Here is a 60,948-nt window from a genome sequence, read left to right as displayed (position 1 = left end):
TGGGGGCAGAAGGTGGTCTATAGCAAGCGGCAACGGTGAGAGACTTGTTTCCGGAAAGGTGAATTTTTAAAAGTAGAAGCTCAAATTGTTTGTGCACAGACCTGGACCTGGACAGAACTAGTAGACAGAACTCTGCAGGCTATCTCTGCAGTAGATTGCAACTCCGCCCCCTTTGGCAGTTCTATCTTGTCGGAAACTTTTATAGTTAGGATGGAAATTTCAGGGTTTTTGGTGGCCTTTCTAAGCCAGGATTCAGACACGGCTAGGACATCTGGGTTTGCAGAGTGTGCTAAAGCAGTGAATAAAACAAACTGAGGGAGGAGGCTTCTAATGTGAACATGCATGAAACCAAGGCTTTTACGGTTACAGAGGTCAACAAATGAAGTTACAGATCGGAGGGCCTGTTGTCCGGCCCTCTGGCAGTCTCTATGGGGGTGCCACACGGTTCAATTCTCGGGCCGACTCTTTTCTCTGTATACATCAATGATGTCGCTCTTGCTGCTGGTGATTCTCTGATCCACCTCTACGCAGACGACACCATTCTGTATACATCTGGCCCTTCTTTGGACACTGTTAACGAACCTCCAGACAAGCTTCAATGCCATACAACTCTCCTTCCGTGGCCTCCAACTGCTCTTAAATACAAGTAAAACTAAATGCATGTTCTTCAACCGATCGCTGCCTACACCTGCCCGCCTGTCCAGCATCACTACTCTGGACGGTTCTGACTTAGAATATGTGGACAACTACAAATACCTAGGTGTCTGGTTAGACTGTAAACTCTCCTTTCAGACTCTCATTAAGCATCTTCAATCCAAAATTAAATCTAGAATCGGCTTCCTATTTCGCAACAAAGCATCCTTCACTCATAATGCCAAACCTACCCTCATAAAACTGACTATCCTGCCGATCCTTGACTTCAGCAATGTCGTTTACAAAATAGCCTCCAACACTGAGCAAATTGGATGCAGTCTATCACAGTGCCATCCGTTTTGTCACCAAAGCCCCATTACTATCCACCATTGCGACCTTTATGCTGTTGTTGGCTGGCCCTTGATTTATATTCGTCGCCAAACCCACTGGCTCCAGGTCATCTATAAGTCTTTGCTAGGTAATGCCCCGCCTTATCTCAGCTCACTGGTCACCATAGCAGCATCCACCTGTAGCACGCGCTCCAGCAGGTATATTTCACTGGTCACCCCCAAAGCCAATTCCTCGTTTTGGCCGCCTTTCCTTCCAGTTCTCTGCTGCCAATGACTGGAACGACTTGCAAAAATCACTGAAGCTGGAGACTTATCTCCCTCACTAACTTTAAGCACCAGCTGTCAGAGCAGCTCACAGATCACTGCACCTGTACATAGCCCATCTGTAGATAGCCCATCCCACTACCTCATCCCCATCCCCTCTTCTGCACATCTCACTCCAGTGTTGGCCATTGCTAAATTGTAATTATTTCGCCACTATGGCCTATTTATTGCCTTACCTCATTTGCACACACTGTACATAGACTTTTTCTATTGTGTTATGTTTGTTTATTCCATGTGTAACTGTTGTTTGTGTCGCTCTGCTTTATCTTGGCCAGGTCGCAGTTGTAAATGAGAACTTGTCAACTAGCCTACCTGGTTAAATAAAGGTGACATAATACAAAAAAAATGGTGAGGAAAGCACTTTTAAAGAGCAACCAGGCATCCTCTACTGACGGGATGAGGTCAATATCCTTCCAGGATACCCGGGCCAGGTCGATTAGAAGGGTCCGCTCGCAGTGTTTTAGGGAGTGTTTGACAGTGATGAGGGGTGGTCGTTTACACACTTAATACACACTTGTACATGTGTGACATAGGACACACATATAAGCTCCCACCACACTGGCATGGCCCACGGAGGTCGGGCCTCCCCAGATAGCATATGAACACGTCATAAGCCATGAAGAAATGTTTAGAATTAAATTATATTTGCTTTAAAATTGCAACATTTTCTCTCAGCCTTATGGCAAAATGTGTAGGAAATTTATCCAGAGATTTTTGAAAGTCGGACTATCATTGTCCGGCAGGGAAACTACACTGCTCAAAAAAATAAAGGGAACACTTAAACAACACAATGTAACTCCAAGTCAATCACACTTCTGTGAAATCAAACTGTCCACTTAGGAAGCAACACTGATTGACAATACATTTCACATGCTGTTGTGCAAATGGAATAGACAACAGGTGGAAAGTATAGGCAATTAGCAAGACACCCCCAATAAAGGAGTGGTTCTGCAGGTGGGGACCACAGACCACTTCTCAGTTCCTATGCTTCCTGGCTGATGTTTTGGTCACTTTTGAATGCTGGCGGTGCTTTCACTCTAGTGGTAGCATGAGACGGAGTCTACAACCCACACAAGTGGCTCAGGTAGTGCAGCTCATCCAGGATGGCACATCAATGCGAGCTGTGGCAAGAAGGTTTGCTGTGTCTGTCAGCGTAGTGTCCAGAGCATGGAGGCTCTACCAGGAGACAGGCCAGTACATCAGGAGACGTGGAGGAGGCCGTAGGAGGGCAACAACCCAGCAGCAGGATCGCTACCTCCGCCTTTGTGCAAGGAGGAGCACTGCCAGAGCCCTGCAAAATGACCTCCAGCAGGCCACAAATGTGCATTTGTCTGTTTCTGACCGTTTGAGCACACTCCATGAGGGTGGTATGAGGGCCCGACGTCCACAGGTGGGGGTTGTGCTTACAGCCCAACACCGTGCAGGACGTTTGGCATTTGCCAGAGAACACCAAGATTGGCAAATTCGCCACTGGCGCCCTGTGCTCTTCACAGATGAAAGCAGGTTCACACTGAGCACATGTGACAGACGTGACAGAGTCTGGAGACGCCGTGGAGAACGTTCTGCTGCCTGCAACATCCTCCAGCATGACCGGTTTGGCGGTGGGTCAGTCATGGTGTAGGGTGGCATTTCTTTGGGGGGCCGCACAGCCCTCCATGTGCTCGCCAGAGGTAGCCTGACTGCCATTAGGTACCGAGATGAGATCCTCAGACCCCTTGTGAGACCATATGCTGGTGCGGTTGGCCCTGGGTTCCTCCTAATGCAAGACAATGCTAGACCTCATGTGGCTGGAGTGTGTCAGCAGTTCCTGCAAGAGGAAGGCATTGATGCTATGGACTGGCCCGCCAGTTCCCCAGACCTGAATCCAATTGAGCACATCTGGGACATCATGTCTCGCTCCATCCACCAATGCCACGTTGCACCACAGACTGTCCAGGAGTTGGCGGATGCTTTAGTCCAGGTCTGGGAGGAGATCCCTCAGGAGACCATGCTCCTCATCAGGAGCATGCCCAGGCATTGTAGGGAGGTCATATAGGCACGTGGAGGCCACACACACTACTGAGCCTCATTTTGACTCGTTTTAAGGACATTACATCAAAGTTGGATTAGCCTGTAGTGTGATTTTCCACAAAGTATTTAATAAGATTATTTCTTTCATTCAGATCTAGGATGTGTTGTTTAAGTGTTCCCTTTATTTTTTTGAGCAGTATATTTATATATTGTTGAGAATGTTTACATTTAGGGTGATTTTTTTATAAGGGAAAATATTTGTTTTTGGTATTTTCTAAATACTTTAAATGTTATTCATTTCTATGCCTGGAAATGCCCTTGTCCGGATCCAAAAAAGTGTTTAAAATTCTACAAACTGGCAATCATTTTTCAGTTAATAGCCATTATCTTATGTAGTTTCTTGCAATAGCCCTCTGACTTTAAAGAATATTTCTCTCAAAACTATGATTCCTAAAAGATGTGTATGGAGATTTGGTCTGTCAGATTTGTCAAAAATCCTAAATTAGGAATAAGCAGGGGCAGCTATTTACCATTAGGACTCCTTATTAATTTCTTCATTACATGTAGTGCAACAAGACCACTTGTAGTCTGAAGTTCTCTACTTTCGATAGATTTTAACAATATTAGAATCACTGCGGTCACAACCATAAACTGTCAGCTCCATCTGCCTGATAAATTTAAATATATATTTGATCCAAAATTCATATTCTGGTATATTTTAATTAGGTTTTAGAGTCTTAAAGCAACTGAGGAAAAGCAAATTTGCTAAAAAGAATTTTCCATATTTTAAAAAATGTTTAAATTTCTTTAGAGGCAAACATGTCTGTTTTGAGTATTTGGTATTTTATTAGGATCCCCATTAGCTGTTGCAAAAGCAGCAGCTACTCTTCCTGTGGTCCACACAAAACAGGAAACATAATACAGAATGACATGATACAGAACATCAATAGACAAGAACAGCTCAAGGACAGAACTAGATACATATATCAATGCATACACACAATCTAGGTCAAATAGCTGTTGTCAACTCTACTGATGGACTCAATATTGTTTTGTCAATATTCTGAATAAGTGTTGTAATCACTGTTCTGCAACATATGCTTAAAACATTGAAGTATTTTCTGTGCTAGACTTTTAGGAATATTGTTTGCTTTATACATGTTTTATGTTCTAAATCTAGAAAAACAACAAAATGCTAAATAAATTATCCATGGAGCATTTAATAAGGCTATTAATCCAAAATAAGTTTGGAGATTTGTATTACATATCTGAATAATATGTTAGAATTAACCAATCAAGGCCTTTAAACACTTCTTGGACAATCATTGTAAAAATGAAAAGGCTTTTATGGTGTCTCGTGGAGTTGACATAAATCCAGTTAGTAAAATAATTATTTGTTATATATTTGAAATGTTAATTTTAAGATAAATATTTGTGGGGAAAAAGTTGGACCGTGCGGGGGCCGCGAATCTGCGCTATGCCACTGACCCACCAAATTATCAATTTATTATTCATTAAAAGGGTTTAAGTCAAGTCAGTTTGACTTTCTGCAGATTCGCAACTAATATAGACGAAGGACCTGTTTCTCAGACACAAGATTAAGCCTAGTCCTGGACTAAAAGACAAATGTAATGGATAATCTCCATTGAAAGGGATCTTTAGTCCAGGACTATGCTTCATTTGTGTGGGTAAAACCGTCCCGAAAGAGAGTAATTATTTTAAAGGGAAAATTCACTCAAACTATATTTTGGAATTGTTTTTCATTAGTCCACTTAATACAGTCCCAAAATGTTTCTGTATGTTAATAGTCACGTTTTCAAGATTTAGGATTTTCAAATTTTCGAAGTATCACTTACCACATCATGATGATGCAATTGACATTTTGCTTCTGGAAAAATCCTATACCTTGAAAATGCGACTGCTGACATGCAAAACATTTTGGGACTAATGAAAAAAAAAAGTTTGAAGTATTCCTTTAACAGCTGGAAGTTGTCTATAGTGCTGAACACGCTCCAAGTCACCAATGTGGCTCTGGTCCGGAATGGAGCCGTGTTTTCAGGGAGGCCATCTATGCCTGTTCTGGACTGGATCATCTACAGAGGTCAGTGACATGATCACATCTGTGTCCTAAATGACACCCTTTTCCCTATATTGTGCACTAGTTTTGACCAGAGCCCGAATAGGGTGCCATTTGGTCAATCACATTACATTTCCTGTAGCCTCTGCTTTCACAATATTATCCCCTTTCTCTTGAAGTGTACACTTGTTTACTACTTCACACAAATCGAAAAGCATTGGATTGGTAGGGGCATGGGCTACCAGTCATTTCCTTTGAAATCAGTGAGTGAAGGGAAGTGAGCAAGTGCACACTTTAGGGAGGAAGGAGAGAATACGGTCATAGCCCAGGCTTCCTCATGAAGTGTGGTAACCTGAGGCTGTGGTCCAAACATTTAAGTTTGCAACGTAAGCCTCTCAGCCCTCGTTTTTAGTCAGCTTTGCGAATGTACAATTTATGTTCACTCCGGGGCCTGAAACTCCCCATTATTCAAATTGCGACAATTGTACAGTCGCTAAGAAAAGTCTGCGAAAACTTAAAAACAACATCAATGGAGAAGTCAACCAACAAGTGTAAGTAAAAATTAATGCAAATAAGTTAGAAATTATGCTACTAATGCATATGATGGCACAAACACGTAAATATGTTTTTGTTTGGTTATCTTTTGGAAATTGTAGAATTAAAACTTGTTCCTTCAGAAGTTCCAGCTAGGCAGGCTAATGTTAGTTAGCTAATTCATTTGCTAGCTATCATACAGACATGCAGTCATAATTGACTGTAGCGCATATAAAGCAGCCACAAGCTACCGGTGGCTGAAAACACAATCATTGCGGGATGAACGAGTGACAAATTTCCGGCCAAGGGTGGTGCATTTAAGTGTATACTCGTCAGACGTCATGATACGTCATCAGAAGTGTCCACTTAATTTAAGGGCTGAGGGGATAGGGTGTGTCTTTTAAGTGTTTGGACCGCAACCTGAGACTGCATTTCATGAGGCTGGAATTCAACCAAACATGCACTGAAGAGACAGTATACCCCACTTTTGCTGTGCTAAAAGAAAGCATATTTGAGATACTATTAGAATTATTTCTGCAATATTTGCCACCAGGTGTAACTAAAAAGCACACATTTTCCTTTTCATTAATCAAAGATTGTTGCAGTGCAGGAACAGCTGGTTTTGATTGGGTCTCTAGCACTCAAGTGCTGGGATGGATGTAAAGCATTGACAAGTCAGTCTGTATCACAAGTGCACTACTTTTGACCATAGCCCAGTCGACCCTGGTCAAAAGTTGTGCACTACATAGTGAATAGGGTGCCAGCTGGACAGACCCTATATGATTTATTTTGCCACTCAGGGATTTTAATGTCTACAGGGGAAAGTTGGCGTCAACAGGAAGTTCGCCTTTCTGGTCTCACTCTTAAGGTCTCACTCTTAAGGCCTTCAGTCTGGGCAAGAAATCTCTGGATCAGCGGGTCACAGAGGCCCACTACCTTATACAGATGCTACAGAAGGAGGGCGGTAATTAGTTTGTTTGGCAGAACTTCCCCGAAAAGTCATCCTGATTGTGCCACATAGACATTTTCTATTGGGTTATTGGAATCTTGTCAGTGGAATATTATATCTACTGTTGTGTGATGAAGGAAGCTGACCAACTGTGTAAAGTTTTCACTGTGATCTGCGGTGGTTGTTTATCATGAAGAGATCCATTCGACCCACAACACGTGATCGTGAAGGCCGTGTCCAACATCATCTGCTCAGTGGTGTTCGGAGACTGCTATGAGCACAAGGACACCGTTTCCACAGCCTCCTGGACATCCGCAATTAAAATCTCTTCCTGACTGGATCTGCTCTCGGCCAGGTACGAGTACGGAGTACCCATAGAATTAAATAAAACATTTGAATGGTTGCAATTTGACTTGTTTGGAATTGATCTTTGACCAAAATGTCTGCCCTTCTAGAGTTATGAAGGTTTATGACATGGGCCACTCTAGTAATGTAACACTATGGGAGTACCTCATGCCTACTCTAAAAATGTGTAGAGGCAATAGGTGAAAAATTACCATATTATTAGTAACAGGAACTTTTAACAGGTAATGAGATTCAAAATAAGATTATAGCATCCGGTATACCGTATTTAACTGTTTTTTCAGATAGTTTCTTTCAAAATATTTGGCTTGATACATTTCTTCAGATCTTTAATCTGTTCCCATTTATGAAACATTACCCGGGGCCTCACCAGAGGATCCAGAGGAATGTGTCAGAGCTGAAAGGCTTCATATCGGAGGTGGCCAGGCAGTACTGGAAGACCCTGGACAGGGACAACCTCTGAGACTTCATAGACTCCTACCTGATTGGAGAGAGTAAGTGACCCATAGAAGATGAAGAGTAGCTAAGTGACGAATAGGTCTCTCCAAACACCATCTTTTATATAATGCTTGTTTTTTCCTATAAGTGGTAAATCTGTGAATAGAAGGCTCTCTGGAGGTCATCCTTAAAGCTACAGTCTGGAATGAAAATTAAAAAAAGAGGAAAAGGTATTTTTGTACATTTTGAATCCTGGCTGATTTAGCTGTTATCAAACATGGAAACCATAGTGACTATACATTTTTGTTCAAGTCTCAAATGTCTGTCGTCATAAATTCGATGTCATATCAGTCACTATTCCTTGATCTCTGTGGAGCAGCCGGACTCGAGTCCGGACTCAGCGTACTTTGAGGAGAACATGGTGTTGTCGCTGGCTGATCGCTTCCTGGCTGGGACTGACACCACCTTCACCACCATCAGATGTGGACTCCTCAACATGATGGAGCACCCATACATTCAAGGTATATGTGTGTGTGTGTGTGTGAGAGAATAAAAGTGCTGATATTAATGTAGGGAATAGGCAGCCATTTCAGACTCAGTCCTGCTGTCCTTCTATTGCCTATCTGTGTTTATTATAAAATCCCAGAGCGATGTCATTTAGATTTTTCATGTGTTGGGGTTCGGCTGCACCCCCTCAATGGACAACAGGGCATCCCTCTCCTACGTCTATGCCACGGTCCATGAGGTCTAGAGGGGGGGTAACGGCGTTCCACTAGGGGTGGTCCATGCCGCCAGCTCAGTGGCTTCCACCTGCCTAAGGTGAAGTTTTGATTTATTTGTAAAAAGAAATGTGGAGCCCCATAAGCTGATGCCTTACATTACAAATATTGATTGATGTTTACTGTCCTACAAGATTATTATTTTCACTGCTCATAAATACGCGCACCACATAGAAACACAGCCGGACACAAACCACAATTAATTATTGTAGGGTTGGCTTTTACTTACTTGCAACAGTTGGGGCTGAATGATACCAGGCTATTTGATACCTGTGTCCTACTACCTTACTGTGAAAAGTACCAACTTCGTCAACATGACTGCGATCCTGACGGAAAAAGACCACCGGAAGTACCCGGATACCTTTTAATCCTGCTAACTTTCTGGATGATAAGGGCCAGTTCTGCAAACAAGATTCCTTCCTGGCCTTTTCTCTGGGTGAGTCTCTCTTCTCATTGGCCCAAATTATCTTTGTTGTTTGGAGAAAACAATATGGCCATATAGAGAATATTGTTGTACAGTTGAAGTCGGAAGTGTACATACGCTTAGGTTTTTCAACCACTCCACAAATTTCTTGTTAACAACCTATAGTTTTTGCAAGTCGTTTAGGACATCTACTTTGTGCATGACACAAGTCATTTTTCCAACAATTGTTTACTGACAGATTATTTCACTTATCATTCACAATTCCAGTGGGTCAGAAGTTTACATACTCTAAGTTGACTGTGCCTTTTCAAACGGCTTGGAAAATTCCAGAAAATGATATCATGGCTTTAGAAGCTTCTGATAGGCTAATTAACATCATTTGAGTCAATTGGAGGTGTACCTGTGGATGTATTTCAAGGCCTACCTTCAAACGCAGTGCCTCTTTGCTTGACATCATGGGAAAATTAAAAGAAATCATCCAAGACCTCAGGGGGAAAAAATGGTAGTCCTCCACAAGTCTGGTTCATCCTTGGATGCAATTTCCAAACACCTGAAGGTATCACGTTCATCTGTACAAACAATAGTATGCAAGTATGAACACCATGGGACCACGCAGCCGTCATACCGCTCAAGGAGGAGACTCATTCTGTCTCCTAGATTTGAACGTACTTTGGTGTGAAAAGTGCAAATCAACCCCAGAACAACAGCAAAGGACCTTGTGAAGATGCCGGGGGAAACCGGTACAAAAGTATCTATATCCACAGTAAAACGAGTCCTATATCGACATAACATGAAAGGCCGCTCAGCAAGGAAGAAGCCACTGCTCCAAAACCGCCATAAAAAAGACACACTACAGTTTGCAACTGCACATGGGAACAAAGATCCTACTTTTTGGAGAAATGTCCGCTGGTCTGATTAAAAAAAATAGAACTGTTTGGCCATAATGACCATCGTTATGTTTGGTGGAAAAAGGGGGAGGCTTGCAAGCCGAAGAACACCATCTCAACCATGAAGCACAGGGGATGGCAGCATCATGTTGTGGGGGTGCTTTGCTGCAAGAAGGACTGGTGAAATTCACAAAATAGATGCCATCATTAGGAAGAAAAATTAAGTGGATATATTGAAGCAACATCTCAAGACATCAGTCAGGAAGTTAAAGCTTGGTCGCAAATGGGTCTTCCAAATGGACAATGACCCCAAGCATCCTTCCAAAGTTGTGGCAAAATGGCTTAAGGACAACAAAGTCAAGGTATTGGAGTGGCCATCACAAAGCCCTGATCTCAATCGTATAGAAAATTTGTGGGCAGAACTGAAAAGGCGTGTGCGAGCAAGGAGGCCTACAAACCTGACTCAGTTACACCAGCTCTGTAAGGAGGAATGGGCCAAAATTCACCCAACTTATTGTGGGAAGCTTGTGGAAGGCTACCTGAAAAGTTTGACCCAAGTTAAACAATTTAAAGGCAATGCTACCAAATACTAATTAAGTGTATGTAAACTTCTGACCCACTGGGAATGTGATGAAATAAATAAAAGCTGAAATAAATCATTCACTCTACTATTATTGACATTTCACTTCTTAAAATAAAGTCGTGATCCTAACTGACCTAAGACAGGGAATCTTTACTAGGATTAAATGTCAGGAATTGTGAAAAACTGAGTTTAAATGTTTTTGGCTAAGGTGTATGTTAACTTGCGACTTCAACTGTATGTACAATGCATTCGGAAAGTATTCAGACCCCTTGACTTTTTCCACATTTTGTTACATTACAGCCTTATTCTCAAGAATGATCAATGGAAACCAGGATGCATCTGAGCTCAATTTCTAGTCTTATAGCAAAGGGTTTAAATACTTATTTAAATAAGGTATTTCTGTTTCTTACTTTTAATAAATTAGCAAAAATGTCTAGACCTGTTTTTGCTTTGTCATTATAGGGTATTGTGTAGATTTCTGAGGATTTATTTATTTAATCCATTTTAGAGTAAGGCTGTAACGTAACAATGTGGAAAAGGGGTCTGAATACGTTCTGAATGCACTACACATAGTGACTTCGGGAATTATTCAGACCGCTTGACTTTTCACATTTTGTTACGTTACAGCCTTATTCTAAAATGGATTACATAGTTTTCTTCCACCTCAATCTACGCACAATACCCCATAATGACAATGCGAAAACACGTATTTAGAAATGTTTGCAAATTTCTTAAAAATCCTACAAATACATAATTTACATAAGTATTCAGACCCTTTGCGATGAGACTAGAAATTGAGCTCAGGTGCATCCTGTTTCCATTGATCATCATTGAGATCTTTCTACAACTTGATTGGAGTCCACCTGTGGTAAATTCAATTGATTGGACATGATTTGGAAAGGCACACACCTATCTATATAAGGTCCCACAGTTGACAGTGCATGTCAGAGCAAAAATCCAGCCATGAGGTTGATGGATTTGTCTGTAGAGCTCCGAGACAGAATTGTGTCGAGGCACAGATCTGGGGAAGGGTACACAAAAATGTCTACAGCATTGAAGGTCCCCAAGAACACCGTGGCCGCCGCCATTCTTAAATGGAAGAAGTTTGGATCCACCAAGACACTTCCTAGAGCTGGCCACCCAGCTAAATTGAGCAATCGAGGGAGAAGGGCCTTGGTCAGGGAGGTGACCAAGAACCTGATGGTCACTCTGACAGAGCTCCAGAGTTCCTCTCTGGAGATGGGAGAACCTTCCAGAAGGACAACCATCTTTGCAGAACTCCACTGATCAGGCCTTTATGGTAGAGGGGCCAGACGGAAGCCACTGCTCAGTAAAAAGGCACAACAGCCCGCTTGGCTGATTTTCTTGTCTGAGGAAACCAAGATTAAACTGTAATCACTACCAAAGGTGCTTCAACAAAGTACTGAGTAAGGGTCTGAATACTTATGTAAATGTAATATTTCACTTTTCTTTGCAGAATTTTCTAACAACCTGTTTTTGCTTTGTCACTTTGTATTGTGTGTAGATTGATGAGGGGGAAAAAAACACATTTATCAATATTAGAACAAGACTGTAACGTAACAAAGTGGGAAAAAGTCAAGTGGTCTGAATACTTTCCGAATGCACTGTATGTGTTTGCATCAAGGTATGTGCTTGTGTGATAACTGTTTTGTGTCTCTGTGATCTTTGAGTGTTTTTTTGTGGTTAGTTCCTCCTCGGAACACACATCCTAGTTCCACCTGAGGAAGACTTCTGTGAAGTCGGAACGTTGTTTGTAATCATATTGCAGGAATGAAAAGCACTAGGGAGCAGCAATATTCTGTGTTGGCATCTCATTTCTTTACCTAATTCCCCATCTCTACAGCATTTTGCCTTGCTACCTCCAGGGTTGGGGATATTTCAAAAAGTAAACTGAAGTTACATTTCTAGAATTTCAGTTTACTTCCTAAATTGACCGAATTGAAAAGGAATTGACCCCAACCCTAATTTGACTGGCTCCCTCTCCTCTGCAGGCCTGTGGGTGTGTCTGGGGGAGTAGCTGGCCAGTTGGATCTGTTTTGTGTTCTTCACATCCCTGTTGCAGCACCTGTGTTTATCCTGGCCCCCCAACACTTCTCCCCAGGACACGGAGGGCATTCTTCAACCTGATCCACAAACCCAAACCCTTCACCATGCTCTGTCACAGCCGAGGCACCAAACACTGAGACCAGGGCCCGTATGTATCAAGCATCTGTATCAAAACCCAACCTGAGTTTAGTAAGCACATAGGCCAAGATTGTATAACAATGAGTGAATAATATGATGAAACTAATGGTCATCTTTAGTCTTAACACCAAATGCTAGCTAATGAAAATGCTAGGGCAGTAGGGTGAATAATGGAATTAAACTTTGCTCATCTCAACATGCTGTGTGAACGACTTTAATTATCAAGGGATTTTTATAACTAATGGGATGTTTGAAGTGAAGAGGAAATTCAGCAACTCTTGAAGGACAGTGTCTATGAAGGACAGTGTCTATGAGCTGAAATGTGTTGTTTTGAACAATAAAGACACATTTCTATCAACTTCCACTCTCTTCCAAGAGTTGCAGAATGGTATCTTCAGTTCAGTTTGCTCCTTAATTAATGCCCCTTGGTTGGAGAGCGAGGTAGTGACGGTGTTCCTTGCCCTTTGACAAATGATGTTGACAGAGTTAGATACCCATCTTGGGTAACTGCTACAGCTTGCTCTGTGGTGGGGTAATCATGTTAAAACAGAGTAGACTAGAGGGAGAGGAGCTAAAGGTATGGAGACAGCCATATAGCACCGTTTGTACTTTTTAAATTACATTTTTTATTTGACTGAATATTAAACATACAATCTACCTGCAGTACAGCCGCTCAACAAAAATCCATTGTCATCTAACAGACTCCCATCCAGAGGGACCCACAGAAGCAACCAGGGTCAACGTCCTGCCCAAGGGCATGCCGACAGATCTCCCACATGGTCAGAAACAGGGACCCGACCCAGGAACCTATCAGCCACCGGCCCAAGTTCTCAACCGCCAGGCCACCAGCCCTCCAAGATCCCCCCCCCCAAAGTTCCCAAGAGCTGCCCCTCAATCATCCGAGACCCACCACCCCTGAAAAAAATAAAAAATCATAATAAAATGATTCCATTCCCCGTCCCCCAATGTAGCAACAATGAACTAAAGTGAAAAACAAAGGAAAATATGCAAGAAATCAAGGACAACTGAATACTTTTGAGTGCATGTATGGCACTAGTTACGTGTGAATGAGTGTGTGTGTATGCATGTGTACGGGCATTAAATGTAACAACGTTGCCCCTCAGTGTCATTCAATGTTTTTGGTTTATTTTGACTTTAATGTACTGTATGTTAAAGGTTGTGTGGGAAAGTAAGATGACTAGAGTGTTGGAGAGGTAGTGGGTGTGTTATTGTACAGTGCTGTTGAATGGATGTGACCTTGTGCACGCTAAGCTTTTACCAAGAACTTAACATGACAGAATAGACCTTGCCTGTTCAGTTTGAGGCGAAAAAAAGCACGTTCCATGTCTTTCAGAATGTTTTATTCAAATGTTTAGAAAACTGTATGATATGGTAAAGTATGTAGCTTATCACTCTATCAAAATAAAGTAATTACCTAAGATAAATATAATCCAATTGACGCTGTACAACAATGATTGATTTATGTATTGTTCTAGGTTTACTTGTCTAAAATCTGTCAAACATGAATAAAATTGGGTACAAAGTGTCTATGTTCAAACATGTACACTTTAAAGTGAAATCTTGTTTGCCATGCTGTATCATATATGTGTGTATATATATATGTGTGTGTATATATATATATATATATATATATGTGTGTGTGTGTATATATATGTATATATATGTATATCTATATATGTATATGTATGTATATCTATATGTATATATATATCTGTGTGTGTATACTATATATATGTGTATGTGTGTGTGTATATATATGTATATATATATATCTGTGTGTGTGTGTGTATATGTATGTGTGTGTGTATGTATATATATATGTATATAAAATCATTGAATGAATTGTATTTCCACAGTCTAAAAATGTAAAAAATCATCAATCTGTAATTCACAGGCGTGTACTTTCATGGTAAGAATGTGTTGATTGTGTGTATCCCGTCTTGTAGGATGTGCCATTGTCTTGTATGTAGACTTCCCTAATGCTTTTCCCTGATATCGTTATGGGCCGTGTACATTTGAGGTTCTTCCGTTGGCTTGACTTTGATTGGAATCTTGAAATCGGTCTCTTTGCGGACGGCCTGGTCCCTGCTTGGCATAGGTCAAGAAGGCTAGCGACAACCAACACGACCGGCATCCGTCCCACCTCCACAATGGCCTAGTGCTGGGAGCACCAGTGTCTGTACCCCGATCCCCTGAAGCCTCACCACATCGGGGAGGGAGGCCAAGAGGTACCTGGTGGAGGGGTAGGGCTTAAGTACCTCCGGGTGCAGGAGGAGAGAGCAGGCCTGACTCATACGGGAAAGGGGTACTCCCTCTGGGTGCTGGTTCATCAGGTCATGCAGGCTGCTCCTCAGTCTAGTCAGGTAACTATTCTGGGCAGTAGTAGAGGCTGCTGGTCTAGCAGAAGTCCTTACTTTTTAAGAAAAAGAAAAGATAATCATTTTGAGGTTGCAGTCAGGTGCTATCCTCTCATTGTTGAAATATAACCAAATTAGGGCTAGTTAAAAATGTACTGGGGGGGGGGGGTCTGATCCAATCACGACTCCCCTTGTACTGTAAATCACTTGCAGAATCTCTCCCCTCAGAATTAACGCAATAATGTTTACAACCACAAACGAGTAATGAACCTGTGTTTATAAACGTGGATATTGACTTCTCCACTTCAGCATGCTTTTGTTGCACAGTCGATGCCACATAGGGCTAACATGCTGACTAGACCGGGCGCGCGTGTGTTCGTGTGGGCCATAGCACGCATGTTGATTTTGTCCACCCACAACAGACACGATCAGGACATGCAGGTTGAAATATCAAAATGAACTCTGAACTAACTATTAATTTGGGGACAGGTTTAAAAGCAAACATGACAATTTAGCTTGCTTTTGCTAGCTTGCTGTTGCTAGCTAAAGTCCTGGGATATAAACATTGGGCTGTTATTTTATCTGAATTGCACAAGGTCCTCCGACAATTAATCCACAGATAAAAGGGTAAACCGAGTTTGTTTCTAGTAATCTCTCTTCCTTCAGGCTTCTTCTTTAGAATTTATATGGTGGTTGGTAACCAACTTTAAGGTGCATTACCACCACCAACTGGACTGGAGTGTGCACCTCAGTTCATCTTTCAATCACCCACGTGGGTATATGCTCCAATGAGGAGATGGGAGAGGCGGGACTTGCAGCGCATCAAGCATCACAAATAGAACCAAGTTCTATTTTAGCACCTGGTTACGCAGACACGCGCTAGCAGTGTGGATGCAATGATTGAATAACATATATGTGTACATTTATTTTGCAAAGCTCGCACATGTAACGTGAGCGGTGTGGTCAGCATGTAACGGCAAGAATGTTGAGGTTTCGCCCAGCACCATGGACGAGCTCGCTCTCCCTGTCTGTCTCATTACACTACAAGAGCCGGCTGTAGACACTTACCAGGTTTCCATACAAATAATTCATGAGGATTAATTACCTGACGCATGAAATTTTTTTAACTGGGCTGATGAAACAGCAAATGCCAGTACAATTTTAGAAATGCCGACAGACAATTTGTTTGGTCGACATGGTGGAATATTTTTGTGTGTAGAATGAATTATGTGAGAAATGGCAGTGGAAAGGCCTTTATGCACAAATATTGATAAAATGACCATGTCGAAGTAAACTTGGGAGTCATGCGATGATATGTTAAGTGGTCCTCCCACTAGGACTCGTGAAAGCATGCAGTTGATTAGCAGATGAAAGAAATTATGAACTTCACAGGGTGGTGAGTATCCAAGGTGGTGTGTCCAATCAATAGTGAGGGTCTTATTCTGGTGACATGATGATCGATGCTTGGCTGCCGTTAATAATGTGCACATTTGCTATATAACGCAACAGTTTTTGTGACAAAACCATCAGTAATGTTGATAATGCCATGGAACCCATTTAACTTGTATTTTTCATTCGGTACATAGGAATTTAACTGCAGAAGTTATTTTTATGTGCACTAGGTCATCACGCACAGCCTTTTATCCACAATAAGTCAGTTGGAAACACATCTCCGGTAGGAAAATGCGTATATTGATTTATGCAGATTTTAGAATATTCACATAAAAATCGGTAAATTGGAAAATAAATTCTAGGTAGGACAATTGCAAAAGCGGTGCTTAGGTAAAATCACCAGGGAAGGCAAACCAGAGGGGAAAAAAGCCATATTACAACCTATGTGTTGTGATAATTGAGTTGTTTGCTCAATAACCTGTTAGTTCATATGCCTTGCCACCACAGTGCATTTGGAAAGTATTCAGACCCCTTGACTTTTTCCAGATTTTGTTACGTTACAGCCTTATTCTAAAATGGATAAAAAAATACAAATCCTCATCAATCTACACAAATACCTCATAATGACAAAGCAAAAACAGGTTTTTAGAAATTGTAGCTAATTTATTACAAATAAAAAACAGATATGACATTTACATAAGTATTCAGACCCTTTACTTAATACTTTGTTGAAGCACCTTTGGTAGCGATTACAGTATTGAGTCTTCTTGGGTATGATGCTACAAGCTTGGCACACCTGTATTTAGGGAGTTTTTCCCATTCTTCTCTGCAGATCCTCTCAAGCTCTGTCAGGTTGGATGGGGAGCGTCATTGCACAGTTATTTTCAGGTATCTCCAGAGATGTTTGATCGGGTTCAAGTCCGGGCTCTAGCTGTGCCACTCAATGACATTCAGAGACTTTTCCCGAAGCCACTCCTGCGTTGTCTTGGCTGTGTGCTTAGGGTCATTGTCCTGTTGGAAGGTGAACCTTTGCCCCAGTCTGAGGTCCTGAGCACTCTGGAGCAGGTTTTCATCAAGGATCTCTCTGTACTTTGCTCTGTTCATCTTTCCCTCGATCCTGACTAGTCTCCCAGTCCCTGCCGCTGGAAAACATCCTCACAGCATGATGCTGCTACCACCATGCTTCACCGTAGGGATGGTGCCAGGTTTCCTCCAGACGTGACACTTGGCATTCAGGCCAAAGAGTTCAATCTTGGTTTCATCAGACCAGATAATCTTGTTACTCATGGTCTGAGAGTCTTTAGGTGCCTTTTGGCAAACTCCAAGAGGGCTGTCATGTGCCTTTTACTGAGCAGTGGCTTCCATCTGGCCACTCTACCATTAAGGCTTGATTGGTGGAGTTCTGCAGAGATGGTTGTCCTTCTGGAAGATTCTCCCATTTCCACAGTGGAACTCTGGAGCTCTGTCAGAGTGACCATAAGGTTCTTGGTCACTTCCCTGACCAAGGACCTTCTCCCTTGATTGCTCAGTTTAGCCAGGCGGCCAGCTCTAGGAAGTGTCTTGGTGGTTCCAAACCTCTTCCATTTAAGAATGACGGTGACCACTGTGTTCTTGGGGACCTTCAATGCTGCAGACATTCTTTGGTGCCCTTACCCAGATCTGTGACTCGACACAATCCTGTCTCGGAGCTCTACAGACAAATCCATCGACCTCATGGCTTGGTTTTTGCTCTGACATGCACTGTCAATTGTGGGACCCTATATAGACAGGCGTGTGCCTTTCCAAATCATGTCCAATCAATTGAATTTACCACAGGTGGACTCCAGTCAAGTTGTAGAAACATCTCAAGGATGATCAATGCAAACAGGATGCACCTGAGCTCAATTTTGAGTCTTATAGCAAAGGGTCTGAATAGTTATGTAAATAAAGTATTTCTGTTTTGTAATGTGCAAAAATGTCTAAAAACCTGTTTTTGCTTTGTCATTATGGGGTACTGTGTGTAGATTGATGAGGGAAAAAATGATTTAATCAATTTTAGAATAAGGCTGTAACGTAACAAAATGTGGAAAAGGGGAAGGGGTTTGAATACTTTCCGAATGCACTGTAGGCCTAAGGCCCGAGACAATAAGTGGTGGAGTCCACAAAGCATATTGCATGTAACATACATTTATTTACATGGCCAATGAAGTTAATATTTCCGACTTTTTCGGACTACTAAACAACTATTGATTTAGAACACAGAAGAGTTACTACAAGTCGCAAAGAAAACAGGAGCTGCCTCCACTATTCCAGAACCATTTCAACTTCAACATTTCAACATCATCAAATCACCTATGTTTAATCTAATACAGTGAAAACAAAGATGCCAAAAACAATTTAGTCCAATCAACGTCAGCAAACTATCATGCGGCTGTCCACGGTACTAATTTATGTGTGTGTGTAAGTAGAAAAAGAGAAACGCCAATGTCATCCTCCTCTCCTTCATGTTACTCAAACAGTCTATGACTCTACATGCTTTTCGTTTTTGTTGTCCTAGGCTACCAGCTAGTTGACAGCTAGCTACATTTAGCTACATGTTGAACTTCCATCCTCTCAGGCCAGGGACACAATGTATGAATTTATGGTTGAATCAGAATCGCTGTTATAATCATTGGCCAGTACGGAGAATTAAGTATAACCACAAGTCCAAATCCCTATCTCCATCTATGCCTAATTTAAGAAAGGGACGATTTTAGCAAGCTTGACACTTTTTTTTTGCGACAGGACCATTCACAGTTGAGCTCACTCAGTTTAGCTTTTTTTTTTATCAAGGGAGGCCAAATGTCCGCTGGCTTCTATTGCATTCAATGCAACGGGCGGAAACAATGTCATATTAATTTTGACCAGACAGCATCAGATAGATGTGCTTCACATAATAAGACAGAGAGGTGCTTTTTCTTTCGATTGGATGCTTTCTCCAGTGAAATACATTCAGCCTCTTGCGAATTGAAGGAAATATATGAAACATAGAGAGATGAAAGATACAAAAAAAAAGGTATATATATTTTGTTCTTGGTAAATGTTTTCTTGGCATCCAAGTATACACGCCACTGGATAATTGTATTGTCCCTAAACAAGATCATTAGGGGAACCTTTTGAGCTGCTTGTCTCATTTCTTCACTGTTCTTTCATGCGCAATGATGCACTTAGCCTCCACTGCCTATTAGCTATTCCTATTTGTTCAAGTGGATTCATATTGAACATTTATGCAGCTTGCTTTTATGTGTTGCATGACTGCTAGTAGCTAGCCTTCTGCAGATCTGGAGAAACGATCAACCTTACCACTTTGTCACGATGAATGGTGGATAAAGGGCAGGGTAAACGGTTAGACTGGTAGACTATATTGACCTGTGGTATAGTTAAGCAATAAGCAATATACCACGGCTAAGGGCTGTTCTTATGCACGAAGCATCGCGGATAACAACATTGGCCATATACCACAAACCCCTGAGGTGCCTTATTGCTATTATAAACTAGTTACCAACGTAATTTAAGCAGTAAAAATAAATGTTTTGTCAGTATGATATACCCCCGCTGTCAGGCAATCAGCATTCAGGGCTCGAACTACCCAGTTTATAATAAAAGTTAGAGAGCAGAAAACCATAGCGCATATGGGAAATACCAAAACACCTTGATATAGTGGAGGCGCATGCAAGCAGACATGGAAAGTTGGCTAGGATGGAAGACATTATATAGTAAAATCTGCAAAAGAGTGAATGTAAACCAGGGAAAAACGCACTTCCCTTCCCTGTGCCCAATAAAAAACTCACAACCCTCCCCAATGCAAAAAGGTTGGGTTGTCATATACTGGCCTTACAAAATACAGTACCCTAACTCATTTAAAAAAGAAAGCTCACCTGTGTTAGATTGCGTTTGAAGGGCGTCTCTATAGCTCATGGTTAATGGTCTATGTTGGTTCTCTTTCCCCATCATCTGTCTTTGCTGCTGGATACTTCAACAATGAATATCTGTTGTAGTACAACACCGTAGTTATGTTCAATGATGTTCAAACCTCAGGCATTTACGGCTACTGTAGTACAATAATGAGGTTATGTTCAATGAAGTTCAAAACTCAGGTGTTTACTGAGCTACCTGTCGTCACTAGGCAGACAACTTTACAGGCATAGGCTCTCGAGCACTGGCTCATTCTTCGTTTGCTATTTATTAAAGTTATAACTAAATATTTAAAAGCTGCAACATATAAAACAAGATACAACAGGTACGAATACTTAACGTAATTGTAGAATAAAACTTACCAAACAGTTTTTCAGTTGCTCTCCTCAAGTCGATATTTTACTTTCGGTTTCACAGAAATGAAACAATCAAATGCATCCTTGTTGTCCATCGCTTCATGGGAGTGGTTTATTGACATTCTTAACAGCAATACACCTTCCCCGAAAGATAGTATGATTTCAAGCAGTCGGCTAGCCTAGGTTTTAAATGTCTTTGCGTTAATCCATACAAATTGTACAGCTTTCATAATTGTTATTTTCCCATCTCATAACTGGAAGTGCCGCTGACCTGTTCTAAATCACCTCTGAATTCTAGAGCACAATGTTTGGAAAATCACAACAACATAAACATCAGGCACAGTTTTATGTCAAGATTGCAAGGTGAGTGGACAAAAGATAAGACACTAATCATAACACCTTCATTTTCTCTGTTTTCACTCCAAATTATACTGACATTGATGCACAGAGAATTCCACATAGAATCAGAATAATTCAATAGGATCATTGTATTGATGCCACTATATTGACCACCCTTAGGACCTATTCTATCCAGATACAATGCGTCGGTGGGCCCAGTGGTGTGTGCTGAATCTGGTGAGACTGATGCTGTGGCTGTTAGCCCTGGCTATACTGACTGTCCTGGTAGCCCCTGACCTGCTGTGGAGCCTGACTGGGGGAGAGCCATAGGAGGTGTTGACGAAAAGCCCCTTTTGTTCTACAGTATGTCCCAAATGACCTCTTCTGTCTATAAAATCCAGATGAAGGCTACATGCTGAAACAAATTGGTTTTTCAAAACAAATATTTATTTTAAAATCAGCTTTGTCCTCCATGAGTGGCTGAAATAGCCTCTTCTATTTAGGTGTGGACAGGGTTGAAGGAGGGTCTGTCTCTGCTCACTCTGATCATATCATAATGAATCATAAGGGGGGAAAAAAGCATCTAATCAACAATGGAATTATTTTCAATTAACTCTGCAACTCTTCCAACTATTTACTTTTTCACAACTGCCACCAGTTTAACATCAAAACATATTAACATTGTAAAACAAAAACATAAAATACATTTCATGCTGAAACCCTCATATTAAACACCAATGGTATTAACTAAGTTAATGGTTTAAATTTAAGATAGTGTTTTACAGCATTATCATTACATTTTTATTTGTAAAATATTTTACATGTAATAAGCCTTATCTGCCCAAATGTTGCTTTCTAAACAAGACTCACATTACATAGTAGCTACTACAAAGATAATGCCAATATTTACTTACATACATAAAACAGTCCTCACCAAACACCTTCATCACAGTTCCTTTAGGTACTGTAGGGCTGTGTCCAGGTGGACATTGCCCTGTCTTCTCCCTCCATGACCATGGGTGACCTCACTGATCCCCAGGGGACTCAGGTTCAGGTTGAACATGTGGTTGTAGTTCTGAATCAGACGTCTGGCTTTGTCCTGGTCTATGTAACCTGAAATGGCAGACAGATGTCAAATTCTGTCATATACTGGTAGTGTAGTTCATTAGTGCTGATGTCTCTTTGAAATTAATGTTTACTGTACATCAAATAATATCCCCAATTCATTTAGTAAGAAAATCTATATCATCAGAATTATATCAGTGATTTAAAAAAAAAAGTTTTGCATTTAGTACATTAGTTCCCTATATTTCAGGTAAAACAGCCCATTATGATTTATTTTGACAAATCAACTTTTAAAACTGTACCAGTGTTCTGGCTGTCACATATGTGCATGGCTCTCTCCATTCTCTGGAACCCTTGGAGCCATCTTTCTGTTTCCATGGGATCCACAGAAGCTGGTGGGGGCTCAGTGCAACCCCTGGGGACTCCTCGTGTGAGACACATGCCCAAACTCTGCCTGTCAAAATATCAACAAGGACTTTCAGCAAGATTTAAAGAAGAGAACTATAGAGATGCAAGGGCTGAGAAAGACAGCTAGATGTATTTTTATAGAAAATAAGAAAATGGAAGAGAATAGAGAACCTTAATGTCATCTTGCAGCTCTTTGGGTAACACAATACCACTGAGGAATTGTAGAAGGTCTTTGTAAAGTCTCAGGCTCTCATACAGTTGCACTGATGTGAATGAAATATCAACTATAAACTATAAAATGTTGTAACAGTCAACTTATTTTACTGGAGGCCTTCTGCTTGCCACTACCTTGAATGCCATGCTGCAGTAATACTTGAAGTGGTGAACCACAAGTATTTCCTATAAAAAACAAGACCATAAATAAACTCCTTTGTGATGTTTAATTTCAACCCTACCTGAGCTGGATGGTCAGCATCACAGAACATTAGGAGGAGCTGACGGAACGTTGTTAATCCCAGTGGAACCTCGTGTCTCAGAAACGCCTGAGTGATCTGTGATTGGCTGATGGTCCCTTTGAGGGCAGGTTCAATTGCAACAACTTCCTCCTGAATGGTCCTCAGGGGTGAAGAAGCCTGCCAGTCAGCCAGCTGCTCACTGATGGCCAATGAGAGACAGTCTTCCTGTTCTTCGACATCCACGTCTTCGGTGCCCGGGGAACAGTGGGTTAACTGCCTTGCTCGGGGGAGAATGAAAGATTTTTACCTTGTCAGCTCGGGGATTCGATCCAGCAAGCTTTTGGTTACTGGCCCAACGCTCTAACCACTAGTGGGCTACATATAAATATATTTATATAGAATGATTCTATTTCTATGGTGGGGAATCAGAATAAGCCTTTGTTGAGCTCCACACCAGTAGGACGTGATAATCAGTAGAAATAAACAATGCCATACAACTTCATGAAGCGTGGGCATCATCTGTTTTATGTATGAAAGTGGTGATCACTGTGCAGACCACGGTTTTGTTTGAGTAAAATAAAAATTAAATCAAGTGATCACAGTTAGGCCGTAGTTTGAATTAACCTTCTCCTCCTCAGATGCCCTTGCTGCTGTTCCTACTCTGAGTTCAGTTCTTATGACAGCTGGGTTCTTCTGATGGATGTAGGACAGGGAACGGTCACCAGAGGGAGCTGTCACACACAGTCTGTTTGGGGCCTGTCAAGTGAACCCAACACTCAGTGTTTTGAGCTCTCCACTAGAAAGATACAGCTCACTGGGAACAATGTACCGTATACATCAACGAAATCCCGTAACCATAGGGTTTATGTCACCTTTGTCTATCTATCTTGAAATATACTACTCATGCAATGTCATCTTTTCACTATGTATTATTGTTATATTTTCTTTTTTTATTCAACATATAAAAGAGGGTAGATACCATTTTTTAAATAATGTACAATTATATATTTTTCTAAGCTACATGATAATAAATAATAATAATAACATAACTTAATAACATAAGTATAACGACTATATTACGGTTCAGGGTTTACCTTGTGGAGCGTAGCCTGAAAAGCTGACCCCACACCCCCCTCAGCCTCAGCTTGTCTGTGTGATCTGGCCACTATAGAGTCCTGTTTGTCTGGTGGTTCCTTCATCACATTACCCACAACCGCCAGAGGAATAGCTGCTCCATTCACCCTTGTGCAAAGTTAAAGAGATATGCATCGAGATCCAGTTAAGTCACAGTAATAAGCAAGTGTAAGATGTAGTTTTTTGAAGCAGAATTACCATTGAGACTTTACTGCTACTTTACTTGAATGAAAAGTAAAGTACTCATTCTATTGTATAGTATTCTATGTTTTTCTATTCCATTCTATTGTATAGTATTCTATGTTTTTCTATTCCATTCTATTGTATGTTATTCTATTCCATTCCATTCTATTCTATTTTATGCCATTCCATTATTTTCTATTCTTAGAACACAGCTTGATCTTTGATCGACCTGATTCAACTCACTTGTCTGTCTCTTCTGTGATGAAATACTTGACCTGTTTGCTGCCTATGATCTTGACAACTAGTCTGGGGACTGCTTTAGTTCCAGAGGTATTTCTCAGGGCTATGATACAGGTAATGAGATATGTAGCGATCCCCTAGAGAGAGATGGAGGGAGAGGAAAACAGCACAGATTCAGTTGGTCAGAATAGAATACAGAGCAGAAGAAGGCAGTCAAGGTTTCACAAGAATTCTTCCCTGAAAATTATAAATTAAATAATTTTACTGTTTGTCCTTTGTTCTGAGTAGTATGATTATTTAACCACCTCTCTTCTACACAGCATTGTGAAAGATATTTGGCTATGTTCCATATTGGATGCCTCAGAGCTACTACATATCACAGAGTAAAGAATATTACTCACATGAGCAATTAGTCCTTACACGTCTCCACCTGTAGGCTATAGGTTAACCTTTGAAAATCACCATGTAGATTATTTTACCATGAGCTATGTCCATCATCTCAATCAATCATCAGGTGCTAATGTACTGTACTGTGAAGCCCTCTGTGTGAAGGGTGAAGCTAGGTAGACCGACTCATAAAACTTCTGGCTTCTGTGCTGTGTATGTTCTTTCTGTACCTTGGTTACCTGCCTCACCCCGCCTCTCCCCTGAGCTGTGAGCAGAGCAGCAACATAGGCCCAGTGCTCAGCAGGCTGATAATCATTATGGAAAATGAAAACGAGTGTTTCTTATTGGACAACTTTCTTGTTGGACAGACAGTTCCTTGCTTGAGCCTAATGAATACGACCCAGATGACCTTGTGTGTGTCAGATGACTAGCTGGCCTGGCTGAGAGAGTTATTTAAGTGTACAGACTTTGGTGATTTATTGTAGTGTGTTTTTATTGACATGACCTGCATCAGGGCAAAATAATAAAGCATGGGGACGGGGAAACAGAGAGCAAGATGAACTTGGGGCTTAAAGTCAAATCAACAGGACTTAATGGAGAGAGAGAGAAATAACTTATTTTTAACCTGTTTAGGATAGGGGGCAGTATTTTCACGGCCGGATGAAAAAAACTTACTCGATTTAAACTGCTTACTACTCTTGCCCAGAAACGAGAATATGCATATTATTAGTAGATTTGGATAGAACATACTCTAAAGTTTCTAAAACTGTTTGAATGGTGTCTGTGAGTATAACAGAAATCATATGGCAGGCAAAAAACTGAGAAAATTCCAAGCAGGAAGTGGAAAGTCTGAGAATTGTAGTTCTTCTTTTGATTCTCTATCGGAACTACAGTATCTGTGGGGTTACGTTGCACTTTCTAAGGCTTCCATTGGCTGTCTAAAGCCTTCAGAAAGCGGATTGAGCCTTCTCCTGTCTCTGGGCAGAGTATAGTAGCTCACTTTCTGAGTGGTCTGCCTGAGGACAAAGGGATTGGATATATGCGTTCCCGCGAGCATGCAATTTTTTCTTTTTCTCCTTGAATGAATACACTATTGTCCGGTTGGAATATTATTGCAATTTTACGATAAAAATACCATAAAAATGGATTTTAAACAGCGTTTGACATGCTTCTAAGTACGGTAATGGAACATTTGGACTTTTTGTGTCTCGAAATGCGCTCGCGCGTTACCCTTTGGATAGTGACCTGAACGCACAAACAAAACGGAGATATTTGGACATAAATATGGATTATTTGGAACAAAAACAACATTTCTTGTGGAAGTAGCAGTCCTGGGAGTGCATTCTGACGAAGATCAGCAAAGGTAATACAATATTTCTAATACTAATTCTGAGTTTATGTTGCCCCGAACTTGGCGGGTGTCTGAATAGCTCGCCGTGATGGCGAGCTATGTACTCAGAATATTGAAAAATGTGCTTTCGCCAAAAAGCTATTTTAAAATCTGACACAGCGATGGCATAAAGGAGTTCTGTATCGATAATTCTTAAAATAATTGTTATGTATTTTGTCAACGTTTATGATGAGTATTTTTGTAAATTCACCGGAAGTTTTTGGTGGGAATGCATTTTCTGAACATCACGCGCCAATGTAAAAAGCTGTTTTTGGATATAAATGTAAACTTGATTGAACAAAACACACATGTATTGTATAACATAATGTCCTAGGAGTGTTATCTGATGAAGATCATCAAAGGTTAGTGCTGCATTTAGCTGTGTTTTGGGTTTTATTGACATATATGCTTGCTTGGAAAATGGCTGTGTGGTTATTTTGATCTACGTACTCTCCTAACATAATCTAATGTTTTGCTTTCGCTGTAAAGCCTTTTTGAAATCGGATAATGTGGTTAGATTAAAGAGAGTCTTATCTTTAAGATGGTGTAAAATAGTTGTTTGTTTGAGAAAATTGAATTGTGGTATTTTTAGTATTTCGCGCCATGCGATTCCATTAGCTTTTGGCTAGGGGTTCCGCTGGCGGAACGGCGTTCCGCTAGCAGAATGTCTGTCCACATTAAGATCCATTGCTAGTCAGTTCAAATGAATCATTACAATGAGGTGGTGGTGCATGGTTTTGAACCCCATGGAACTTCCATAGCCTTGAACACACCTGTTGAACATAATCTTTTGAGTTTTTGTTAATCAGATTTCTCTAAAATCTTATGTCATATCCTGTGATAAAAAGGTTGTCTTTGTGTGTTTGTTTGTTTGGAAACAGCTGAATGTGCTGTCCCCATTCTAAAGCCCATTCTAGCTTTACTGAAAAGGGAAATCTGTCCTACTACTTGAGCCAGACTAACTGTAAATTCATTAAATCATCATTAATTGGAATGGATTTCTAATTAAATGTGTGTCCATGATAAGGAAACAGGCCTAACTCTTGATAAGAGGCCTGGATATAGATAAAGAGGGAGCCTAATTGACATAATTACTTTATATTCCTTATGGAAATCAGTCTGAATCATTCAAGTTCTTATACCATTGTAATCTTTTGATTAAGTCATGGAATACAGCACAGACATTTTTTTTGTCATATCTGGCATTTGCCTAGATACACTATAAATGCACAGTACCAGTCAAAAGTTTGGACACACCTGCTCATTCATGGGGTTTTCTTTATTATTTTTTTATTTTCTAAATTGTGGAATAATAGTGAAGACATCAAAATGATGAAATAACACATATGGAATCATGTAGTAACCAAAAAAGTGTTGAACATATGAAAATATATTTTATATTTGAGATTCTTCAAAGTAGTCACCCTTAGCCTTGATGACAGCTTTGGACACTCTTGGCATTCTCTCAACCAGCTTCACCTAGAATGCTTTTCCAACAGTCTGCTGAGCACTTCTTGGCTGCTTTTCCTTCACTCTGCGGTCCAAGGCCAGGTCATCTGATGCAGCACTCCATCACTCTCCTTCTTGGTCAAATAGCCCTTACACAGCCTGGAGGTATGTTGGGTCATTGTCCTGTTGAAAAACAAATGATAGTCCCACTAAGCGCAAACCAGATGGGATGGCGTATCGCTGCAGAATGCTGTGGTAGCAATGCTGGTTAAGTGTGCCTTGAATTCTAAACAAATCACTAACTGTGCCACCAGCAAAGCACCGCCACACCACCTCCTCCATGCTTCACGGTGGAAACCACACATGCGGAGATCATCCGTTCACCTACTCTGCGTCTCACAAAGACATGGCGGTTGGAACCAAAAATCTCAAATTTGGACTCATCAGACCAAAGGACAGATGTCCACCATTCTAATTTCTAATGTCCATTGCTCATGTTTCTTGGCCCAATCAAGTCTCTTCTTATTATTGGTGTCCTTTTAGTAGTTGTTTTTTTGCAGCAATTCGACCATGAAGGACTGATTCAAGCAGTCTCCTCTGAACAGTTGATGTTGAGATTTGTCTGTTACTTGAACTCTGTAAAGCATTTATTTGCTGCAATAGCCCAAATAGGGCTATCTTTTGTATACCAACCCTACCTTGTCACAACACAACTGGTTGAGAGAATGCCAAGAGTGTGCAAAGCACCTTTTTGGTTACTACATGTTTCCATATGTGTTATTTCATAGTTGTGATGTCTTCACTATTACTCCACAATATGGAAAATAGTAAAAATAGAGAAAAACCCTAGAATGAGTAGGTGTGTCCAAACTTTTGATTGATACTGTATATGAAAAAGTATGTGGACACCTCTTCAAATTAGTGGATTCGTCTATTTCAGCCACACCGTTGCTGACAGGTGTATAAAATCGAGCACACAGCCATTCAATCTCCATAGACAAACATTGGCTGTAGAATGGCCTTACTGAAGAGCTCAGTGACTTTAAACCTGGCACCGTCATAGGATGCTAACTTTCCAACAAGTCAGTTCGCCAAATTTCTGCCCTGCTAGAGCTTCCCCGGTCAACTGTAAGTGCTGTTATTGTGAAGGTGAAACGTCTAGGAGCAACAATGGCTCAGCCGTGAGGCGGGAGGCCACACAAGCTCACAGAACGGGGCCGCCGAGTGCTGAAGCACTTAACGCGTAAAAATCGACCCTCACTACTGAGTTGCAAACTGCCTCTGGAAGCAACGTCAAGCAACACAAATCAAATCAAAGTTTATTTGTCACATGCGCCGAATACAACAGGTGTCGACATTACAGTGAAATGCTTACTTACAGGCTCTAACCAATAGTGCGGAGAAAAAAAGGCATGTGTGTGTGTGTGTGTGTGTGTAGGTAAGTAAAGAAATAAAACAACTGTAAAAAGACATTTGAAAATAAGAGTAGCAAAGCTATATACAGACACCGGTTAGTCAGGCATATTGAGGTAGTATGTACATGTAGGTATGTGTCACCTGAAGTCGGTTCCTCTCCTTGTTCGGGCGGCACTCAGCGGTCGGCGTCGCCGGTCTACTAGCCATTGCCGATCCACTTTTCATTTTCTATTTGTTTTGTCTTTGTTTCTACACACCTGTTTTTCATTCCCCTAATTATTGTTCATGTATTTAACCCTCTGTTTCCCCCATGGTGTTGTGCGGGATTGTTTTATGTCATGTTCGGTATGTTGGTGACTGGTTATTTCGACGGGTGCTGTTTTTTGCCTGTGCGTAAAAGTTGATGTTCGTGTGTTTGTGTTTGGGCAAGTGTAGTGTTTTACCTTGCACTATTCATTATTCTAAGTAAAGTTACGTTGCTCCCAATTCTCTGCTCTCCTGCGCCTGACTGCATGCACCAGCTACACCCACCATTATGACAGTATGGTTAAAGTGACTATGCATATATGATGAACAGAGAGTAGCAGTAGCGTAAAAATAGGGGTTGGTGGGTGGTGGGACACAATGCAGATAGTCCGGTTAGCCAATGTGTGGGAGCACTGGTTGGTCGGGCCAATCGAGGTAGTATGTACATGAACGTATAGTTAAAGTGACTATGCATATATGATAAACAGAGAGTAGCAGCAGCGTAAAAAGAGGGGTTGGGGGGGCACACAATGCAAATAGTCCGGGTAACCATTTGGTTACCTGTTCAGGAGTTCAGGAGTCTTAGGGCTTGGTGGTAAAAACTGTTGAGATGCCCTTTTGTCCTAGACTTGGCACTTCGGTACCGCTTGCCATGAGGTAGTAGAGAGAACAGTCTATGACTGGGGTGGCTGGGGTCTTTGACAAGAACTGGTCATCGCGAGCTTCATGAAATGTGTTTCATGGCCGAGCAGCTGCACACAAGCCTAAGCTCACCATGTGCAATGCCAAGCTTCGGCTGGAGTGGTGTAAAGCTCGACGGCAACGGACTCTTGAGCAGTGGAAACGCGTTCTATGACGTGATGAATCACCCTTCACTATCTGGCACTCCGACGGACAAATCTGGGTTTGGCGGATGCCAGGAGAATGCTTCTTCCCCCAATGCATAGTGCCAACTGTAAAGTTTGGTGTAGGAGGAATAATGGTCGGGCTGTTTTTCATGGTTTGGGCTAGGCCGCTTAGTTCCAGTGAAGGGAAATCTTAATGCTGCAGCATACAATGACAATCTAGACAATTCTGTGCTTGACTGGCCTACACAGAGCCCTGACCTCAACCCCATCGAACACCTTTGGGATGAATTGGAACGCCGACTGCGAGCCAGGCCTAATCGCCCAACATTAGTGCCCAACCTCACTAATGCTCTTGTGGCTGAACAGAAGCAAGTCCCTGCAGCAATGTTCCAACATCTAGAAGAGTGGAGGCTTTTATGGCAGCAATGGGGGGGACCAACTCCATATTAATGATTTTGGAATGAGATGTTTGACGAGCAGGTACTTTTGGTCATGTAGTGTATATAGCCAGTGGGACATTGCCTGCCTGCCTGCTTTTCCTGCCTTTTGTGCTGTTCCCTTGAAGGGTTTGGGGGCCTAGGATACACATTTCTCAATATAGTCTACTACCCCACTGTGGTCCCCCACTCTGTTTGATTTGCAGGGATTAAACCGTGAACCCACGGTAATGACTGTGGAAATGACTCCTCATTCTTCAGTGCATTGTCAGTCTCTACACGCCCCCATCCCCCTTTAAACGTCCTAATACGATTGAAGTGTGAAAGTCAAATGGTAAATCCCTGATCTTAATGATCAAACGAGCACTCGCAAAAAGGCTAAGCAGGTGCGTGCGGTGCGGTTCGGAAAAGAGAAGAGAAGAGAGATTCAGCGGATATCGGACACCAGTTAATTAAGGGCCCGATTACAGATGGCAGAATCCTCAAAGGTGCATCAGGGTAGGTGTGGGTAAAGCGTGAAATCACTATCCAAACTGAAAAGTCAGTCGACGTGAAGCATTCAACCACAGACTACTAGAGGAAACGAGGAAAGACTTGATGCAAGATGATGCTTTAAACCAGTCACTCTCCTACATGCAGCCATGCACTAGCATTTTTTCTGTTTATAAACCAAAATACTTCCTTTACTCCTCTCCTAATCTCAGAAACCCATAACTAAAATATCATGTAGTTGCATCAGATGTTACAATACCATTTATGTTATGTTGTCTGTCCATAAGAGGTTACTAATCTCCAGATTAAAAAAAACAAACATTCCAGATACCTCATGGGACCATTCAATCAAACCTAGTAGGTAAGTTCAAACAGTAATGTAACATATGTCAGCTAATGTCACATATAACTGTTGACCAAAACCATAAACTAAAATGACATACCTTTATAAGTAAAACACATAAATGACAATATTTAACTATGTTAAATGATACTGGATTTTATTGAACTGTGGATCCTATGTTGGGTTGGACATGCATGGGGTATTGAATCAAAAACTGAAGCAACTTGATTAAAAATTCCAGGTAGACTTACAGTATGTTCAGCAGGAGACACTGCACTAGACAGGAAAGAAGGATGTTATGATAGGAGACACTACCCTAGACAGGAAGGAAGGATGTTACGACAGGAGACACTACCCTAAATAGGAAGGAAGGATGTAACGACAGGAGATGCCCTAAACAGGAAGGAAGGATGTTACAACAGGAGACACTACCCTAGACAGGAAGGAAGGATGTTACGACAGGAGATACCCTAAACAGGAAGGAAGGATGTTATGACAGGAGACACTGCCTTAGACAGGAAGGAAGGATGTTATGACAGGAGACACTGCCCTAGACAGGAAGGAAGGATGTTACAACAGGAGACACTACCCTAGACAGGAAGGAAGGATGTTACGACAGACGATGTGATCCTGATTTTATCATATGGAGTTCAAATTCTGTCCCCAAAAGTGTCTAAGTGAACGGTAAGACAATAATGGCATGGGGTTGTGAATGATACAAAGTACACTAAGACTTTTCTGTAATTTCAACAGTAAGACACTGTACGATGCACAGTATAATACCATAAATGTGTCTTACAGCATTCATGCTGTAGATGGCACTGCATTATGAGTAAAATGCTGAAAAATATTCTTATTAACTGTAATTCGGAAGCCTCCTGTAAAAATGACTTTAACATACTGTATTTATTTACAAGAATAGCTTATGCCTACTAAAGGTTTCAAATGATCAGTTTCAGGTGCCAACCTTATGTTGTCAGGCGAGACACGTGAAGCTCAGAGAGTTTTGGTAAATATCTTCTTGAAGCAGCTGTGAAATGGAAGAGTATTTTCAGCAGCTGCTGGGTAGGTACGTTGACTTGTTTATAAGTACATTTATTGCTAGCTAACATTGACTTAGTGTACATTTCCTTAGCTAACCTAACTAGACAGCTGGCTAATGGTATGCTCTAAATTGCTCGTAAATATCTAGTGCGATGTAGAAAAACATCACCCATACATTTTTTTGGTGATTATAGGCTGTATCGCAGCCCCTGAGTGCCATAAAAATACACTGAGCACAGATTTGTGACCTCTATGTTTCCACCATTACAACAGAGAAATGGCTTGTTTCTAGCAGTTGTAAAGATGACCCATATTTCGTTCGTATTGACGGGCCGCATCTTGCATAAACCACGTTGTGGGCCGTACTCACGAGCTGCTAAAGCCGATGCGAATGATGAGTGCATCATGTTGTATTGAGGTGCCTGCCAACCTAAGGTGCAGTGCAACTGGTCGGCTGTAGCCTAACACAGTGTCGGCGGCGGAAGCTAGCAACATGGCACATTTTTTCCCCGCCCAAGATGATACAGTATTTCAAGTAGGATAGCAGCCTTCACAAGAAATAACTAATATTAGTCGCCATCTAGATGTCACCATGATATATTATTCTCAAAGGGGAGAGCATAAATGGCAATCCATTTATCTATCCAAGAGGGCGTAGCAGTTCAGACGTCCTTTACCCTCCTCTTGTCGTGTATCGTGTATATATATATTTACATATTTTTCTTCGCATTATCTTTTTACATTTTTTCTTCTAAAACTCAACCTCAAAGCACTCTCCTGCAACCCGCCTCACCAATTTAAAAAAGAAAGTATTATTTACCTCAAATCCGAAATCCACAACAGAAGCTAGCCAGAGGTTAGCCATTTTCACTGGCTAACGTTGGAGTTCAGCTAGCCACGGTTAGCTGTCCTCAGCTATCCATTAGCTCGAAAAGCTATCGCCAGTTTTTGTACAGCGCAACTCAGACCAGAGCACACCGGACCTATTCTCTCTCCTTTCCCCGATTACCGCAGGCTCTGGACATTTACACCTGGATCTTGCAGCTAACTAGCTGCTACCTGAGTGACTATTGGCAACGTCAGTCCCGGAATTAACACACATTATCCCGGAGCTAGCCAGCTGAAGAGTTCCGTCAGCCACTCGTGGGCTTTTCCTGAGCTAGCCAGCTGAAGTGTCTCCTGGGCTACAATCACCTATCCTGACCCGCTTTACTGCCCTTGCGGAGCCCCATTGGGCACTCACGACTGGACCACCGACTTTATCTGCCCGAGGGAGTTATCCAACTGGCCCCTCCGTCGCGACGTAACCTGATCGCCCATCTGCGGCCCACAGCTAACGATTAACGATTAGTTAATCGTTAGCTGTCTTATCGGCTGCTATCTGAATAGGTCTATCGGACACTTTTCTTGGGCCACTATAACTAACTATTTTGCCAACTTGGACTGGTCCCCCCTTCCACACGGAACCCCACTAACCCACAGACGGAAACGCACGAGGTGGCTAAAAACAGACCTCCCTCCATCTTCCACCAGCTTGCTACCTATGGCCCGGCTAGCTGTCTGAATCTAACTGGACCCTTTGATCACTCAGCTAAGTATGCCTCTCCTCAATGTCAATATGCAATGTCCATTGCTGTTCTGGTTAGTGTTTATTGGCTTATTTCACTGTAGAGCCTCTAGCCCTGCTCATTATACCTTATCCAACCTCTCAGTTCCTCCACCCACACATGCTATGACATCTTCTGGTTTCAATGATGTTTCTAGAGACAATATCTCTCTCATCATCACTAAATGCCTAGGTTTACCTCCTCTGTATTCACATCCCACCATACCTTTGTCTGTACATTATACCTTGAAGCTATTTTATCGCCCCCAGAAACCTGCTCCTTTTTCTCTCTATTCTGGACGTCACAGACGACCAATTCTTATAGCTTTTAGCCGTACCCTTATACTCATTCTTCTCTGCTCCTCTGGGGATGTAGAGGTGAATCCAGGCCCTGCAGTGCCTGGCTCCACTCCTACTCCCCAGGCGCTCTCTTTTGATGACTTCTGTAACCGTAATAGCCTTGGTTTCATGCATGTTAACATTAGAAGCCTCCTCCCTAAGTTTGTTTTATTCAATGCTTTAGCACACTCTGCCAACCCGGATGTCCTAGCTGTGTCTGAATCTTGGCTTAGGAAGTCCACCAAAAACTCTGAAATCTTCATCCCTAACTACAACGTTTTCAGACAAGATAGAACGACCAAAGGGGGCGGTGGTGCAATCTACTGCAGAGATAGCCTGCAGAGCTCTGTCCTGCTATCCAGGTCTGTACCCAAACAATTTGAACTTCTACTTTTAAAAATACACCTCTCCAAAAACAGGTCTCTCACCGTCACCGCCTGCTATAGACCCCCCTCGGCCCCTAGCTGTGCTCTGGACACCATATGTGAACTGATTGCCCCCCATCTATCTTCAGAGCTCGTGCTACTAGGTGACCTAAACTGGGACATGCTTAACACCCCAGCCATCCTACAATCCAAGCTTGATGCCCTCAATCTCACACAAATTATTAATGAACCCACCAGGTACAACCCCAAAGCCGCAAACACTGGCACCCTCATAGATATCATCCTAACCAACGTGCCCTCTAAATACACCTCTGCTGTTTTCAACCAAGATCTCAGCGATCACTGCCTCATTGCCTGCACCCGTAATGGTTCAGAGGTCAAACGCCCTCCACTCATCACTGTCAAACGCTCCCTGAAACATTTCAACGAGCAAGCCTTTCTAATCGACCTGGCCCTGGTGTCCTGGAAAGATATTGACATCATCCCGTCAGTAGAGGATGCCTGATTATTTTTTTTAAATGCCTTCCTCACCATCTTAAATAAGCATGCCCCTTTCAAGAAATTTAGAACCAGGAACAGATATAGCCCTTGGTTCTCCCCAGACCTGACTGCCCTTAACCAACACAAAAATATCCTGTGGCGTTCTGCATTAGCATCGAACTGCCCCCGCGATATGCAACTTTTCAGAGAAGTTAGAAACCAATACACACAGGCAGTTAGAAACGCCAAGGCTAGCTTTTTCAAACAGAAATTTGCTTCCTGCAACTCAAACTCTAAAAAGTTCTGGGACACTGTAAAGTCCATGGAGAATAAGAACACCTCCTCCCAACTGCCCACTGCACTGAGGATAGGAAACTCTGTCACCACCGATAAGCCCACTATAATTGAGAATTTCAACAAGCATTTTTCTACGACTGGCCATGCTTTCCACCTAACTACCCCTACTGCATTCAACAGCACTGCACCCCCCACAGCTACTCGCCCAAGCCTCCCTCATTTCTCCTTCTCCCAAATCCTTTCAGCTGATGTTCTGAAAGAGCTGCAAAATCTGGACCCCTACAAATCAGCTGGGCTTGACAATCTGGACCCTTTCTTTCTAAAATTATCTGCCGAAATTATTGCAACCCCTATTACTAGCCTGTTCAACCTCTCTTTCGTGTCGTCTGAGATTCCCATAGATTGGAAAGCAGCTGCTGTCATCCCCCTCTTCAAAGGAGGTGACACTCTTGACCCAAATTGCTACAGACCTATATCCATCCTACCCTGCCTTTCTAAGGTCTTCGAAAGCCAAGTCAACAAACAGATTACCGACCATTTCGAATCCCACCGCACCCTCTCCGCTATGCAATCTGGTTTCAGAGCTGGTCATGGGTGCACCTCAGCCACGCTCAAGGTCCTAAACGACAACGTAACCGCCATCGATAAGAAACAATACTGTGCTGCCGTATTCATTGACCTGGCCAAAGCTTTTGACTCTGTTAATCACCACATCCTCATCGGCAGACTCAGTAGCCTTAGTTTCTCAAACGATTGCGTCGCCTGATTCACCAACTACTTCTCTGATAGAGTTCAGTGTGTCAAATCGGAGGGCCTGCTGTCCGGACCTCTGGCAGTCTCTATGGGGGTACCACAGGGTTCAATTCTTGGGCCAACTCTTTTCTCTGTATACATCAATGATGTCGCTCTTGCTGCTGGTGAATCTCTGATCCACCTCTACGCAGACGACACCAATCTGTATACTTCTGGCCCTTCTTTGGACACTGTGTTAACTACCCTCCAGACGAGCTTCAATGCCATACAACTCTCCTTCCGTGGTCTCCAACTGCTCCTAAATACAAGTAAAACTAAATGCATGCTCTTCAACCGATCGTTGCCTGCACCTGCCCGCCTGTCCAGCATCACTTCTCTGGACGGTTCTGACTTTGTGGATAACTACAAATAGCTAGGTGTCGGGTTAGACTGTAAACTCTCCTTCCAGACTCACATCAATCATCTCCAATCCAAAGTTAAATCTAGAATTGGCTTCCTATTTCACAACAAAGCATCCTTCACTCATGCTGCCAAACATACCCTCGTAAAACTGACCATCCTACCAATCCTCGACTTCGGCGAAGTCATTTACAAAATAGCCTCCAATACCCTACTCAACAAGCTGGATGCAGTCTATCACAGTGCCATCCGTTTTGTCACCAAAGCCCCATATACTACCCACCACTGCGACCTGTACGCTCTCGTTGGCTGGCCTTCGCTTCATAATCGTCGCCAAACACATTGGCTCCAGGTCATCTACAAGACCCTGCTAGGTAAAGTCCCCCCTTATCTCCGCTCACTGGTCACCATAGCAGCACCCACCTGTAGCACCCACCGCTCCAGCAGGTATATCTCTCTGGTCACCCCTAATGCCAACTCCTCCTTTGGTCGTCTCTCCTTCCAGTTCTCTGCTGCCAATGACTGGAACGAACTACAAAAATCTCTGAAACTGGAAACACTTATCTCCCTCACTAGCTTTAAGCACCAGCTATCAGAGCAGCTCCCAGATCACTGCACCTGTACATAGCCCATCTATAATCTAGGATTGTACCCAGTCCCAGTTTTAACTCCATCTTCCTCTCTCTCTTTGTCTCTCTCTCCCCCCACAGCCCACACACAGGCACACAATCTAGTTATTACATTAGCGTTGTAATGATTATCTTATTTGGTTACATACACTATATATACAAAAGTATGTGGACACCCCTTCAAATTAGTGGTTTCGGCTGTTTCAACCACACCCATTGATGACAGGTGTATAAAATGAGCACACAGCCATGCAATCTCCATAGACAAACATTGGCAGTAAATTGGCCTTACTGAAGAGCTCAGTGACTTTCAACATACCATATTTGCAACAAGTCAGTTTGTCAAATTTCTACCCTACTTGAGCTGCCCTGGTCAACTGTAAGTGCTGTTATTGTGAAGTGGAAAGGTCTAGGAGGAACAACGGCTCAGACGCGAAGTGGTAGGCCACACAAGCTCACAAAACGGGACCACTGGGTGCTGAAGCGCGTAGCGCGTATAAATCATCTGTCTTCGGTTGCAACACTCACTACAGAGTCCCAAACTGCGTCTAGAAGCCACGTCAGCATAAGAACTGTTCGTTGAGAGCTTTATGAAATAGGTTTCCATGGCCGAGCAGCTGCATACAAGCCTGTGCTCACCATGCGCAATGCCAAGCGTCAGCTGGAGTGGTGTAAAGCTTGCCATCATTGGACTCTGGAGCAGTGGAAACGCGTTCTCTGTAGTGATTATTATTTTTTATTTTTTTTGTTTAACTAGGCAAGCCAATTAAGAACAAATTCTTATTTACAATGATGGCCTACCCTGGCGACGCTGGGCCAATTGTGCGCCACCCTATGGGACTCCCAATCACAGCTGGATGTGATTGAGCCTGGATTCAAACCAGGGACTGTAGTGATGCCTCTTGCACTGAGATGCAGTGCCTTAGACTGCAGCGCTACTCGGGAGCCCCAAATGAATCATGCTTTACCATCTGGCAATCCGACGGATGAATCTGGGTTTGGCGGATGCCAGGAGGCCTCTACCTGTCCGAATGCATAGTGCCAACTGTAAAGTTTGGTGTAGGAGGAATAATGGTCTGGGGATGTTTTTCAGGGTTTGGGCTAGGCCCCTTAGTTCCAGTGAAGGGAAATCTTTATGCTACATTATACAATGACATTCTAGACAATTCTGTGCTTCCAACTTTGTGGCATCAGTTTGTGGAAGGCCCTTTCCTGTTTCAGCATGACATTGCCCCTGTGCACAAAGCAAATCCATACAGAAATGGTTTGTCGAGATCGGTGTGGGAGAACTTCACTGATTTGCAAAGAGTCCTGACCTCAACCCCATGGAACACCTTTGGTATGAATTGGAATGCCGACTGCGAGCCAGGCATAATCGGCCAACTTCAGTGCCCGACCTCACTAATGCTCTTGTGGCTGAATGGAAGCAAGTCCTTGCAGCAATGTTCCAACATCTAGTGGAAAGCCTTCCCAGAAGAGTGGAGACTGTTATAGCAGCAAAGGGGGGACCAACTCCATATTCATTTTTGACGAGCATGTAGTGTACTGTATGTGTTCACTTTTGTTACTTCTGTTGTCTCAATTCTGTTGTTAATGTTGTTACCACTTTGAATAAATACATTTTATGTATAAATCTATTGTTTTTCTTACATTTAGATTTCAGGTAAAATTTCACTGTGAATTTACTACATTATCCTGGCACCAGAGTTGCCAGCTTAATACTGTAATTTTACTTTACAGTACTGTCTTCCTTACTGTAAAACATGACAGTATCCCTGTAAATGTACAGCAAGGATGCTGTAATATGTCTTTACAGTAAGGAAAATAGTACTGTAAAACATATTACAGCATCTCTGCTGTAAAGCAAAAGTATTAAATTGTCAACTGTGGTGCCAGTATAATGCTGCAAATTTACAGGGAAAAGTTTTACAGTGCAGTAGACACTTTTTTGGCACAAATGGAACTAACGGGGCTGTTTGTCCATCGTTTGCCCTGCTAATCAATTAGAACCTCTGTACACACACTCGTTTGACATAGATGAGGCTGGAGAAAATCAAAGCTCATTACAAAAGCAATACCTCCACGCTGCCTGTCCAGTGTCTAGTCATACATTAGTCAGATCTATTCAAGGCCCTGGTTTGTAATGTGGCTTTAATTTCTTTGGCCTCATTTATGCGGCTGGCCGAAGGGAAGTGTGTGTGTGTGCGTGCGTGCACTGTGTGTGTGCGTGCACCGTGTGTGTGTCTGTGTATGTGTGCTCTTCTGTGCGTATGTGTGTATGTTTGTGTGTGTGCATGTTCTTGTGTGCTTGTGTGTGTGCACACACAGGCCCTAATTGATTAGCAGGCAAATTAAACACAGGAGATAGATGGGGCCTGGCTGGCGATGGAGCAGAGGAGGAGGTTGCCAGAATCACAGCTCTTTTTCTCTCCTTCTGAGTGAGTCATTTTTTTACAGAGGACCTACATTGGATTTGCTCTGGACAGAAGTCATCTCAATCTAAACATGCACCCAGAAGCCAGATCAATCTAAACATGCACCCAGAAGTCATCTCAATCTAAACATGCACCCAGAAGTCATCTCAATCTAAACATGCACCCAGAAGCCAGATCAATCTAAACATGCACCCAGAAGCCAGATCAATCTAAACATGCACCCAGAAGTAATCTCAACCTAAACATGCACCCAGAACACATCTCAACCTAAACATGCACCCAGAAGTCATCTCAATCTAAACATGCACCCAGAAGTCATCTCAATCTAAACATGCACCCAGAAGTCATCTCAATCTAAACATGCACCCAGAAGTCATCTCAATCTAAACATGCACCCAGAAGTCATCTCAATCTAAACATGCACCCAGAAACCAGATCAATATAAACATGCACCCAGAAGCCAGCTCAATATAAACATGCACCCAGAAGCCAGCTCAATCTAAACATGCATCCAGAAGACATCTCAACCTAAACATGCACCCAGAAGACATATCAACCTAAACATGCACCCAGAAGTCATCTCAATCTAAACATTCACCCAGAAGCCAGATCAATCTAAACATGCACCCAGAAGCCAGCTTAATCTAAACATGCACCCAGAAGACATCTCAATCTAAACACACACCCAGAAGACATCTCAATCTTAACATGCACCCAGAAGCTATCTCAACCTAAACATGCACCCAGAAGACATCTCAATCTAAACACACACCCAGAAGACATCTCAATCTTAACATGCACCCAGAAGCTATCTCAATCTTAACATGCACCCAGAAGTCATCTCAATATAAACATGCACCCAGAAGACATCTCAGTCTAAACATGCACCCAGAAGTCATCTCAATCAAAACATGCAGCCAGAAGCCAGATCAATCTAAACATGCACCTAGAAGCCATCTCAATCTAAACATGCACCCAGAAGCCAGATCTATCTAAACATGCACCCAGAAGCCATCTCAATCTAAACATGCAACCAGAAGCCATCTCAACCTAAACATGCACCCAGAAGTCATCTCAATCTCAACATGCACCCAGAAGCCAGATCAATATAAACATGCACCCAGAAGACATCTCAGTCTAAACATGCACCCAGAAGCCAGATCAATCTAAACATGCACCCAGAAGTCAACTCAGTCTAAACATGCACCCAGAAGCCAGATCAATATAAACATGCACCCAGAAGCCGTATCAATAAAGAATACATATCAACAGCACCCAGAAGTCATCTCAATCTAAACATTCACCCAGAAGCCAGATCAATCTAAACATGCACCCAGAAGCCAGCTTAATCTAAACATGCACCCAGAAGACATCTCAATCTAAACACACACCCAGAAGACATCTCAATCTTAACATGCACCCAGAAGCTATCTCAACCTAAACATGCACCCAGAAGTCATCTCAATATAAACATGCACCCAGAAGCCAGCTCAATATAAACATGCACCCAGAAGACATCTCAGTCTAAACATGCACCCAGAAGTCATCTAATATAACATCACCAGAAGCCAGCTCAATATAAACATGCACCCAGAAGACATCTCAGTCTAAACATGCACCCAGAAGCCAGCTCAATCTAAACATGCACCCAGAAGACATCTCAGTCTAAACATGCACCCAGAAGTTTGCTCAATCTAAACATGTACCCAGAAGACATCTCAATCTAAACATGCACCCAGAAGCCAGCTCAATATAAACATGCACCCACAAGACAGCTCAATCTAAACATGCACCCAGAAGCCAGCTCAATTTAAACATGCACCCAGAACATATCTCAATATAAACATGCACCCACAAGACAGCTCAATCTAAACATGCACCCAGAAGCCAGCTCAATCTAAACATGCACCCAGAACACATCTCAATCTAAACATGCACCCAGAAGCCAGCTCAATCTAAACATGCACCCAGAACACATCTCAATCTAAACATGCACCCAGAAGACATCTCAACCTAAACATGCACCCATAAACCATCTCAATCTAAACATTGTGGTGGAAGAATCAGAATTAGTTGTGTAACATAGATAATTAAGATGTCTTATATGCATAATATACTTATGTGATATACTTGTTATGAGAATGTATCCCTTCGGACTCTGGTGTTGGCAGTTGCACTTCTTCTCTCAGCTGGGGCTCAGTCACCTGGGGCCCAGAGAGGGGAGAGGTCAGGCTTGTCTTTCACATGTCCCTGGTGCTGTGCAGAATATCAGAAAGGGAAGAGGACAGAAAGGAACATTGTCTTCATATGTGAATATGTCTACCTATTCTTAAACCATGTGAAGGGATGGCGTGATTAATGGGGAACCAATTACTTGTCTCCACAATGTCTGTGCGCCAGTCACTCCCTCCTTTGACATTGGGGGATGTGTGTGGTAGTGTCTGGAACCATTGTATGTCATCTCTGATGTTGCACTTATCCTGGGATAGTGTATGACCTAGAGGCTCACTCCCCTCAGTGAGCTTGTCCAGGAGTGGGGTCAAGAATGGGTTTTACTTGAGATGGGAGTATCTGGAGTTGACAATTGATTTATGCCATTGGATGAGTTGGTGTTTTTGTGCTATGAAGTACCAGGAACGAGATTGGAACCTTGTTTTAGGGACCAAACTGAATGATAATTTATAGCGAATTCTATCTGGCTACGGGATACTCCTTTCTCATTTAAAAAGTCTCACCTTGTGACCCGTTCCAAACATCTGTGGTTTGTTATGTTGACTAGGGGGTGGATCTTGGCTATAAAAGACCTTTGTACTTTTGTCTCGCCGCTTTTCAAAGAATCATCAGAGATGGTGATTCGTCGACCAGCCATTGCTATTGCATAGCTCTAACTATTAAAGATTTAGTTTAGGTATAACTCTGACTTGTGTGAGAAGTTTGTCTCTCCTCATTTGAAAGTAAAGAAATGAACCACCACAACATGCACCCAGAAGCTTGCTCAATCTAAACATACACCCAGAAGTCATCGCAATCTAAACATGCACCCAGAAGCCATCTCAACCTAAACATGCACCCAGAAGCCAGCTCAATCTAAACATGGACCCAGAAGCCAGGTCAACCTAAACATTCACCAAGAAAGCAGCTGAAGGCAGCTCAATCTAAACATGCACCCAGATGCCAGCTCAATCTAAACATGCAACCAGAAGGAAGTTCAATCTAAACATGCATCCTGAAGCCAGCTCAATCTAAACATGCACCCAGAAGCCAGCTGAATCCCTCAGCCAAGATAAAACAGGCAAATCTCACAGAGCTGGAAACCAAGGTGGAAGTCCCAAAATTGTCAGAGCTAGAGACAGACTCCTGTTTAACGCGTGTGTGTGTGTGTGTGTGTGTGTGTGTGTGTGTGTGTGTGTGTGTGTGTGTGTGTGTGTGTGTGTGTGTGTGTGTGTGTGTCTGTGCGCACCGCTGTGTGTAGTGTCTGTCTACCGGGAGAGGCACAAAGAATGAACGAGGAGATAAATGTAGTAGTGATTAATTTATATTTTAATGGTTATCTTTCTGTCGTTAACCTACGTCGCTGTGCAAATGATGCGTCTGTTGGATTAAACAATGGGCTCTCAACATGGCAGGTAGTACATCTCCTGACTGGCTGTGGTGGAAAAGACATTAATCAAAGCTTCATGTCCAGACCAGGATCTCCCCAACACTCCTGGGTGAGCACACGCATGCACACACACACACACACACACACACACACACACACACACACACACACACACACACACACACACACACACACACACACACACACACACACACACACACACACCTGCTGAGCTCCAGGTGATCCATCAGCAGTCCCAGGTCTGGTTCAGAGGGCAGCTTCATTTAACATTTTTATAAATGCCTTCTGCCCAAATGTAAATGATGAGACATTTAAATGTCCTTCAAGGAGGCTTCAACTTTTTTTCAAATAGGCCTCTTAAGGACAAAGTGGACATTTAAAAGGTGACCGTTCAGATGAAAGTAAGTCTGGTGGGTTTAATTGTGGATATAGTAGCCTAATTGAAGCCATTATTTGCAAGCATTTGTCATTTTAGGAAAAGAGACCATGCTCATAGTATATTACCATGGTTTGTGTGCATTCTTTCAAATACATTCTAAGTTGATCTAGGACAATACAATTAAAGTTGTTTACAAGACATATTTCATTGTAGCCAACTCTTAATAATGAATCCTTTTGGCACTGCAGTGTTTGAATATTAAATTCAAGGTGTTTGTGGTTGGACATTGTGCCTCTGAGGGAGCACCAAACCACCTGGCTGCACAGTAATTGGTGGCACTAGCATTATTCAGGGAACATTGTGTGTAACCTTCACAAATGGCAGCTATCATCCATTTACAATCTCAGGCCCGGCCCGGAAGGGGGAAACGTCCGGAGCAGCTAGACTTGAGCCTTTTTAGTGGAACAGAACTGTTGGAGTTACTGAGGCATACAGCGAGCCGCCATCTTGTTGAAGGTCATCTGAAACATTTTCTTCAGACTATTTTACTTCAAACTATAATCAAACAAATATTTAAACGCGACATGCAGCAATTTCAAAGATTTTACTGAGTTACAGTTCATATAAGAAAGTCAGTCAATTTAAATGAATTCATTAGGCCCTAATCTATGGATTTCACATGACTGGGAATACAGATATGCATCTGTTGGTCACAAATACCTTTAAAAAAAAGGTAGGGGTGTGGATCAGAAAACCAGTCAGTATCTGGTGTGACCACTATTTGCCTCACGCAGTGCAACACTTCTCCTTATTATATAGTTGATCAAGCTGTTGATTGTGGCCTGTGGAATGTTGTCCCACTCCTCTTCAATGGCTGTGCGAAGTTTCTGGATATTGGCGGGGACTGTAACACGCTGCCGTACACGTCAATCCAGAGCATCCCAAACACGCTCAATGGGTGACATCTCTGGTGAGAACGCAGGCTATATAAGAACTGGGACATTTTCAGCTTCCAGGAATTGTGTACAGATCCTCGCGACATGGGGCCATGCATTATCATGCTGAAACATGAGGTGATGGTGACTGATGAATGGCACGACAATGGGCCTCAGGGTCTCGTTACACTATCTCTGTGTATTCAAATTGCCATAGATAAAATGCAGTTGTGTTTGTTGTCCATAGCTTATGCCTGCCCATACCATTGCAGAAATTCTTCGGTTGTATAAACCCACAGTTTCATCAGCTGTCCAGGTGCCTGGTGTCAGATGATCACGCAGGTGAAAAAGCCGGATGTGGAGGTCCTGGGCTGGAGTGGTTACACATGGTGTGCGGTTGTGAGGTCGGTTGGACGTACTGCCAGATTCTCTAAAACTATGTGATAAAGAAAGGAACATTAATTTCTTTGGCAACAGCTCTGGTGGACATTTCTGCAGTCAGCATGCCAATTGCACGGTCCCTCAAAACTTGAGACATCTGTGTCATTGTGTTTGAGTGGCCTTTTATTGTTCCCAGCACAAGGTGCCCCTGTGTAATGATCATGCTGTTTAATCAGCTTCTTGATATGCCACACCTGTCAGGTGGATGAATTATCTTGGCAAAGGAGAAATTATCACTAACAGGGAAGTAAACAAATTTGTGCACAAAATTTGAGAGAAATAAGCTTTTTATGCGTATAGAACATTTCAGGGACCTTTTATTTCAGCTCATGAAATATGAGACCAACACTTTACATGTTGCGTTTATATTTTTATTCAGTATATTTTAACACGGAACATATTTCAATATTTCAGGTCAAAGCGCCGTTTTAAACATCTATCACCTATACTCAAATGGGAGAACTTACATTTTCTGTTACAGAAGTAGAATCTTAATTTGATCAGCCTGTTGCAGGATAACTTTTCCCTTACGAAAAATGTTTCAACCCCTACAAAAATTTCCATTAATTATAATCCACATGCGCTGATGCTGCAGTATTGTTTTCTTGCTGTAGAAAACTGTCTCCAACTAAGATCCTACATCTGTACATCCATGTGAATTACGCTTCATTACACTGTCATTGATTTAACTGTATGTATTTAGCATGTGGAATACAGAAAAACACGGACACACAGTTTATTCTCAGCCTCCAGTATTTATGCTGCAGTAGTTTATGTGTCGGGGGGCTAGGGTCAGTCTGTTATATTTGGAGTATTTCTCCTGTCTTATCTGGTGTCCTGTGTGAATTTAAGTATGCTCTCTATAATTCTTTCTTTCTTTCTCTCTCTCTCTCTGAGGACCTGAGCCCTAGGACCATGCCTCAGGACTACCTGGCCGGAAGACTCCTTGCTGTCCCCAGTCCACCTGGCCGTGCTGCTGCTCCAGATTCAACTGTTCTGCCTGCAGCTATGGAACCCTGACCTGTACACCGGACGTGCTACCTGTCCCAGACCTGCTGTTTTCAACTCTCTAGAGACAGCAGGAGCGGTAGAGATACTCTCAATGATTGGCTATGAAAAGCCAACTGACATTTACTCCTGAGGTGTTGACCTGTTGCACCCTCGACAACCACTGTGATTATTATTATTTGACCCTGCTGGTCATTTATGAACATTTGAACATCTTGGCCATGTTCTGTTATAATCTCCAGCCGGCACAGCCAGAAGAGGACTGGCCACCCCTCATAGCCTGGTTCCTCTCTAGGTTTCTTCCTAGGTTCTGGCATTTCTAGGGAGTTTTTCCTAGCCTACGTGCTTCTACACCTGCATTGCTTGCTGTTTGGGGTTTTAGGCTGGGTTTCTGTACTGCACTTTGAGATATCAGCTGATTTAAAAAGGGCTTTATAAATACTTTTGATTTGATTTGATATTTCCAAATGTATTATCGATTTTCATGGGGAGAAAATCTTTATTTATTTTTTGAATTACAGTACCCTGTGTGAATCTGTGTGAATTACAGTACCCTGTGTGAATTACAGTACCCTGTGTGAATCTGTGTGAATTACAGTAACCTGTGTTTATCTGTGTGAATTGCAGTACCCTGTGTGAATCTGTGTGAATTACACTACCCTGTGTGAATCTGTGTGAATTACAGTACCCTGTGTTTATCTGTGTGAATTGCAGTACCCTGTGTGAATCTGTGTGAATTACAGTACCCTGAATAAAACAACATTGATTTGACTGTGTGTGTATTCAGCCGATGAACTGAATACCAAAAACACAGAAGTGTGTATCAGTGTGACTGGGGATGCATCCCGAATGTCACCCTACTCCTTATAGGCCCTGGTCAAATGTAGTGCACTATAAAGGGAATAGTGTGCACTCTGGGTCGCAGGACAGGACAGAAATTCAGGTCTGTCAGTCAGCAGGCTGCCGTGGCAACCTTTGTCTCTCCATTAAGAGGATGTCAGAAGCCATGAGAGAGTCCTCCCTTCAGTGAGCCCTGACCTGGTGTGGTTCAGAAGGAGCACGCACACGCGCACACACACACACACACACACACACACACACACACACACACACACACACACACACACACACACACACACACACACACACACACACACACACACACACACACACACACACACACACACACACACACAGGCCCTTGTGTTAAAATGCAAATTGATTTTTTCCTGACCCTACTGCAGTGGACAGGGAGGGCCTGTAGCGTTCAAAGTGACTTGCTTTTTCTGCTGAACACAGACATACATGCATACATGCATACATGCATACATGCATACAGACAGACAGACAGACAGACAGACAGACAGACAGACAGACAGACAGACAGACAGACAGACAGACAGACAGACAGACAGACAGACAGACAGACAGACAGACAGACAGACAGACAGACAGACAGACAGACAGACAGACAGACAGGCAGGCAGGCAGGCAGGCAGGCAACCAGATAACAACATCAACAGCAGCACAGAGCAGAGCGGCAGACAGCATTAAAACTTCTTATCCCTGCTTGCTTGACTAAATCGCAACCCCTGACAGTGAGTTCAAATAGAGAACGGATGTGCATCTCGTGAGACATTTTATGCCACAGATACCGTTAATAAAAAACTGTTGGATTGCCTCATAGTGCCTGTAAATATCTGGTGAAATATCTGTCTTCAAAGGACCAGCGAATTTGTCAAGAACTACCTCAGGTGAAGGGACATGCAGCAGTCTCATTGGTGTACTGGAAGCTACAGTAGGAGCAGACAGGAGCAGCCAAGAGCAGACAGAAGTAGCCAGGAGTAGCCAGGAGCAGTCAGGAGCAGCCAGGAGCAGCCAGGGGCAGTCAGGGGCAGTCAGGAGCAGCCAGGAGCTGCCAGGAGCAGTCAGGAGCAGTCAGGAGCAGCCAGGAGCAGTCAGGAGCAGCCAGGAGCTGCCAGGAGCTGCCAGGAGCAGCCAGGAGCAGTCAGGAGCTGCCAGGAGCAGCCAGGAGCAGCCAGGAGCTGGCAGGAGCAGCCACCTACCATGCATGAAGAAGAAGAGAGAGTTTAGTCTGTACCTTAAGAAAGATTAGCATTAAACAACAGTACAGTCTGTACCTTCAAAAAGATTAGCATTACACAACAGCAGCCTGAGAAGATTGCCCCCTGGAGAGAGCCAAATATAATAGATGTGTGAGTCTAACACTTTAGGAGTCCACTGGGTACAGTACAACAAAGATGACCCTGAACGAAGTGTGAATAGACGAGTTATTCAAGGGTAATGAAGAAGTGAATGCAGTTAGAAATACAATTGAAATGAATGCTATCCACAGAGCATTTCAAATGTGTCTTTAAGCACGTGTCCATTTGATGCACATGCTGATTTCTATTTGGGGGATGCCAGGTACCCTTATGCCAGATACCCACTACTTCTGAAACCCAGATATTGTACAGACTTATATCAGTCTCCTAGTGCCTTTCCTGATGTGTTGACGTTTCAATGGAGCCCAGGAGACAGCTCCTTTCCTCTCCCAGGGAGACAGCTCCTTTCCTCTCCCGGGGAGACAGCTCCTTTACTCTCCTAGGGAGACAGCTTCTTTCCTCTCCCAGGGAGACAGCTCCTTTCCTCTCCCAGGGAGACAGCTCCTTTCCTCTCCCTGGGAGACAGCTCCTTTCCTCTCCCAGGGAGACAGCTCCTTTACTCTCCCAGGGAGAAAGCTCCTTTCCTCTCCCAGGGAGAAAGCTCCTTTCCTCTCCCAGGGAGACAGCTCCTTTCCTCTCCCTGGGAGACAGCTCCTTTACTCTCCTTGGGAGACAGCTCCTTTCCTCTCCCTGGGAGACAGCTCCTTTACTCTCCTTGGGAGACAGCTCCTTTACTCTGCCTGGGAGACAGCTCCTTTACTCTGCCTGGGAGACAGCTCCTTTCCTCTCCCTGGGACACAGCTCCTTTCCTCTCCCAGGGAGACAGCTCCTTTCCTCTCCCAGGGAGACAGCTCCGTTCCTCTCCCTGGGAGACAGCTCCTTTCCTCTCCCAGGGAGACAGCTCCTTTACTCTCCCTGGGAGACAGCTCCTTGCCTCTCCCAGGAAGACAGCTCCTTTACTCTCCCTGGGAGACAGCTCCTTTCCTCTCCGCCACACAGCCAGCGAGGAAGACTCAAGCATGACCCTCCCACATACAGTGCAATATATTTTAGAATATGAATTGCACACTTAGTATGCTGTTGTTATATGGCTTTTATTATTATGTATTATTATGTTTTATTATTATTATGTTTTATTATTATTATGTTTTATTATTATTATGCATTATTATTATTATGTTTTATTATTATTATGTATTATTATTATTATGTTTTATTATTATTATGTATTATTATTATTATGTATTATTATTAGTATTATTTTATATTAGTATTATTAGTATGATGTATTATTTATTATTATTAGTTTTTATTATTAATACTATTCATTATTATTAGTATCCCATCAAGTTAATGAGGTGTGAGATGTCCAGATGCCCTGTCCCTATCTATCCTTGTTCCCTATATAAGGAATGGGGTGCTATTTGGGACGCTACCTAGCTTAGTCTTGTTGGTGGATAGTGCATCATGCATCCAGTATCCAGTCCGCTCATCCGTTCAGTCAGTGATCTGTTGGTGTCTTGTTTTATTAATGAATTTAAATGTGGATTAATATACTCTTGCTATGATCTCCATTATCAGTGTGTGACCTAATGATTAGTCCCTGGACTGTAGTCTGAAGTAGCTGCTCTCATGGCATCTTAGTGTGTGAATATCATACCACCACTGTCATACATCTTTATAGACATGTTTTATACAGGTTATTGGGACACACTATATAGGCCACAGTTTGTACTCACACACACATGCAACAACACATGCTCGCAGGCACACACACACCCGTGCACATCATTATCAATTAAAGAAATACATGCTTGTTATAGCCGCCGCTAAACCAAACGCTAAATAGTTCACTCAAACCCAGCCACATTCTCTCTAACACTTTGATATGATTAATTTGTCCAGCAAACAAACCAACATATGCTCACCCTCCCTCCCTCCCCCCCTCAGACATCTTTGTCCTGGTACTTGTAAGGATGTAAGGAGGCTGTGCGCCTCAGCCGGGAGATGACTTTCTGAATTACACGTACAGTGCATTCAGAAAGTATTCAGACCCCTTGACTATTTCCACATTTTGTTAAGTTACAGCCTTATTCTAAAATTGATTAAATTGTTTTTTCCCCCCCTTATCAATCTACACACAATATCCCATTATGACAAAGCAAAAACAGGTTTTAAAAAACAGAAATATCACATTTACATAAGTATTCAGACCCTTTCTCAGTACTTTGTTGTAGCACCTTCGGGAGCGATTACAGTCTTGAGTCTTCTTGGGTGTGATGCTACAAGCTTGGCACACCTGTATTTGGGGATTTTCTCCCATTCTTCTCTGCAGATCCTCTCAAACTCTGTCAGGTTGGATGGGGAGCGTCGCTGCACAGCTATTTTCAGGTATCTCCAGAGATGCTCGATCGGGTTCAAGTCCAGTCTTTGGCTGGGCCACTGGGATTGTTGTCCTGTCCGAAGGTGAACCTTCGCCCCAGTCTGAGGTCCTGAGCGCTCTGGAGCAGGTTTTCATCAAGGATTTCTCTGTACTTTGCTCCGTTCATCTTTCCCTCAATCCTGACTAGTCTCCCAGTCCCTGCAGCTGAAAAACATCCCCACAGCATGATGCTGCCACAGCCATGCTTCACCGTAGGGATGGTGCCAGGTTTCCTCCAGACGTGATGCTTGGCTTCAGTTCTATCTTGGTTTCATCAGACCAGAGAATCTTGTTTCTCATGGTCTGAGAGTCTTTAGGTGCCATTCACCACAGGTGGACTGTAAATAAGGTATGTCTGTTTTTATTTGTAATAAATTAGCAAAAAATTCTAAAAACTAGTTTTTGCTTTGTCATTATGGGTTGTTGTGTGTAGATTGATGAGGAAATTGTTTAATTTAATCAATTTTAGATTAAGGCTGTAATGTAACAAAATGTCCAAAAAGTCAAGGGGTCTGAACACTTTCCGAATGCACTGTATGTGTGTGTGTGATCTGAATGGCTGTGTTTGTGGGATTGTGTGTGTGATCTGAATGGCTGTGTTTGTGGGAGTGTGTGTGATCTGAATGGCTGTGTTTGTGGGATTGTGTGTGTGATCTGAATGGCTGTGTTTGTGGGAGTGTGTGTGATCTGAATGGCTGTGTTTGTGGGAGTGTGTGTGATCTGAATGGTTGTGTTTGTGGGATTGTGTGTGTGATCTGAATGGCTGTGTTTGTGGGAGTGTGTGTGTGATCTGAATGGCTGTGTTTGTGGGAGTGTGTGTGTGATCTGAATGGCTGTGTTTGTGGGAGTGTGTGTGTGATCTGAATGGCTGTGTTTGTGGGATTGTGTGCGTGATCTGAATGGTTGTGTTTGTGGGAGTGTGTGTGTGTGTGTGATCTGAATGGCTGTGTTTGTGGGAGTGTGTGTGTGATCTGAATGGCTGTGTTTGTGGGAGTGAGTATGTAATCTCTGATGATGAGCTAATGATGATGCCTGTATATCACAGAGCTGAGTCTCGTCTGCTGAACAGGGTCAACGGGTCGCCACACACCTGACTCCTCCTAAATGGCACTGTTGGAAGATACTGATTGGTCTACCTAGTGTGTGTATGTGCCTTTGTGCCTGCATGCCAGTGTGTGTGTGTGTGTGTTTGAGCCAGTGTGTGTGTGTGTGTGTGTGTTTGTGTGTGTGTGTTTGAACAGTTAGCTACTCTCCATTGAGAGGTGAGGGAAATTACATTTTATCTTTATAATGATGAAAATGTAATCACTTTATGTTGTATTTACACAGTAGCCTATTAAAATGTGTATGTTTGGCAATGGAACCTGCAGCGGAGGCTACTGTTGAAAGCCCTGGATATGTTTTGTAATCCTATACTAGCCCTGCACTGGTGTGAGATGTGGCTAAGAGCCAGGCTTGTGTAGTAATTACAAGAGGAGTTATCCAGCCTGTGTGTATGGTATGGGAGTCCCCATGCTTTCACTTGTTACTCCACTGGTAGTACAACAGGCCTCTTCATTCATGTCTGCATGGGAAATACCATCATCAATATCAGAATAATTCATTCATGCTAATATCACACAATCCCCTTGTCCTGGTCTCTTTGCTATGATACATACAATATCAAGAATATGTGGCTGTAGCAGTGATACCTAGACTTTGTAATCTATGGGATGGGGAGAGATGGGAGAGAGATGGGAAAGGGGGCATTTTAAGGTCTTGTCTTATTGGAGAGAGATAGGGCCCACGTCCCAAAAGGCACCCTCACAAAACCCAGATTGGTCAGGCTGGCTCCATCACTCCTAATATCCCTCCTCACTCCTCACCCAACCATCCTCTCTCCCTCCTTCCTATACCCACCAGCCTTCCTCTCTTTCAAACAAAAAGAGATTCACAGGAGAGATAACAGGGGAGTTTGGGCTCTGAGACAGGCACAGATCTAGTCATTTCCTTTATCTGAGAGTATGGAGCTGACATTTGCAGGAACTCTAACAGATCTGGGACCAGGCTAGATTGATATATGTTTATGCTATGAATTGATAGTATGTGAAACATGCATTCTTTGTTTGATAGGTTGCACAAAGTGTGCATGGACAGGACATTATAGATTTTGGTAACTTCCAAAAGTTTGGGTTTGCTGGCAGCCTGTCCCATCATAAAATCAAGGACATGAAGGCCCTGAGTCTTAAAGGTGAGTTATGGGTTCCAAACAATGCACAGCTTGCCTCTTCACAAAACCCTCCACCACAAATCCTCTTTATAGTGTGCCATGCTCTCCCTACGGCAGAGAGGCAGAGACGGAGAGGGACAAAGAGGCAGAGAGGGAGGGGGGCAGAGGGACAGATAAGGAGTGGGGCAGAGGGACAGAGAGAGGCAGAGGGGGACAGACAGGGGCAGAGAGAGAGAGAGAGCGAAAGAGAGAGGGGACAGAGAGGCAAAAGGGGACAGAGAGGGGCAGATAGAGACATAGAGGCAGAGAGAGGCAGAGAGGGACAGAGGGACAAAGACAGACAGAGAAAGACAGAGATGGACAGAGAGGGACAGAGAGAGCCAGAGAGGGACAGAGAGAGGCAGAGAGGGACAGAGAGAGCCAGAGAGGGACAGAGAGAGGCAGAGAGGGACAGAGAGGGACAGAGAAGGACAGGGCAGGAGATAGATAGGCAGAGAGAGGCAGAGAGGGACAGAGAGAGGCAGAGAGGGAAAGAGAGAAGCAGAAAGAGACATAGAGAGAGACAGAGAGAGCAACAGAGCGGGACAGAGGGGGACGGAGAAGGACAGATCGGGACAGATATAGACAGAGAGAGACAGATCAGGGCATCTTAGTGTGAACAACAATCCTTTCTAGGAACTTCTGCCTTTGAGTCTGACCTGAGCACCCATAGATTTACCCCTACTGGCCAGCTGGCTTCAGCACACAGTACTTTACAGGAATAATTTTCTTTAAGCTGTAGGTCTCCACACAGACTGAGTACAGACCCTCACTGTCCTTTCCCTTTTATTAGTCACACTCCATCTTTGTTCCCTACTGGACTGGATTTAATGGCGCATTCATCATGATCAGATCAATCAGTTTTATCATGGTTTTCACAGTGCATGATTTCTTCTGGCCTACAGATGCATACATTTTTTGGGGGGTTTTTAAGTTACTGAGATTTCATAATGTAAAGGCTGCAGACAATGACTCAACATTTTTCTATCCTCTCTCTGTCATGGAAATAGCTTTGGATCGTGTGTGTGCAGGATGCTCCTCCCCATCTCCCCTCCTGCCCTTCTCTCTCTCCATCTCTCCATCTCTCTCCCTCTTTCTCTCCCCCCCCCCTCTCTCTCTCTCTTTCTCTCGCCATCTCTCGCTCTCCCTGTCTCTACCTCTGCCCCCCCTCTCTATCCATCTCTTCCTCTCACACCTTCCCTCTTTCCCTCCCTCTCTCTATCCCTCTCTCTCGCTGTCTCTCCCCCTGCCCCCTCTCTATCTATCTCTTCCTCTCCCACCTTCTCTCTCTCTCTCTCTCTCTCTCTCTCTCTCTCTCTCTCTCTCAGAGATGGACATGTAAGGTTAAGTCAGAGTGAGTTACCATGACCTTCCAATTGGTCTCAGCTGATAGTGATGTCACAGGCACACTGATCAATACCACATTAATGCATTCCCCTTGTGCTCCCTCTTTCTCTCTCTCTCTCCCCAGCACCACACACACACACACACACACACACACACACACACACACACACACACACACACACACACACACACACACACACACACACACACACACACACACACCCCCCCCCACACACACACACACACACACATGTACACATGCGCACACTCACACCTCCAAGGGTACTTGTGTTTTTCCATCTCTCCCCGTCCTGCTCAGCAAAATCATTGCATTTCTTTAGTCACTGCAGTCATGAATCATTAAACACTTGACTGGTTCTTTGCTTGATCTACTTTAAGAGAACTAAAAAGGTAGGAACTTCCCCTAACACAGTTATTGAAAAGATATAATTAATAGTTAAAGGCATGACAACTTGAATGTCAAGCAACTAACTCTAATAAAACAATGTTTTACATTAGGAGTATTCAACTCTTACCCCACCAAGTCCGGAGCCTACTGGTTTTCTGTTCTACCTGATAATTAATTGCACCCACCTGGTGTTCCAGGTCTAAATCAGTCTGGGATTTTGAGTCCCAGATTTAAGTTTGAGGGTTCTACAGATCAACATGTGCCATTTCCTCTAAAGATAGTGACTAAAATGTAGTCTGGAAAATCTACATTCTTTCATCAGATTTCTCTAAAGGTAAACACCTGAAATAGTTAGGCAAAGCCAGTTCCGCCGGGAAACCCCTGTTTGGCTGTGCTTTTGTTCCTGTCGGGGATGGGTACAGCTATAACTCGCTCACTACATGTAGTTCATTATCATGGTAATAACTGAGCATTACTCTGGCAGTGAGCTCCCCTGAAGGAGCAGAGCCTAATACAAAGACCAAATGCATTCTCATCTATTTTATAAATGGTCAACGAATATTTGGGTTTCCTGTCTGAAATACTACTGAAGAAAATACCTATTTTACTAGCGTTGTACTGTATTTGTACAATCATGTTAAATATGTTAGAGGTGCATTTTCCGTTTATTTTTGCTGTTCTCAATCTTCTGGTTTGAGAGAAGATACCTTTTTCCATTGTGTGATCTTCATTCCGCTCCCCATATCTTAAATCACAGACGTGATAAAGGGAACCATGATAAATGTCGTTTTTTTTTCTCCGTGAATACCCATTCCAGAGCGTCCCCCTCCCGTCTTCCCCTGATGAAACACATTTGTTTCTTCGGCTTTTTCTCGTCCTTACACATCCTCTCAGGGAAATGGTATTTTCTCAACCTGGCCTCCGCGTGTCAGGGTGGCAAAAATCTATTTTGTGTCCCAAATGGCACCATATTCCCTGTATAGTGTACTACTTTTGATCAGGGTCAAAAGTAGTACACTAAATAGGGAATTGGGTGCCATTTGGGACGCATATCCATTCTGCGAAATCTCATTATCACGATGGAGAGGATGGCAGAGAGAGACAGGCATCCACAGGGCCTGTATGGACATGACCACACTGTCTCACCCAGGCATCACCTAGGCAGATTTCCCTCTCTGAGTACAGAAAACAAATATAGATGTTATTCTAAACCACTGCAACATTAGGCTAGAACAGTGGTATTCAAAGTTGTGGGGTCACCAATAAAACAAATAAGAGTAAATATTATTTTAGGGGACAATATACAAACGTTATTGAGAAAGATCATTTGAGAGAAATTGAATGAGTTATTTGTTAAGTAGATTATAATTTTTTTTAACCGATGTCACGTTTATGTCATTAGATTTGGGGTGCGGTGGGATCACCCATAAATGGGGTCCTCAGAAATTCTGGCCCAAAAAAGAGGGTCCCGCTGATAAAGTTTGAGTACCACTGGGCTAGAACACAGCAGTTTTTCTCAACCTACGGTCCACATGAGGAAATACTCTGTGCCGTTCTGTGAATAAAGGGGCATTGGTGGCGCCTCTATGAGCCCTGGTCAAAAGTAAAGCACTACATAGGGAATAGGATGCCATTTGGGATGAAGACATGGATTGCGGTTATTAATTGAGTGGCGTTGGAGTTAATGAGCGATGAAATGAGAACCCCCCTCCCCCGCCCCACAAGCTGTGATGAACTGTGAAATATGTAGTTAGGGTAAAGATGGGACTCTCATTACTGTTTAATATCTATAGGATGAGGGAGGGAAAGAGAGAGGGAGAGAAGGCTAGAGGGAGAGAATGCTAGAGGAAGAGAGGGAGAGAAGGCTAGAGGGAGAGATAGAGAGAGGAAGAGAAGGCTAGAGGGAGAGAAGGCTAGAGGGAGAGAAGGCTAGTGGGAGAGAGGGAGAGAGGAAGAGAAGGGAGGGAAAGAGGGAGGGAGGGTCGGAAACAATTGTGTCTTATGTATCATATGTCTTATATATCATGTGCATGCTGAGGATGTTTTCTTTCTATAACGCAAATCCAGTTTAATCTCTGTAACAATGCCATATATCAATGTTTGGATGAAGGGAGTATTTATTTAGTAAAACATATTGTGTATATATGACTGTTGTATGAACACACTGTGGGTGTGTCTATGCAGAGTGTATGATGACTGTCTCATTCTCTCTCTGTGTGTGTGTGTGCGTGCGTGCTTATGTCAGTGGGGATACCGGTAATAGAGTGTTCATACCCAATGGCACCCTATTCATTGTATAGTCATTGTACATTCATTGTATATTCATTGTATTTTCATTGTATAGTCATTGTATATTCATTGTATTTTCATTGTATAGTCATTGTATATTCATTGTATATTCATTGTATTTTCATTGTATTTTCATTGTATATTCATTGTATTTTCATTGTATATTCATTGTATTTTCATTGTATATTCATTGTATAGTCATTGTATATTCATTGTATATTCATTGTATTTTCATTGTATATTCATTGTATATTCATTGTATTTTCATTGTATATTCATAGTATTTTCATTGTATATTCATTGTGTTGTGTCTTTGGCATCATTAAACTGAAGACATGTTTATCAAATAACTCTCTGTAATTATTATTATGCGATTAAACTGATTAATCATGTAACTGTAATTAACTAGAAGGTCGGGGCACCAAGGAAAATATTCAGATTACAAAGTTATAATTTTCCTAATATAACTTTCAGATATCATAATATCTGATCTCTGAGTCTTCTGATTTAATGACGTATTCTTTACCTCACCTCAATCTCATTCCAAACGTTGTAAATTGTTGGTTATCTTCACAAACCCTGGCTAACAAGTTGAATCAGCAATACAAAATTGGGTTTAATTATTTATTTACCAAATACCTAAACTAATCACACAGAATTACATATACACAGAATGCAAATTATGTCATACAGAAAATGTCCCTGGTGGCATTTTCATTCAAGCCCAACCCCCTCTCTTTGTGTAACCAGCCGACATGACGGCTGAGTAACAAAGGGAGAAGCTGCTATGCCATCGTAAATACATTATCGTATGCATTCTAAATTACCGCCCATTTGGAAAAGGAAAATGCAATAAATATTTACTCTGAGCTGCGCTTCGGTAGTTTGGTCGTAGATGCTGGCCGGGTTGGCCAACAGAGATCTTCGTGGTGTGTTAGACTGTATACGCTGTCCGTCCTTTCCTAGCCCACGTCTACAGCGGCCGCTGCTAACTCATCGGCTAGGAAGTATCACTTCTGTAGTGAATAAGGGTTCAAAGTTCATACCATTCGCAATCAAAGCTCACTCCGAGGTTAGCTTACTTCTGTACTTAAAATGTTAGTCCTTTTAACGCAGAGGCTGCAGACCTCCTGTACCCGGAACTCGTGGTTATCTTTTCGTCAAAGGCTTATATAGTGGAGAGGGAGAAGGGTGTGTTTCATCGTTTATAACCCCTGTCTCTTCACAGGGGCGGGCCACTGATTAAGCAGGGCACTTTCCTTATGAAAACCCAATTCTCTCATTTGGAAGCTAAAATTACATTTAATCTTCTAACAAACAGTTTCAATATCAAACATTTAAATTGCACAACAATTCCATGTGAATCGGATAACTAGAATGTGTAGACTTTCCCAGGTACAGTTTATGTCGTCCTGTCATCAGTCATAATGTCTCAGATGACAACCGAACTGACATCCATACTCATTAAGTTCCAACGCATATTTCCAACTGGTTCTATTACCGAAATATGGTTCCTTTCCCCCAACTTGTTTGATGTTCCCAGACACTCTATATTTAACAAAGGCTATTCAAAAGTCCTTCAGTAGGGTCAGAGAGAGAGGGGAAGGGAGAAAGGTATTTATGGGGGGGTTATAAACCTTACCCACAGGCCAACGTCATGACAATTGTATATTCATTGTATATTCATTGTATATTCATTGTAGTCATTGTATATTCATTGTATATTCATTGTATAGTCATTTTATATTCTTTGTATGTTCATTGTATAGTCATTGTATATTCAATGTATATTCATTGTACCTGGGCTCTAGTCTAAGGAAGAGGACTATATAGCGAAGAAGGTGTAATTTCAGACACAGAAAGAGTTTGTGTACCCGTCAGAGGTTGATGCAGAGCCTACTGTATACTCATAGATATTCTTCACATCAGTAGTTTTATAACCTATGATGACTCAGGACCTCTAGCTCCTGTATGAAATTAAATTAAAGACTATTCTCTCACTGTTTAAGTGGTGCTGGCAGTCAGAGCCTGTTTGCTGGTCTGGTTTGGGTATAGAGTGTCATTAAAAATCCATTGAATTGGATAATGAGATGGTTACTGCTATCTGGGATTCTTGGGACGCCCATACCCTAAACCCTAACCTTAACCCCTACCCTAATCCCCAACAATAACCATAACTCTTACATAATCCTAACCCTAACCTTAATCCTTACTTCAACCATATCTCCCTCTCTCTCTGTCTCTCAGTCTCTCACTTTCTCCCTATCTGTCTCTCTCCCTCTCACTCTCTCTCACTCTCGGGAATCTCTGTCTCTCTCTGTCTCCCTCTCTCTCTTTCTATCGCTATCTTTGTCTCTCTGTCGCTCTCTCTCTTTCTATCACTATCTCCCTATGTCTCCCTCCCTCCTTCTGCACCTAATTCTCTCTCTCCCTGTTTTCCTTTTCCCATCTCTCTCCCTCTATCCCTTGCCTCCTCCTCTTTCTGATGAGATGTGTTTATTGGAAATGTGGCTGAGCAGAAAGGACATTTAAAAAGAAAGGACAGCCAGTTATCATTATACATGCTTCTTAATTAGCCAAGGTAATCAAATCAAAATTTCAAATCAAAATCAAAATAATGATGAGGATTGTCTTGTAGCCACAGAATAGCAGCATGTGACCACAGCACCGTTTCCAATCCAAGTGCCAGTAATGCTGTTTAATAAACTCCAGGCTGTGCTATGGTTAGATTATATCAAATAGAGGTATTTGGCCACGCACACCAATGGTGGGTTTGGCCTTCGAAAGAACAATGAGATGGCCATAAAAAAGAACTGTTAATGTTGTAGTATTTTAGAAAGGCCTGGATAAATTGCTGAGGTGTACTCACTCTTGAGGACGCAACCTCAAATATATAGTACAAATATTCGTATTCATATATACATTTTTTTTTATCTAGTCTACAAAACTGGGACAATAGGGCTTGAAATTACTGAAATACTTTCTAAATATAGCAACAATCAAATTATAAACGATTTACTATAACATTTCACCTTTCTTATAACTGTAAAATAAGTATGATTATACATAGTGATAGTAAAATATTGGCATTATTTCATAACTAACAACCGAGACTTCTCTCCTTAATGTCCACTGAGCGGCTCAGAGACTGCATTCAAATGTGTGCAGACTCGTTATAACTTCAGCTTTGAACAAAAGTGATTTTGTCTGTCTGTGACTACAAAAAAAGTGGTCTTTCAATTCTACGATATTCTTATAATATATTTTTCTGTTGAGAGCTATAAATCCATCTGAGAACATCACAGCGCGGTGAAACTACTATTGTTGCATCTGCTAGACTCTCCTGTTTCATATACATGCGCTATTGCATGGGCTATAGAGCCACACAGTGGAGGTGTCATATTTGTATTTTTATTTATTTCCCCTTTATTTAACCAGGTAGGCAAGTTGAGAACAAGTTCTCATTTACAATTGCGACCTGGCCAAGATAAAGCAAAGCAGTTCAACAACATACAACAACACAGAGTTACACATGGAGTAAAACAAACATACAGTCAATAATACAGTAAAAAAATAAGTCTATATACAATGTGAGCAAATGAGGTGAGATAAACAATACATGCATTTTTTGTTCCATCAAGTTCATATTTATATCCAAAAACAGCATTTACAGTCGCGGTGAAATTAAGAATTTTTTTCGGCTCGAATGCTCCCAGTGAATCCAGCGTTACAAATCACGGAATTACTATTCGAAAACATTGGTAAATTATAATATTGTCATTCAAAGAATAATATATTATCATCTCGTAATTGCTACCGAATGGCCAGATCTCAAAATAACTTTACTGGGAAATCACATTTTGCAATA

General features: G+C 42.4%; 2 long non-coding RNA genes and 1 pseudogene across 2 annotated transcripts; 1 reads left to right on the top strand and 2 right to left on the bottom strand.

Annotated features, from left to right (window-relative positions):
* The first annotated feature begins 3,477 nt into the window (after positions 1–3,477).
* Positions 3,478–14,118, top strand: LOC106560413 (cytochrome P450 2J2-like; annotated as a pseudogene).
* Positions 14,119–21,536: 7,418 nt separating this feature from the next.
* Positions 21,537–23,139, bottom strand: LOC106560423 (uncharacterized protein C1orf87 homolog). The gene is made up of 3 exons (XR_001318598.2): positions 22,883–23,139; positions 22,322–22,473; positions 21,537–22,067 (listed from the first exon to the last, which is right to left on the bottom strand). It is a non-coding gene; the product is annotated as an uncharacterized protein C1orf87 homolog (long non-coding RNA).
* Positions 23,140–23,273: 134 nt separating this feature from the next.
* Positions 23,274–25,220, bottom strand: LOC106560425 (uncharacterized). Its single transcript, XR_001318601.2, has 3 exons — positions 24,841–25,220; positions 24,443–24,576; positions 23,274–24,124 (listed from the first exon to the last, which is right to left on the bottom strand). It is a non-coding gene; the product is annotated as an uncharacterized lncRNA (long non-coding RNA).
* Positions 25,221–60,948: the final 35,728 nt, after the last annotated feature.

The sequence above is a fragment of the Salmo salar genome, chromosome ssa10, assembly GCF_905237065.1.
Source record: "Salmo salar chromosome ssa10, Ssal_v3.1, whole genome shotgun sequence".
In the NCBI taxonomy this organism is placed as follows: Eukaryota; Metazoa; Chordata; class Actinopteri; order Salmoniformes; family Salmonidae; genus Salmo; species Salmo salar.
Note: the sequence above shows the minus strand (reverse complement) of the source record. Positions and strands in the feature narration are given on the sequence as shown.